Here is a 67,671-nt window from a genome sequence, read left to right as displayed (position 1 = left end):
CTCCTGCTTGGTATATGGCATTTTACCTGTGGTTGGGGAATTCATATATCTTAGAGAACCCATTACTGTGTATCTTGATAAATTGATATAGTATCAAACTGTCTTCCAAACTTACCTCTATACCTTTAGATAAAACCAGTTTTAAATCCCAGTCAGAGAAGCTTCTTTTGGCAGTGTGCAGCAGTTAATGAAGAGACTTACAAGCTGTCAAAGTATGGAGTGCTCAGCCACAGATGGGACATCTTTACTATACGTCCATCCCCTGATGCTCAGGAGATGTTGTGGAAGAGGGACCAAGATTAAATGTGAGAGGTCAGAGAGGACCGCTGTTAAACAGTGTCTTCTGAACACAACATGCGTGTTGCAATGGTGAACTCACAGCGGCTACGGTTGTTTGCACCAGAACTGCACACGTTCAAGCAGGACGACATGCGAGTCTCGGTGAGAGAGGGGCCCTGGAGTCTCCGCTACAGCTGAGAAACTGTTAGCAGTTGATGGCTATGGGAGACAGGTATACAACCATGTAACTCCAGTGATATGACATTCTGGAAAAAAACGTAAAACTACAAAGATAATAAAATAAAAGAACGATGGCCATGGTTCAGGAAAAAGGGAAGAGGCACGGTTTTCTTCAGTGATGTAGCGCCAGGTGGGTTGACCACGCGCTAGTGCAGTGGTCCTCAACTTGTGGTCCACAACCCCTTTCAGGGTCCGAATAACCCTTTCACATATCTGATATCCTGCACTTCAGATATCTGCATTACACTTTGTAAGAGTAGCAAAATTACAGCTATGAAGTAGCAACAATTATGAAGTAACTTTATGGTTGAAGGGCACCACAACATGAGGGACTGTTTTAAAGGGTAGCAGCATTAGGAATTGAGAACCACAGGGGTTTGGATAGTTTCAAATCCATGTAGATTTTGGTAGTGCTAACTGTGGACTTAGAGGGCTTTGAAAACAAAAAGAAGAGGGGAGGAAGAATGGAAGGAGAAAAAGAAGAGGAGGAGACACGAAGTTGAGAGAGATCCAGAAGGAGTTAAATGGGATTGTGGGTGTGGATATGATCAAAATACACTGTATTTGTGTGTAAAACCCTCAAAGAATAAATTAAACATTGGCTTTTACAAAAGACGAGAAACATGGAATGTAGAAACCAATTATTTCTTGGAAGATTATGGAAGGACGTCAGATAGGGGTTTGTACTATCTGACTTGTAAGTGGGGGGGGGGGTCTAAGGTGGTGGCTTTGCAATTTCTCCATAAATTACTAGTAGTGTCATAGTGACAAGCCATGGTGTCTCCTCAGACTTCTACACCTCTGTCAACAATTTCCCCCTGCTCCAGGGAGCTAGGGTGGCATCCCCTGGTTGCAGTTTTGTGGAAGTCTTCTTCTTCTGCTCCTCTCACACTCAAAGAGCATCTGATTCCTGTAAGGTCTAGCCTCAACTTCACCAAACATGTAATCCTCAGAAAGCCTCCAGCCTTCCCAATGTTGTGCCTCAAATCCAAATCAAATAAGCCACAACACAGAACCAGATGATACCAAATGTTGGGGTTGGGCCATGGGACTTCTGTCATTTGTTATTGCTGAAATATACAAAATAGTAATTATTTTGGAAGAATTTTGGCTGTTTTTTTTATAAAGCTAAGCATTGTCTTAGTGTAGACTCCAATAATACTCTTTGATTAGTTGGTATTTGGCCAACAGTGTTGAAAATGTGTGTCATATAAAAACCGAAACACAGAGACTTGTAGAAGTTTATTAATAATCACTGAACACGGGAAGCAACTGAGATCTCTTGAAAAAGAGAACAACTAAACAAATTATAGCAAATCCATGTATCACTATGTGGTAATGAATAGAGATACGCTCTATACAAGCACGGGACAGTACACATCTGCTGAATCCAGTAAATGTCACACTGTGAACTTTAAGTTATACAATTTTACAAAATCATTCAGAATTCAAAAGCTAACAGGACAGCATGAATGTGGGATATTCCAGAAGTTATTTTTGTGTAACCATTTCAAACGTTTAAGGAATCTCACCCAGTGTGTGTCAGGTGTAGGTGGAGTGGGTGGAAGCCATCTCAACTTTAGAAGAGAATCACATATGTCAGATTAAAGCAAAAGGAATTGCACAGGAGCACATTATTTAGTTAATAAAATGTTATTCCTCTTTCAAGTGCAGACAATTTTACCATATATGCTGTTGCTCTGAATCTAATATATATATATATATGTGTGTGTGTGTGTGTGTGTGTGTAGCTACAATATCTAAGTATTATAAGTCTTTATTATATGTTTCTATGAATTTATGTCTCTGGTTTTATATCTATACATTTGTTTATCTGTATTGGCTATTTATCTATGAGTTTACATCTATGCATTTATCTACACACATGTTATTTATGTGTTCATGTATATCATCATATACATGCATTTATGTATATATCTACCTATGTATCTATCACCTATGTATCTATGTAATTACTTATGTGGCTATTATCTGTATTATTATATTTTCTATATATATACTTGTATATATGTATGTATGATTTACATATGATCTATATCTATCCATATTTCTATCATCTATCTATCTATCTATCTATCTATCATCTATCTATCTATCATCTGTCTGTCTATATAACCTCTGAATTTATCTATCTATACACTCATTAATCAATTAATTAAATGACTGAGATATGGTAAGATCCATATTTTTCACAGTTGGAATGGGAATTTATAGAGGTGGACTGAGAAGACATAGAAATTGTCTTTGTAGTTATGAGTCAGATTTGATGACATTCATGATAATTCTGTAATTTATTGTAGATACATATGGTTATAGATGCAAATATTTATAGATCTATCTATTCAGGTTATTGCACATATATATTTCTTGGTCCTATCTATGTATCATCTATCTATCTATCTATTCAGGTTATTACACTCACATATATAAAGAACTTCTCCCATTAATAGAGGAGACACAGATACAAAAGAAAAGAATATATTAAAATTCTTGGGGGCCAGCAGACTACAGACACACTTAATATTCATAAAACTCTGGGTTCAAATTCAGGCAAAGAATTTATGTTAGGTACAATGCATTCCTTGAGGTAGGCATGCACGCACCCAAGTGCAGAAAACTGGAGCAGGAGAACAATGGGGCACAGTTTCTATGCTCTTACTGATATTTCTGAATAACCAAGTAAATTAGTGCATAAGAGAGAAATTCCCATTGCAGAATCGTCCCAACGGATTATGTAGATACTTCGGGAATACCTACTCCAGGACAGAGAAACAGTCCCCACTCCTTAAACAAAGACTGTGCATAGCGACTTCCTTCCCACGGTGCTCTCCGCAAGTGGAAAGAGAAGAAGGGGTATGTCTTCACAATGGAGAAACCTGGCAAATACCACTTCAGCCAGGTGACATGAGTAGGCACGAATCAGGTGAATGTGACAGTATGAAAATGATACCTGCCTGTGATCGGCCTCCTTAGAACTCACACCTCCGTCTCCTCGTCAGAAAGGCTCAGGTGACTCCAAAGATGAGTGGTATAGACTCAACATTGAGTATTGTGAGGATTAAAAATATGTCATGTAGTTTGGCATGGTGTCACACCCCTTTAGTCCTAGCACTCAGGAAGCAGAGACGGGTGGATCTCTGTAAGTTTGAGGCCAGCCTGGTTTGCAAAGGGAGTTCCAGGACAACCTGAGCTGTTACACAAGAAACCATGTCTTCAAAACAAAGCAAAACAAACAACAAACAATACCCCAAGTAAATAAACACTAATAAGAATGTAGGTGAAGGCTTCAGGCAGTGGTCATGTGTTACAGATTGCTCAGGCCACACCACTGCTAGTGCTGTTACCAATACTCATAACCAAGAACACTCTTAGAACAGAGGAGGTTCTGAGAAAGTAAAAGTTAGAAAGGAAGTGGGGAAGTGGGCACAAATTTCCTACTCAACCAGTTAGACATCTTGGGAATTACTGTTTTTTTGCTGATGACTCATTTAATGGACTCCCTCAGAAAAAGAAAGTGAGCTGATGTGAGGGGCAAGGCAGTGCAGACATTCCTCCATCTTGTATTCCTCATGAGGCCATTTTAGATTGAACTCGAAAGAATTTTATGGAAAATTACCCAACTATTCTAGGACCCAAGGCTAAGATACCTAAGCTATCTTAACTTCTGTTAAATTGCCAGCTTGTGCAAATTTCCTCTTCCAGCTGCTGAACAGGAAATGGGGCTGTGGTTCTTTTCTTTAAAAGTCCTTTAGTCTAAATGCTAGAGGCTACTACACTTAGGTCCCAAATATTTGAAGCTAGTCTCAACTGGTTGGAATAAAGACTTTCAATTGGCTATAGACTGAGTGGTCATCTCTGGTGGGCTCCCCTTAACACAGAGAGCAATGTGGATTTTGCAGTTCCTTCACACGTTTTTGTGGAAGAGTTAAAAGGTTAAACAAAGACTCCATATCTATCACCAGTATTTCCAGTATTCAGACAGAACCATATTATAGCAAGATATTCAATGCTTGCCAGTATCCTAAACCAATCTTTGTTGTGATGGGAGAAGCTGAAATTCCACTGACCTTAATAAAGAACTTGTTGTCTCTTCTTTAAAGTAACAAGGTAACAGAACCTGTTAAAAGTCCCCTCTCCAGCCCCACTGCAACACCCTCCAGCCCCCAGCACCTACAGCTCCCTGTCAGTCTGCAGCAATTTCTCTTTGTCCCTTCCCCGTTCCTGACCACACTTTTTCACCCTTCTTCATTTACATCCTTCTTTGCTCCACCCTTCTTACTTCTAGTTCATTCTGCCTCCCTCCTCCCCTCCCCCACCATTTCCTGACCAATCTTAAAGATATTTAAAGCTTCCTGGCTGCCTGATTTCTCGCTCTCTGTTTCGATTTCCCAGGCCAGAGTTTTCAGAAGCAAGATGAACAGTTAATCAATGCCTTCTCCTAACCCTCCACATTGTTCCTTTCATGACACAGTGGGACAAGAAGCAGTCACTGAAAACTGCTTTCCTGGTCCTCCAGATGAACTACAGTCTCAGTGCTTAAGAGCACCCAATCCCATCCTTTCCAGCCCAGGTGTTTAGAGCTGCCGAGCTCCCGCCCACCCAGGAGAGGACCTGTGGAGCCTGCACACTCACCTCTCTTCTTGATGTGTTGCTCACAGCCAGCACCCGCCCCTGGCTCAGGTTAGCTCTTCTAGAGAGAAGACTCAATCAGCTATCTCCCAGAAAGAAAGTCTGACCAATGAGAAAGCATCCTGAAAACCTTGAAAGGGGATAGGAGCGTGGGTGGAAGGAAACTAAACCCTTAGAAAATTGTTGACTCTGGCCAATCGGTGTGTTTCTTTGTTACTACTGCTTTTCCTTTTTCTGCACTTTACTTCTAATTTTTAGAAAGGAAGGGAACTAGCTCACAAATGACTCAGATATCCAACTGGTCATTTTCTCTCCTCCCAGCCTGCCAGGCCTTTTCTCTGCTCATCCTCCTGCCACCTCTCAGCATTTTCACTGCCTCAGTTTACTTCTTTGGATAACCGTGGGAGAGAGGAGCCTGGCTGTTTCCTGGGTTGCTAACGAAGGGCTCATTTTGTCTGTGAAAAACAAACGCGTTTCAAAATGTAATCATATAATAAAAAAGACTTCTTCAGCAGAGCATGGTGGTGCACCCCTTTAATCCCAGCACTCAGGAGGCAGAGGCAGGTGGATCTCTCTGTAAATTCAGGGCTATCCAGGTCTATATAGCAAGCTCCAGGACAGACAGATCTACTTACATAATAGAGAGACACTATTTCAAAATCCAAGCTAAAACAAAGAAAAAAAAAACCTTAACAATTTACCCATTTTGCTCGGCTTTTGCTAAGCTTAACTAAAGAAAACTGAAACTATTACACAGTCCTTTTCTTGCCTCTGAGGGTAGACACCCGCAGAAAAGATCCAAGAGCCATGTACTGGTTCTAGGTGGGGGCTGATAATATCAAATGGGGCTTTCAGGAATCTGTTGTTAAAAAAAAATTCAGCTTATTGCTCTTTGGGTATTGATAAAAATCACTTCATAGAATCTTTTTAAGACTGAAGGGGAAATGTAAACCTGGGCTGAAACAAGGAGTAGCCCTGGAATGCTGAAGTCTGGCTACTGTGAGAGCTTGGCTAGGACTTGGTAGCGGAGTAAGATCTGTAGACTACACAAGAAACCTGAGATTTTGAGGTGAAGGGTGAAGGAATCTTGGTTTGTCCGCTGTTTTCTGTTGAAGGAGGGCTGGATCTTTGAGGAACCTACTGGGTACGAATTGTACTTACAACTTTCTAGTTTCTGGTAGAACATTCCTGGCACAGAACATTCGAGCTGATGGAAGCAGTGGAGAAGAGTCACGTTAATGAAGTAGCCACCTACGTGAGCATAGGTGTTTCCCCTCCTCAAAAACACCGCACATGTATGAGAAAGCAATCAGTATTTTTTACTTACTCTGTGACACTCGAGAAAACACCGTGGGACTGGAGAGATGCCTCAGTAGCTAAGCAGTGCGCCAGCTGCTCTTCCAGAGGGCAGGGATTCAATTTCCAGCACCTCCACAGTGGCTCACAACCATTTGTAACTCCAGTTCATGGGGACCCAATGTCCTCCTTCTGACCACTCCAGGCACTGTATACATGCAGTGCACAAACAAACATTCAGGCAAACATGTATACATACAAAAGAAAAATTTAAATCTCAAGAAATATTTTTAAAAACTTTGTAATATTTGCTACATACAGTGTTCTGATGGAGATCTCATTAGGCATTTTTCATGAAGAAGACAGGAGTTTTTACAGAAATCTCTTTCCAAAAATCTAGAATGGATCTCCCTTGAGCACTGCTGCAGAAATTCTTACAGTGATTCACTTTGGCTCTCCTCTTCTCCCCTGCCCTCCCTCCCCTCCCCTCCCCTCTCCTCCCCTCCCCTTCCTCTCCCCTCCCCTCCTCTCCCCTGCCCTCCCTGCCCTCCCCTCTCCTCCCCTCCCCTCCCCTCCTCTCCCCTCCCCTCCCCTCTTCTCCTCTCCCCTCCGCTCCCCTCCCCTCCTCTCCCCTCTCCTCCCTTCTTCTTCTTTCCTTTCCTCTTCTCTGTACTGCAGACAGCACTCTAATGGGATTGCACTCCTCACTCAGGAACTACAGCCCAGGGATGTACAAGTCAGTCCCACGTGGTCTCCACCACCTGAGGCTTTCCTTCATCCTTCTATTGCCAGTAATCTCTCTGCCCCAGAACCAAAGGCATAACACAGAAGAGTGTTACAGGTTCAGGCTCCAATGGCAACTACCTCGTGCTACCTCTAGTCCCTAAACAGCTGTTTCTTGCCCACCTCAGCGTCTGCCCTAACATCAAGGTACTAAAAGGTACAGCACTTGGGGATGTATTAATAAAACCCTAGTTATTACCACCTGAGAGCAGGAGCATCAGGGCAGCACGTGGAGCGTACAGCTAAGGTTTTCCTGTTTTATTGCCATGCATCTACTTAATATTTCCACCAATGTATCGGAAAAGTACCTACATTTCTGACTTTCTCTGTGCTGTTACTATCAATACTTCATCAATGTGTTACCACCTTAGAACATGGAATTTGAGGTAACCTACAGCTGTGTTCCCAGAACACAGTCATGCGTATTTGGCTTCACAATAAATGATACTTTATCCCCTTTGAGGTGGGATTTGTGGTTTTGCACCCACACTATCTTCAGAGCACAACGGTGAGTAATTTTCTTGATTAACTGAGGTGGGACAGTCTGTCCTAAATGTGAGTGCATCATCCCATGCGCTGGGGTCCCAACCTAATGAAAAGAAGCAATCTAGCTGAGCATCAGTAACCAGCTGCTTCCTGGCTGTAGATGCACGAAGTGTGACAAGCTGCCTCACACTTACTCCTGAGGCCTGCCATCTCCACCATGAGGGACTGAGGCCTCAAAGTGTGAGTCAAATGAACCCTTTCTTTCTGATGTTGTTTTAGCTAGGTATTTGTCCGGGCAATGAGGCAAGTAACTAATATACAGACATACGTGAGAAAAATAGTACTTGATTTTTTACATTTTTCTTCAAACTAAATGAGATCTTCCATGATCTGCACTCTTACAGCTCATGGTGACTTAGAGATGAAACAGTTGTTTCAGCTGAAACACAAACTTCAAATTGGTTTAAGTTATGACAGTTTCTTCACAGGGGTCACATGTTGTACAGAAGAGAAGATGAACTGGAATCCAATCACCCCCCCTCCCCTTTCAGCTCCAACCTTGCTTGTGGTTGGATGTTCTGAGTAAGCAGACATTTTTACTTTGCTCCCAACGTATCCAACAATAAAAGCTGAGCATTGTGACGTAGACACCTATACATATAACTTACAGAAATTATCTTTAACCCCAGAGATGCTGTGAAAAACAGATTCCAGCCAGGTTTTGCTTCTAGGGAAAGGACATCTTGGACAGACCTGGGACGTGATGTTCTCAAGCCCAGAGTTGGAAGCAGAGAGAGAGTTCAAAGGCAGTTGTCAATATCTCTCAAAAGAATTTGCATTTGGGGATTTAAAACTGTGTCCTTCTTATATTGATATTAAACTTGTGTCTTCCTTTAAAGTGGAGATAGGAAGAGGTGGTAAATTTACATGGAAAATTGTAGGAAAATCGGTGGATAGTAGCTTGAAAACCAAAGAAATTTGTGAAGAGAGGTCCAAAGGAAATAGGGAAAGATTATCCAAGATGAGACATCTCTCCAGCCATGTATGCTTCCTTTCAGATATACCCTTCTCTGCCCCCAATCTTACCTAATAAGAGCTGATGTAGGCAAACTCTGATTGGCCAGCTCCCTGGTGCTTCCTTCCATAACACTCCTGGTCCAGGGGAGCCCGTGGGCTGTGTAAATAGGTATACAGCATAGGTATTGGCTCAGAGGCACTGGATCCTCTGGGGCTGGAAGAGGACGAGTTAAAGACTCTGCATATATGAGCTAGGTATTCCACAAGTCTGAAGGACCCCAGGACCCACAGACATGTTTTGAGTGGATTTTTGTTCCACTGTGTGCTAGAGGGTACCAGGTGGTGCTCTATTCTACAGCCAACGAATCCTACCCAGACTTCACATCCTCCCCAGAACTGAGGGAAGAAATTCATCTAAAAGGGGGAGTCTTTCAAATGGAAGCTGTTCTGTTTGTTCACCATGCCGCAGGTCTTTATACTCTGCTCTGGGTGTAAGAGGAACAAACAAAGCAAAATGAAACAACCCTGAAACAGGCTGTAGTATGCACCAGAGAGGGGGCAGGGACACCTTTGATTTCACGACTCTCATGAAGAGCAGAACTTGTTGTCAACACTTGCTTTGGAAAACAGACAGGAGTGTGACTTCTCTCAGTCAAATCGGTTTAACAACCTTCAATTTAGTTTTTCTTAGACCAACACCCCACACGTGCAATCTCCCTGGGTCTCTTGTCCACTGAAGTTACTCTGGTGACCCATAGCAGGACGCTGAATCACATGGAGGATGTCACCACTGAGAAGATGCAGGACTAAGCTAGCTAGGTTTCCTATCAGAAAGCTCCTGATTGCTCCACAGTAGAGCTTGAGGCCAGGTGCAGATTGCACAGGGCAGGGCTTGAGAAGTCCCAAAGGAGGAGTCAGCACTCTGGAGGAGGGCACCTGTCACAGTTCTTGCAGGGAGCGCTGTACACTTACTCAAAAGAAATCCTAAACTCTTGGCTGGAGAAAACATTAGACACCAGGTTCTGCAGCTTGTGGAGGGGAGACAAGCAGACCCTGAGAGTATGGAGGAAACCTGTGGGGTTCCTGGCTTCCTATGGGCCAACCTCTGCATGTGCCAGATGTAAGAACATGAATGTCGTGCCTTCTACAACATGCGTGGACAAATGTGTAATTTTTCATCATTTTTAATTTATTTAACATACCAACAACAGTTTCCTCTCCCTCCTCTCCTCCCATTCCTTCCCCCCATCTCGCTTCTTATCCCACCTCCCTTCCCCCCATTCCTCTCCTCCTCATTCTCCATCCAGATAGGGTGAGGCCTCCCTTGGGAATCAGCAAAGCCTGGCATATCAAGTTGAGGCAGGACCTAGCTTCTCCCTGCATCAAGGCTTAACAAGTAGTCAGGACTTGTTGCCCTGAGATTCAGCTATTAGTGTTTCCGACCTTCCTCATAGCTGCCTGAGGAGGGTTAGTGACAGCTGAGCCAGAGCAAAGTGCAGACACTCTGGAACATTCTCCTTCTGCCGAACGTTTCATTCCATCTTGCATGCCACAGGTGGAAAGGAGAGAGATTCCGATTGCCAACGGTTCTGAAAACTTGTTAGCAATCATGCATCACTGACAGTTATGAAGAGAGAATATCCTACCAGTTTAGAATAGAAAATGCCCAAGTTTCTGTAAACGTGTGTATGAGCCATTAAGTGAGACTAAAGATGGCTTCAACGTTTAAAAAGCCAGTGAGAACAACAATTTTGGAAACTGATTTGAGTGCTATCATAGTCATCTTTCACTGGGGACTAATCTCAGAACCTCACGCATGCTAGGCAAGTGCTCAACCAGTGAGCCACATTTCCAGCCATGTTTACACATTAAAATGAACGCTTTGAAGGTCGGAAAAACATAGTATTGCCTTTAAATACCCAAATCTCTTAAAGAGAGAAAACGGAAACAAATACTCTCCAACCTTCAAAACTCTTCACATTTTTATTTCCTGTTTAAATACATTTGTATAGGCTTCACTGCACATTTCAACATCCTCCTGACCTGTAAACTCTTCACTGCACATTTCAACATCCTGCTGCTTTACACAAACATCATCATACCATAGTTCATGTTTTCGCTTAATATCAGCAAGGATGGATTCCATCTTTATGGCAACCTCAATAACATTATAAACTCCGCTTTCATGCTCACAAATGAAGCCAACAGTATGCATGGCTACTAGAGAACCTTTACAATCAAATAGTGGAGATCCAGAAGAGCCATTATAAAAAATATTATAGGTAAAGTCATTAGGCTTGACATTCATTTCTTGGAAACTTCTTTTTGTACACATATGCAGGAACTTAGAATGATGGCTGTGCCCTGCTGCTTCTGTTCCATGAACAAATTGCTGACTCTTCTCTTTTCCTTTACCTTGAGTGACCACTGCACAACGGTCAAAAACCTTGTTTCCATTTTCATGGCCAATCATGTATATCAACTCACTGGGAAGTACAAGAGCTATTCCATTATTATACAGTCCAGCAGGCACATGTTGACCATTGTCCTTCAGTTTCAGGACAGCATAGTCAAGAGTGTCATCAGATATGAGAAGCCAAGGTTCGATGTGAAAGCAACTATTGAAGTTTGAGGTTGGCTCTTCAGAGTATTCGTCATCAAATGTCACCCTTACACATTGGCTAATTAGATCTAGACACTTACTTGGCTCTCTTCCTTCTCCCACAATGTCATTTAATACATGTCGACAAGTGAAAATGTACAACCCTCTGAAAACAAAGCAAGTGGCTCTACCGCTGTTCCCATTATTGTCCCAAACTATGAGCCCAGTGGAATCCATGAAGCATGAAAGAAGTTTGAGCATTTGATTTGAAATAGAGCTTTTCGCAACTTCACTGAACTTCCTCTTATAGGCTTCGAGAAGAGACTCTTCTTTACTATTCTCACATTTTTCCTTGATACATGCTCTCACTTTCTCCCGCTCTCCTGTCAGTGTGGGGTACAAATTCACAATGTATCCTTTCAACTCACTGATGTTTCTGTCCTCTACCTCAGATTTCTGAGTTCTTGCTGCTTCCCAAGAGCTCTCCTTTCTCTCAACATCAATCTGAAAGAGCTTACCCTCTAACACATCTACTGGCTGGCTGTTTTCTATGATGGTGTCATTATTAATGAGTTTCCAATGGTCACTCTCTACAAAGGAGCAAAATCTGCCATCCTTCCTCAGAGTGGTCTTGATGGTCTCTCCCTTGAAACCATAGACACAGAGTTTGGTACCTTCCTCGTGAAGTTCCCTACACCTAAGAATCCTTTGCTCCCTATTCCCGACTGCATGAATGTAAAATACAACGCACTCAGCAGATGACTGGTCAAAGCGGCCACACACTTCATTATTTTTTTTCTCCTCACTTTCAGTTTCGGAAAATGTAATGACCACATGGCTGCCTTGTGGAAAACAACAGAGGGGCATACCGAGGTTTATGTACCCTTCTGTTCCTTCTTTGCCACACACCAGCATTTCTTTGCCTGGCTGTTTTTCTATCTCTTTTTTGACAAGGCCATGGTAGTTCAGGGCCTCATATAAGCTACCTGTCTCCCTATGGGTGAGATTGCAGAGATATTTATTGGGGTTTCCCCCCATGGTGATCTTGATTGTTTTAGTTGGGAGAGTGTTCTGATCTTGTCGAGTTCTCTTAGAAGAATAGAGTCTTTGCTCCTGGCTGTTAGATGTCTCATTTGGTCTTTTTTGGGATTCCATTTGCATTTGTGAATTCTTGGGATCCTTCTGCTCTTCTTGAAGGATCTAGAAAGAAATTAGAGATACTTTAAAATTTGGATTCTAACTCTAATCCTTAGTTTACCTCATTAATATGCAATTCAAAGATTCAATGAATGTGTTTAAATCAGGATTTAACTCAAGATCCAAAATACAAGCCCAGTCCCTCTAACTTATCTTTCAGATAATCTCTTCCTATTGTACATGACTCCTTTCTCCCAAAAATGGACAGTAAGAAACACAATTATTTCCCAGATGTTTCACTATCAAATTCCACATATATTATAAATATATATAAAATAAATATAAATAACTATACAATTAAATAATATATAAATATATAATATAAATATATAAATGATATATAAATAAATATATAATAAATATATTATAAATATATACAAGATATATATATATATGTTACTATGTGGGCTTGTGCATGTTAATGCCGTGCCTGCAGAGAGCAGAAGAGGGCATCATATCCCACGGAGCTAGAGTTCCAAACAGTTGTGGCCTCATGATGTCAGGGTTGGTCAATGAGTTCTAGTTCTCCTTAGGAGCAATCCATTCATTTAAAACAGCAAGCCATCTTTCGAGCACTTATTGCAGTTTCTCTGAGACAGATTTCGCTCTGCAGTTGAGCCCACTCTGGAATAAAATATCTAGCCCAGGTTGGCCTCAAACTCACAATTTTCATTCCTCCTTCTCTTTGTGCTCGGAATCCAGGAATGCAGTACCATGCCTACCTTTAATGAATTCATTAAGGAAATGTAGCAGGGATAGGTTAGTGTGATTTATTTTTTATTTTCTATTTATTTTCTTTGTGCTTGCATCTATTTGTGGAGTTTGGGAGTGAATGTTTTTGGGTAGTCCTATGTGTGTGGGCACGTATTTCCACAGTATGTGGAGATAAGAGGCTAAAGTTGGGTGTCTTCTTTGATCATTCTACTCTTTATATATTGAGTCTGAGTAATTTTTTGATTAAGCCAATCTAGCTAGCCAACATGATCCAGGGCTTTTCTACCCTTTCTCTCATATGCTGGATTTACAGCTGGGCTACCATTCCCATACAATATCTGTATGGATCCTGGGGATCCTAACTCTGCCCCACACACTTCTGTTACATAGTAAGCCACCTGTCCAAGTGCTATTTAATGGTTTATTTATTATGCAGTAGTGAAAGCTAAACAGCTTGATCACTACTTAACTTAATTACATACTCCTTAAAAATTAATGCATTGATTCTAGCCATAAACAAAAGACATTGAGCTTATAGTTCATGATCCTAGAAAAGCTAAGTAATAAGGTGAACTCAAAGAAAAACATATATAGATCCTCCTGGAAAATGGAAGCAGACAAGATCGCCAGGCAAAAGTTGGGAGCATGGGGGTGGGGTGGGATGAGGAGAAGGCGAGAGGGGGAGAAAGAAGGGAGAAGGGATAGGTTTGGGGAGAGCTTGTGGGAGTGGGATGTTTGAAGGATAGATATGGGAGCAGGGAAGAAGATATCTTAATTAAGGGAGGCATTGTGGGGTTGGCAAGAGACTTGACTCTAGAGGGGTTCCCAGATGTCCACAGGGATGTCCCCAGGTCAGACCCTGGGCAGTGGAGGAGAGGGTGCCTGAACTGGCCTTGTCTCGTAGTCAGACTGATGACTATCTTAAATATCATCATAGAACTTTTGTTTAACAACAGATGGAGGTAGAGACAGAGACCCACATGGGAGTACTGGACTAAGTCCCAAGGTCCAGTTAAAGAGCAGAAGGAGGGAGACTATGACCAAGGAAGTCAGGACCATGAGGGTCTGATCTACCGACTGAGACAGTGTACCTGTTCTAATGGGAGCTCACCAAAGCCATCTGGACTGGGACTGAATGAGCATAGGATCAAACTGCACCCTCTGAATGTGGCTGACAATTGGGGCAGACTGAGAAGCTAATGATAATGGCACTGGAATTTGTCTCTACTGCATGTACTGGCTTTTTGGGATCCTAGTCTATTGGGATGCATACCTTCCTAAGCCTGGATGGAGGGGAAGGGCCTTGGACTTCCCACAGGGCAGGGTACCCTGCCCTCTCTTAGGACTGAAGCAGGAGTGGGGAGGGTGTTTGGGGGAGCAGGAGGGAAGCGGGAGGAGGGGAGAAATGGAAATTTTGATTCCTATGATTTATAAAGTAATAAAAATGGATAATCTTCAAAAAATAAAATAGTAGAAAAAATCAAATAAATGGCTGAAAGAGACTTAAGGAAATGTTCAACATCCTTATTCATCAGGGAAATGCAAATCAAAACAACTCTGAGATTCCATCTTACACCTGTAAGAATGGCCAATATCAAAAACTCTGATGACAACTTATGCTGGAGAGGTTGTGGGAACACTTCTGCATTGCTCTTGGGAATGCAAGCTGGTATAAATGCTTTGGATGTCAGTGTGGCGATTTCTCAGAAAATTAGGAAACAACTTTCCTCAAAAGCCAGTAACACCACTTTGGGGTATATATCCAATGGATGCTAAATCGTGCCACAAGGACATGTGCTCAACTATGTTCATAGCAGCATTGTTTGTCATAGCCAGAACCTGGAAACAACCTAAATGCCCCTTGTCCGAAGAATGGGTAAGAGAAATGTGGTACATTTACACAATGGAGTACTACACAGCAGAAAAAATACCCAACATCTTGAATTTTGCAGGAAAATGGGTGCAGCTGGAAAACATCATTTTCAGTGAGTTAACACAGACACAGAAAAACAATTATCACATGTACTCACTCATAAGTGGTTTTTAAACATAAAGCAAAGACAACCAGCCCACAAATCACAATTCCAGAGAACCTAGAAAACAATGAAGACCCTAAGAGAGACATACATATATCTAATCTACATGGGAAGTAGAAAAAGAAAAGATCTCCTGAGTAAATTGGGAGCATGGAGACATTGGGAGAGGGTTTAAGGGGAGGGGAGAGACAGGGAGGGGAGCAGAGAAAAACATCGAGCTCAAGACAAATAAATTAAAAAAGAAGAAAGTGAGCTAAAGGAATAAAGAAAGAAGAAAGAAAGAAAGAAAGAAAGAAGCCCACTCAAGAAAATATATTTGTGAGTATTTGCTACACATACATTTAGATCCTGAGAAATTTATTTTAGGTTTCTTAAAGTGAGCCACCCAGTTTGCAGATGCCAGGTTTTAACAAAACAGTGTGCTCTCCCTTGAGCCCTGGAGTACTTTTACTCCCGCTATAGCTGCAGACAGTGCACACGTGGGTACTAGCTCTCTGCTCTCTTCTCGAACCGAGGCATGAAGACAGATGTCTCTGTCTCCTTGACGCCCATCTGAATGAGGCTTTTCTGCATTATTCCACCGCAAATAAATCCTCCAAGTCAGCCCCCAAAGTAAGAGTAACTCACCTAAGAAAGCTTTCTCTCCAAGAGGCACAGTTACTGGCCGGTGCTTTCGTCTAGGACTGCGAAGATGTCTGCCCTAGCGGATCAGGTCAGGTCGGGCAAAGCGCGCGAAAATATAAGCAGGCAGAGAGGGTGTTTAGCCAGCTCTCATTGGCTGCGCTTGATCTGATAGCGGGAAAGTGATGATGCTACCGCTATAGGCAACACAGCACTCCTGGCCCCAGAGCAGCCTACTTCCTGTCAGAAGACTGAGAGTTGCAGCCAGGCTGCAGCTGAGGAGAACTGCCCTTTCCTCTCTAAGATTCTTCTTTATTCGTATTTGCACGTCCCCCCGCTGTGGGTAGAGGGCCTGATGCTGATCTGACCAGCGAGCTAAGGGGAGGAACCAGGGTGCCAGGGTTCCTGCCCCAGCTCAACCTAGGTAGGAAAGGTGCCCCAGGCAGGAACTTGGTCCGCAGGAGTCCTGGGAAACTGCGTCTTACAAGGACACCTGCTGCGAAGAAGATAATCACTGTTGCCAGGGATGTGAGTGAGTTCCAGGAAGGAGAGAGCCACAGCCCTTGCAGGTGGCAGGCAAAAGCTTTGAGAATCAGGAAGCAGCTACAGGTGCCTTCAGAGCAAATTCATCTGTCTCCCAAAGGAACCCGAGTGGCTGCTGATGGTTTCAGTCCTGATGAGGAGCATCGTGTCCACTTCAGAAACACAGGTCACAAACATACTGCTAAGCATTTGCCCTGTGTTAGTATCAACTGAGACATGATATATATATATATATACAAAAATACACCACTGTATAGAAAGGAACTTGATATGAAAACATGGGATATCCAAACACATGTAGTTACTACGTGTTGAAATCATAATGTTTTGCAAATGAGTTAAATAAATTATAGTACAGAAAGACTCAGAAAAATGAAAGGGACAGGGAGGAGGAAGCTTCTCCTCTTTGCTCCTACACTACTGTGCTTAGTTCCCTTCTTTCATTTAATTAGTTTTTGAGAATTATGTAATTACACCATTTCTCTTTCTCTTCTGTCCTTCTAACATTTCCCATGTACCCCACCATGACCACCTTGTCCTCTTTCATACCAAAGTGTGTATGTGTGTGTGTATGTGTGTGTGTAGAATTTGTTAGGTTCAAATCATATTATGTCTGTTTTAAAGGTTGATCATTTGGCATTGGTGTCTCTTTCATATAGAACCATGTGTATACTGAGACGGTCCAACTAGCAGTTAACTCTCAACTCCAGGTTGATAAAACACAAAATGAAGAATCCTGTGCAGGAATGATTTAGGATGCACAGAGCAGTGGGTTCAGGGGGCAGCAGTGGCATCACTAAGTTCAAGAACATAAGGTCGGTGGTGACCTGGGAGTCACTAGGAAACAGGTTCTATCAAAGTAGCCTCCTTCAGCATCAAAGCAAATGCCAGATCCTCCAACTGCTGCTGCTAGCGCTCCGGTTATGGAAGAAGCTGGCTGCTACACACGGACACTGAGGTAATTTATGCAGTGATTTCTGCACACTCACCCTTTCTGGAAGTGGAGCAGAAGCGAGATGTCCTCCACTTTGTTTCTATCTTTCAGAGTAGTAAGTACAGAAGAACCTGATTTCTATTACTTGCAAATCAATTGCTTGAGAGTCAGCCTTTGGCTTTCAAAGCCCCGAATGCGATGGGAAGAATGCGGCAGAGAGTGGGTGACTTTCTTACCTGCCAATTATGGGATAGTAGATGCTGAGCTGGGAGAAATGAGCAGAAAACCTGGAGCATTCTACTGCCAGTAGAAGCTGGTGCCATAGATGATATAAAAGGAAGCAAATTCAGATGACCAAAGGACTTTGAAACCTTGTCGGAGCGTAAGACACTTTCGGCCAGTTATGAAGATGCAGCATCCCAAGCGTTTAGAAAAGCAAATCAAGAGGTTTTGTAAGGTACGTTGTTCATGAGCTGAGCATTTTCAGTAAGGATTAAGATGTTTCTAATTTAAAAAGCCAATGAGGAAAAATCTTAACTATTGACTTGAATTCTAATATGTATTTTTCACTGGGGATTAATCTCAAGACCTTGTGTATGCTAGGTAAATGGTTTACGGCTGAATCACATTCCCACCCACTTTTTTTTGTGAAAGTTGTTCAGTTTGAGTTTATTTAATTTTTGGAGACATATGATGAAAGATAGCTTGGTAACATTGGTCAAGATCACATTTTTCCTTGCCTAGGATTACTTTGGTCTTTTAATTAAAAATTGACAACATATTCCTGCTTTTGTTCATGGCTTTTTCTCTTCAACACCTTTATTCTTTCACAAACATTGGGCACATTTTTGATGGAAGGATCTTTGTGGAAAATACAGAAAGCAAATTATGCGAATCTGTATATTATTTTTTCTGTAATCTATAACTGTAATCTAATTATATTATTCATATTCGAGAAAATTATCAACCTTCCCCAATTTTATTCAGAAAATTTCTTTCATCATAAGTTCCTCAAGTTTTGGGGAAGTTTTGGTGCAGAGATTTTTTTCCTATTTTAGATGCCTGCCTCTTTCCATTTCCTGGCATATCTGTGTGTTCCAGTTGTTGCTATCTTCACGTTTGAGTCTTTGCTCCTTAAGTGTTGATATGATTAACACACAATCCCAATGAGCATTCTGAATGTTTCCAATGGAATGTAACTTTGTGGTTAGCTTTCCTCTTACAAATTCTTGGACAAAGTTATTAAATTGTGTTCATTTAATTCTGCAAATTTACCTTAAACAAGAACTATAAGATTCTAATCAAAATCAAACTCCAAGAAATCACTGGCCATCATACATCCTGTATACTCCAGTTTTCTCCTGTACTAATAAAAAAAAATGGGTTGGGTGAGAAGGGCTGTTCACCAAAATTTGCATGATTTATTTGATGCCTTTGATATTTTTGCTTTGTGGAAAACAGTTTTCATTACTAAAAGTATCTCATTCTCTTATATTAAAGAAAATGATGTCTGTTAGGATCATGTAGATACCATTTCATTTCCTACAATTAGGGAACTATTTCCTCCACACTCCTATGTTTTCTGGGCTAAGATTTGCCAATGAATAACATGTATGGGCATCTTGGAAGGTGGAAACCTAGTGGTGAGCATTCTTCCTCCAAAGGTCATGGATGTTAGACAGAGCACTGCAATATCTTACTTCTAAGTAATGTAGTTGTGTTATCTCCATAAATGGCCAGTGTCGTGGTAGGAAGTCAGAGCAACTCCTTAGACATCTCCACTTCTGTGAGGACTTTTCTCCCTCTTCCGCAGGTTTAGGCCGACACTCTCTAGCTAGAGTTTAGAAATATCTTCTATCTTTCTGCTCCTCAAAGAGCCCCTACTTCCTACACTATCTAAAGCAGCTCTATTACATCGCACCTCGCCCCAAACATCCTCGATTTCTTTAAAAAAAAAAAAACAACAAAAACCAGGTATTCAGTGATAAATTCCAGACATCCCACCTAAGATACCTAAGTCCAAATCAATCACACAAATCACAACCTGGAAGTTAATAATATGAGACTTAGGGAGGGGTTTGGAATAGTATGTCTCTTGTTTAGAATAAGAAATTCAAAATTGTAGGTACTTTGAAAGAAATTTTGGAAGACTTTTGCAAAGCTAAGTATTGTTTTAGAATTTAATCCATCAATCACATCTGTTAATTGGTATTTACTCAGTAGTATTGATATATTTCATCAAAACCACAAAAACACAGAAGTCTTTAGCGTTTTTATTAATAATCACAGCACCTGAGAAAGCAACAGTGAGATTGTTAAAAGGTGAATACATGTGTCAAACTGTGATAAATATATCCAGCATTAACAAACAGCAAATAGAAATGAGATGGCAAAGCACAAGATACAGAAGAAACTTTAATGGCATCTGAGTCAGTTCCAACAGGTTGCATAGGATATGATCCTGTGTAATATGACATTCTGGAATAGATGAAATTGTGAGCACCATAAATCTACGATTCACTTTGGTTCAGAGGGGAGAAATGAGACAAAGACACAAATCACAGGCTTTTAGGGCAGCCAAACTTCTGTATGGCAGCCAAAGGACCAATATATGACTTTATATACTTGCTAAATCCAGTAGAAATTTACAGTTCACAGTGAACCTTAAGGTATGCATACTTAAAAATCATTTATGAAATCAGTACCTCAAAGGAGAGAATGTATGTGTGCTCTGATAAGTTAATTTAGTAATGTTTAATTAATTGTGCTCTAAATATATGAAGAATATATATATTCCCTTGTTGGGAAGAGGGCCTGACTCAAGCTTGCTTAGAGCCCTGATTCAAGCATGTTTAGAAAGAAATGGCATGTATAAGATTAAAAGCAGAAGATATTTGAGCTGTAAATGTGGGCCAGTCGTTAAGAGCACCGCCTGCTCTTCCAAAGGACCTGGGTTCAATTCCCAGGACCTACATGACAGGTCACAACTGTCTGTAACTCCAGTGCTAGAAGATATGATGTCCTGTTTTGGCTTTTATGAACACCAGGTACACATGTGGTATATAGACATATGTTCAGACGAAATACCATACACATAAAAACAAATAAAATTGAGAAAACCAAACAAGCAAAAACAGCCTGAACACATTCTCTCATTAATATGCTATTTCTCATTCACATACAAATTAACACATATGTTTATCTACTACTGTTTTGTGTCCATGTATCAGCAGCATCCATGTACATGTAGATGTATCTGTGTTTCAGAGATTTCACTGTACTTCCAGAACTCATTTATTGAAATATTTGCCGTGTACTACATCTCTGTACACATTAACCAATGGAGATACACTACATCAAGACACAGCCTGTGTCACCAGAGACCAGTGTGATTAAGCCATGAAAATAGCAGGTAAGGAGCTGAGCATTTGGGAAAACGGCAGAAATAAACATTTCTATGGTCTAAGAAGGTGGTATGCTGGGTAGTGTTTTGTCATCTTGACAGAAGCTAGAGTCACAAAGAAAGAGGGAAGCTCAACTGAGAAAACATCCCCACTAGTTTGGCACGTAGGCAAGCTTGTGGTGCCATTTCTTAATTTGCAGTTGATACGGGAAGACCCAGGCCAGTGCAGGAAGTGCCACCCTTGGACAAGCAGTCAGGGTTCTAGAAGAAAGCTAGCCGAGCAGGCCTTGAGAGTAAGCCCATCAGCAGCATTCATTCCTGGCTTTTGCTTCAGTTCCTACCTCCAGGTTCCTGCCTCAACTTTCCTGAGCAGTGGGTTACAAGGTGTAAGTTAAAATAAACCCTTTCGTCTCCAAGTTGGTTTTGCTCATGGTGTTTTGTCACAGCAATAGAAACCCTAACTAAGGCAGTTATTGATACTAAGTAAACCCAGGTATCTGTCAGAAATAGAATCAGTTGATCTCTGCCCCAAATTAACTGTGGAGCTATGGAAAATTGATGGCTTCTAGGGGACTAGGAGTCAGTTTTCTTTAAGGGTGTGTTTTTTGTAGGTAGACCACACTCCAATGGGTGGCCCCACAGTTAGAAGTATATGGACAGAGCATATGGGAATCCATGGACTAGTAAATGTGAAAGGAGAAGAGACATAGACCTGGGCAGGGAAAAAGGTGGGGGTGGATCTGCAACAAGTAGGAATGAATATGGTTAAAACACACTACATGGAATTCTCAAAGAATTGATAAAAATGATCTAAAACAAACCAATGACTCACCATTTTATTGTCAGTTGTTGCCTCTGACATTTTCCCTATGAAGGTGAACACTTTAAGCAATTGATAGTTGCTGTAAGCAATTGATGGTTGGAGAGAGCTTTGCTGGGTAATAGGCTAGGGTAGTACATAACCAAGAAGAACATTACTGTTGATGATTTTATTCTGAGAGATGAATGTCTGGGTATTAGAGTTATTTCCCATTCTGTTTCTGTGATATAAAAAAAGCTGTAGCATGAATAATAAAAACCCAAAGACAGATATTGGGGTTCAAGCTGAAGATCTGAAAATCAAAACAGCCAAGCCACTAGAGAAGTCTTACCTCTACCAAGGCTGGATGACTGCAGACTGAGTCCTGAGTCCCTTAGTACTGGGATTAAACACTTGAGCAACCACCATCTGGATCTACTTCTGCATTGATCCTGTATATCTTGAACTCACAGATATCCATTTGCCTCTGTCTCCCAAATCCTGGGATTAAAGGTGTGTGACATGACTGCCTGACCTCTAGTGGTTTAGTTTTACCCTCTGATCTTCAGGTAGGCTTTACTTATTTTTTTTTTTTTTGGTTTTTTCGAGACAGGGTTTCTCGATGGTTTTGGAGCCTGTCCTGGAACTAGCTCTGTAGACCAGGCTTGTCTCGAACTAACAGAGATCCGCCTGCCTCTGCCTCCCAAGTGCTGCGATTAAAGGCGTGCGCCACCACCGCCCGGCTAGGCTTTACTTATTAAAGCATAAATAAAATATCATTATAAAAACAAATTAACAACAACAAAACAAGCAAAACAGTAGGGCCAAAAACAATTTAGGGAATAATTTTCAGCTTCATATGGAAAACAACAGCAACCAAAAAAAAAAAAGTAAACAAAACAAACACCTCATTATAGCTATAACACTTGTGAATGATAAAAGAACTTCTGGAGACATCAGCATGCCAGACCTCAGCCTGAGCTGGAGAGCTATAGTAATAAACATTGCATGGTATTGGCATAAAAATGGACATGGTTATCAATGAATAGAATTGAAGACTTAGACATAACTCCACACACCTCTGAGAACCTGGGTTTTGTTAAATAAGTTGGAAGTACACACTGGAGAAAGACAGCGTTTGTCAACAAATACTGCTAGTCATATTAGATATATACATGTAGAAGAATGCAAAGAGATCCATCTTTATCACTCTGAAAAAAGCTCAACTTCAAATGGATCAACCATTTCAACATAAAGTCAGAGACCCCAAAGACTAATAGAAAAGGAAGTGGGGAACACCCTTGTGCTCATTGACATAGGAAAGATTTCCTGAACAGGACATTGATAACACAGGCACTAAGAAAAATAATTAATAAATGGAACCTTATTAAAAGTAAAAGCTTCTATATGGCAAAAAACACCATCATTTAGACAAAGTTGTTGTAAGAGAACGCTTATTTGTTCCCAGCTGCTAAGCCCCAAAATAACCACACAGAAGCTGTATTAATTAAATTACTGCTTGTCCCATTAGCTCTAGCTTTCTATTAGCTAACTCTTACATCTTAATTTAACCTATTTCTATTAATCTGTGTACCGCCATGTGGCTGTGGCTTACAGGCAAGTTTCCTATGCATGTCTGTTCCCAGTGGCAGCTTTATGGTGTCTCCTTGCCTCCACCTTCTTTCTTCCAGCATTCAGTTTAGTTTACCCTGACTACCTCTATTCTGCCCTGCCAGGCCCAAGACAAATTCTTTAATACCCGATCATATTCACAGCATACAGTGGGGAATTTCCCATCACAAAGTGGCAGACTACAGAATGGGAAACGATTTTACCAACTATATCCAATAGAGTGGTAAACACACACACACACACACACACACACACACACACACACATATTAAAAACTAAAAGGGCATGTTTATGTTTATCAAGAAAGCAGATAACTCATTTAAATGGAGTACAAATCTAAATGGAGAATTCTCAAAAGTAGACATACAATTGGCCAACAGTCATCAGGGAAATGCAAATCAAAATTCTTTGAGATATCATCTTATACCAGTCAGAATGGCTAAGGTCGATAAAATAAGAGATAGCTCATACTGAAGGTGTGATATAAGGGAAGCATTCATACACTGCTGTTGGGAGTGCAAACTTGTACAGGCCCTAAGGAAAAACAGTGTGGAGGATCTTCAGGAAGCTGGGAATAGGTTTACCTCAGGATATGGCTATACCACTCCTGGGAATATACCTAGAGGATTCTGATTCCTATTACAGAGACACTGATCAACCATGTTCAGCTGGAAACAGCCTAGATGTCCATCAGCAGTTAAGTGGAAGAGGAAAATGGAATATTACTAAGTAGTTAAAAAGACCCTCAAATGGGGTAGAGATGACATTATTCTGGGCGATTAGAAATCAGAGTGTCATATCCACATTTTGTTCAATTTTCTGGAGTTGTGGTCTTTCAGAATAAAAAAATTTAAGCTATCTATCATAACATTAAAACAAGAATCAAACTGCTATCATTCTCGATGTTAACAAAAAAAAGAAAGAAAAAAAATAAAAAAAAAGAAAGAAAAGGACCCTCAAATGATAAAATTTGCAGGGAAGTGAACAGAGCTAGAACAAAATCATCATCAGATAGGTAAATCTGACCCAGACTGACAAATATGGTATGTTATTTGCTTATAGGTTGGTGTTAGCAGTTGTATATTTTTACATTATTTCTTTGCATGTGGATGTATGTGTTTCTGTGTCTGTTTCTTTTCCTTTGGTTCTCTTTTCTGTTTCTTGGTTCCAATCCTGGTTTTTTTTTTTTGTTGTTTCATTTATTTTTTTAGATGCCTGCTTCTTTTCTTTTCTTTTTTTTTAAATTTTATTTATTTATTATGTGTACAACATTCTGCTTCCCACACACCAGAAGAGGGTGCCAGATCTCATTACAGATGGTTGTGAGCCATCATGTGGTTGCTGGGAATTGAACTCAGTACCTCTGGAAGAGCGGTCAGTGCTCTTAACCTCTGAGCCATCTCTCCAGCCCCTCTTTTTTTTTTTCTTTTAAACATTGCCTGGCCCATTATCTGTAGCCCTTATTGGCTAATTCTCACATCTTGCTTTAACCCATATTAGTAATCTGTGTAGCACCGCAAGGTGATGGCTTACCAGGAAAGATTCAGCATGTCTGACCTGGCAGCTGGCTCCATGGCATCTGACTCACTTCATTTCTTCCCAGCATTCTGTTCTGTCTACTCCACACACCTATGTTCTGACCTATCAGGCCAAGCAGTTTCTTTATTAATTAACCAAAGAAAGCAACAGATAGACAGATGACCCTCCGCCATCATTCTTGCCTAGTTTTGCTTGTACAAAGGAATTAATATCCTAAATTGGCATGTCTTTTCTAAATGCTTCTTTTGAAATAACTTTAGGTTGCCAGGATTATGAAACTAGTACAGGAGTTCTTTATGGTTAGTATGTCATCTACCCATATTAAAATTTCCATGATAAACAGTTTACAGAAGACTTTAACCATTACATAATTTAAAATACAATGATTAATTTTAACCATTTTAGTGGAATTCTTTTTTTTTAATTTTTATTTTTACTTAAAAATTGCCACCTCCTCCCCTCCTCCCATTTCCCTCCCACTCCACACATCTCCCTCCCCCTCCCTCCCAGTTCAAAGAGCAGTCAGAGTTCCCTGCCCTGTGGGAAGTCCAAAGTCCTCCCTCCATCCATTTCTAGGAAGGTGAGCATCCAAACAGACTAGGCTCCCAAAGCCAGTACTTGCAGTAGGATCAAATCCCAGTGCCATTGTCCTTGGCTTCTCAGTCAGCCCTCCTTGTCTGACACGTTCAGGGAGTTCGGTTTGATCAGATGTTCCATTAGTCCCAGTCCAGCTTCCTTTGGTGGGCACCCATTAGATCAGCTACACCAGGGAGCACTGGACTGAGCTCCCAAGGTCCAAATGAGGAGGGAGGACATGAGCAAGGAAGTCAGGACCGCAAGGGGTGCGCCCACCCACTGAGACTGTGGGGCTGATCTAATGGGAGCTCACCAATGCTTGTTTTCTTATCGGAGAAAGAAAAATATAGTGTGGATTTGGGTGGGTGGGAAGATGGGAATTATCCGAGAGGGGTTGAGGGAGGAGAAACTGTGATCCGAATACACCGAAAAATTATTTACAATCAAAAATGCATGGTATATATAGGACATAGACTAAAACATCAATTGTTGATGAAAGAAAAATCGTCATCTAAAAGTCCAAAAAATATATTAATCATTGCCTACACAAAAACAATGCAGGGGCAACTGCTTTAACAATAGGTAAAGAAGGATGCTTTAAAAAAAAAATCCCACACTAGCTCAGAATTCAGAAATAGATCCTTATCTATTTAGGGGGTAGATTCACAAATTAGAATTCTCTGCTTGAAAGGAGAACAGAAACCAAACCCCGCAGCCAGAAAAAGGGAGCAGAGGCATCCTCTACATTGGCTTATATAGGACAGGAGGCAACGTCCCACTGGGCAGGTAACAAGTGGCTGTAGGACTTCCTACACCAAATAGGAAATGGAATTCTCAGACTCAGCATTTTTACATCCCATTGAATACACAGATTTCATTGTACCATTTTTCATGTTTTTGCTTAATATCATCAAGGATGTGTTTCATTGAAGATCCCAACTCAACGATACTGGAAACCCCACTTTCATACTCACAAATGAAGCCAGCAGTGTGCATGGCTATCAGTGACCCTTTAGAATCGAATACAGGAGATCCCGATGACCCACAATAAAAAGTGTTATCCCAGGCAACCACACCAGGTTCATGGACTTTTTCCTGGAAACTTCTTTGGGTGTACATATAGATATACTGCATAGGATTCCTGCTACCCACTGCTTCTCTTCCACGAATATCCTCACATTCCCTTCTTTGCTTGCCTTCAGGCATCACAGTACAACCATCAACAACCTTGTAATTTCCATCTGGATGTCCAATCATAAACAGAAATCCACTAAGTGATTCAGAAGGTGTTCCATTACCGAGTCCTGTAGGGATGTGCTGTCCTCTTTCCTTCAGTTTCAGGACAGCATAGTCAAGAGTGACATCAGACACCTCAAACCAAGGTTCAACAAAATGATAGCTGTCTTCTTTGACAGGGAACACTTGAAAATCAAACGTCACTCTTATACACTGCCCAATTATATCTGCCCACTTACTTGGCTCTATGCCTTCCCCTACTACGTCATCTATTACATGTCGGCAAGTAAAAATGTACAGCCCTTTAAAAAGGAAGCAAGTAGCACTACCCCTGTTTCCATTGTTGTTCCAAACTATGAACCCAACTGAGTCACTGAGCTGGGAAAGAAGTTTGAGGACTTTACCTGGGATGGAGCTTTGGGTCAGCTTCCTGAAGTTTTCTCTATGTGCTTTGAGTAAGGAAGTGTTCTCTCTTTTCTCACTCTCTTCCTTGATGTATGTTCTCAGTTCTTCCCGTTCTCTTTTTAATGTGGGGTACAAATTCACAATGTATTCTTTTAATATAGTGAAGTTTCTGTCCTCTAACTCAGATTTCTGAGTTGCCACTGCCTTCCAAGGGCTCTTCTTTCTCTCAACATCAATCTGAAAGAGCTTACCCTCTAAGACATCAACTGGCTGGCTGTTTGCTACGATGGTGTCATTGGTATTAAGTTTCCAATGGTCACTCTCTACAAAAGAGAGAAACCTGCCATCCTTCCGCAGAGTGGTCTTGATGGTCTCTCCTTTGAAGCCATAGACACAGAGTTTGGTGCCCTCCTCGTGAAGTTCCCCGCACCTCAAAATTCTTTGCTCCCCATTCCCGACAGCATGAATGTAAAATACAACACACTCAACGGATGACTGGTCAAAGCGGCCACACACTTCATTGTCTTCTCTAGCCTCACTTTCAGTTTGGGAAAATGTAATGACCACATGGCTGCCTTGCGGAAAACAATGGAGGGGCATACCGAGGTTTATGTACCCTTCTATTCCTTCTTTGCCACACACCAGCATTTCTTTGCCTGGCTGTTTTTCTATCTCTCTTTTGACAAGGTCAAGGGTGTTCAGGGCCTCATATAAGCTACCTGACCCCTTATCTGCTACCTCACAGACTGCATGGTTTACACCAAAGGTGATGGTAATTGTTGTATTTTGGAAAGAGTTCTGAACTCGTGGAGCTTTTTGATCGCAGTGTGATCTTTGGTCCTGGTTTTTGATCACCTCCTTTGGTCTTTTTCTACATTCCATTTTCCTTTGAGAAATTATGGGATCATTCTGTTCCTTGGGGACCTAAAGAGAAATGACAGACACTTTAGAGAACTGTGACTACAATGGTATTCCTGTGATATTTTTGTACAGTATGTGCCATATTTTCTCAATAAGCAGGCAGAAAGAGCAGAACTCATCTACATATCTCAAAATCTACCAGTTCCAATAGAAAGCATTTTATTTATAATTTGTTTATTATTTTAAACAATAGATTAAAATTTTTAGACATGAAAATTGTTTAGAAATCTTTTGTAATTTCTTTGCACGTGCATGCACAGAACTGAGTGGAGAGTCTTATTGAATAACCATGGCTACTGTGTACCTAGATCTGTAGCCCAGGTTGGTCTCAAATTCACAATAGAAAGAACTGAGATACACTTTTGACTATTCACCAGAGACTCCTAAAAGCACCAAGAGTGTCTGTGAGAGTGCAGGCCTGAAGCATGCTGGGCCACTCATGTGGAGGGCAAAGGACAGTAGTGAGGAGCCAGTTCTCGTCACACATTCCAGGCATCTAAAACAGGTGCTTAGGTCTGTACTTCAGGTGCTCTCATTCCTTCAGCCATGGAAGAGACCATAGATACTTTATCCAAGAGTTCTGTTTTGAGTGTTGAGACACTGTAGCCCAGACTGCCCTCAACGTATGATCCCCTTCCTTCTCTATTCAGAGTTCTGAGATTACAGGCATGTGCCATCATACCTGACCTGATACTTAAGAAAGAGAATAGGAGATTGTGTATGTTGATATTAGCTTGTTTATAACCACAAAGCTAGAAGTGTGTGGGGGAGGGGGCGGGGGGGAGACAGATTTAACCTTTTCGTGGATATCTAGGTGTTTGGATCTTCTAGTTTCCTAGAACATGGAATAATGAAAGTGAGCTGATGCCTTTGAAGGAGCATCTGAAATGTCAGACCCTTTTCACCCTTCTTGGTCTGTTCAGAGAGCCCTGTACAGCCACATTACTCAGTCTAGAGAGGATCTCAGGGAGCCTACACAGGAAGCAGAGATTCTGGAAGCAAATCCTTCTCACAAGCCTTTCAGGGTTTTAGTAAGCATGAATGACACAGTCATTTCAGAAACTACAAAGTACTATACAGGTAAACATTCTTAGGTTTAAGTCACACTCAGAAAGAAGCTTCTATGCCAGGGAACAACATCCATTTGCTTACCCCCAGTTTAATCTTACACAATGTATTTTATCTTTTTCCTCCTTATTCCTACAGGCAGTATTATTTTTCAATTAAGGGAATTTTGATATGGACTTCATTCGTTTTATAATTCCTTTCCCCAGTGCCATTCGACAAGCTAGAAAGAAGCAAATGGACAGGAAACAGAGTGTGTATTACTCCCAATTCACAGCCATATAGTTGCTTGGCAGGAAGAACTTTGTGATTGAGGATCAAGGATTGCTAAGTCTGCTATGGATGTGCAGTATTTCCAGACATACCTGAGAAAAGTTGCGCAGGATTTCCATGCTTTTTCTTTGCATGAACTAAATGCAAATGTTCTGTGAGGTATGCCTCCAACACACGATGGACTAGACCTGAAACAGATAACTCAGATGAATTGCTAATTTCAAAATGGTTTCAAGCCTTATCAGTATCGTCATAGGTGATGTATAGAGGGGAATATTTTCTGAGGTCCCACATCACACCTTCCCCCTCTGTTCAGTCTTGCTTCTCACAGGGTCATCACTTCATAGCCAGGAGTTTATCCATCCAGCAGAGTCACCCCAGAAATCAAATCAAGGTACCGCGTGTCAGGAACCAGAGCAGACACAGCATCAGCTACGTCTAACTGCTAACCCTCACCGCTGCCATGGACAGCAGGTTCTAGCTAGAATTTGGGGGAGTGGGTATGTCTTTGGCGAGGACGGTAATGTGCTCACTGCTTGAAGCAAAGAGACAAACCAAGAGTAGATATTATTTCCAACAGAGGATTGCAATCGGGGAATTCAAAAGAGTGTTTTAATTCACACTGATGCTAAAAGCTGGTCTTCACTTAGAGTGGATATGGGAGGATGATTAAAATACAGGGGACAGGTGGGAAGAAAATGGGTAGGTAGTACCCTGAGAACAAAAGAAATTTAGAAGGACAGATGGAAAAGAAATCTTGAAAGTGATCCAAGATGATACTCAGGACACATAATTTCTACTTTAGAGTTTACTTGTTTGCTTTAATGGTGGGGCTGTTGTTTGTTTGTGTTTTTGGTTTTTGGAGTATGTTTACAGGTGCCTGTGTGTGTGTGCATATATGTTTGTGTGTGAGGGTGAAGAAGTATGTGTTTACATCTACCTTTCCATGTACTGTCTCTAAAAAGAAAAGGAATGTTTTAACAAAATAACTCTTTCAAGCACGAGAAATTGGTATTGTCGGCCTTATTTCACCCACAAAAACCATGAAATTCCAAAGGAGTTAAACTTTCTCTAAGGACAGAAACTCGAAAAATATACTTTGGAGAGCTTTACTGTGAATGTTTTCTAACATAAACAAAAAGAGCAGAAAGAGCAAGAGACAGAGAAAACAAAGAGACGGAGGAAAGAATAGGTCACAGTGAATTTTCAAATATCCCACCCATCATTAATAATTGTTCTTTTTTTTCTTCTTCAGAAAATGTCTCCTGTAGCTAAGGCTGGCCTTGAAAACTGAACTTCTCATTTTGTCTCCTCCGAGTGCTAGCATCTCAGTTATGAGCTGCCATGTCAGGTGTGTGTGATGCTTAGAATCCAACCCAAGGCTTCATGCAAGCTGGACAAGAAGTCTACCATTGGAACGACCTCCAAGCCCCACACTGCCTTTTAATTGTATTAGATTACACTTAGAAGCACTGTGACATTTTAACCCTGTGTCACGTTCCATCTCTAAAAGTTCAGGAATATTTCCTAACAATAACAATGCCAGTATATTCACATTAAATATTAACACAGTCATGGTACACATATCACCTTTCCAATTTTTTTGTTTTTTTTTGATGTTTTGTTTTGTTTTTCGAGACAGGGTTTCTCTGGCCTCAAATTTTGTAAGACAAGGGTTCCTGTGCTGTCTGGGATGGCCTCGGATAATTTTTTAAAAAACAAACATCCAAATGTTTCAAAATCTGATAATATAAGAATTTATTAAAAGGTAACATTAACTATAAAATAAAATGAAGAATTTTTGAAAAGCAATGAAACACACTGAAAATCGAACCCAATAATGCTTTTCTCACCTTTGCAGACAGCACCTGTACAGAAGGCTGAAGAAACAGAGAAACACAAGGTTCTAGCTGGAGGTTGATATTGTCCAACGTGGCCTCCAGAAACCTGTTGATAAAACCAAGCTAAACTTACCGCTATTGAGGCAATAGTTACTTAACAAATGTTTGTTCATGCTGAAGGAGAAGAGCATGGTTGAGCAAAGACAAATAGATCTGGTATTCTAATCTCTGGTCTAACTCAGGCTGTAATGTGGAGGTAAGGGTATTTGTAACAGATCAGGATTGGTTGAGAATACCAAACCCAGGTATTTGGGACCAGGGCTACAAATAAATACCTTTGATATTTTCCTTGAGAAAGCTACTGAAATAAAAGAACATCCCTGCCTTGGTGCATTTATGGTGATGGAAACGGGTAACATAGCTAACTCAGAGTCAGGCTAACTGGGGCATAGGAAGCCAGCACACGTGGCTCCACCACCCGAGCATGCTGAATGTCTGAGAGAGGAAGTCAGTCTCTGTCGCTGCTCCCTACAGTTTTATGCTGGAGAGAAGCACAGACAGGAAACCACATTCAGGTCTGTTTGCAGCACACAATCAGACACGGGTTAGTTCATTTAAGGAGGCATTTTCAGAAAAAGAGCAGTGGCTACTACAGACACCAGTTTTTTAAACTAAAGGTATTCTTCCTTGAGCATTGAAAAACAAAAACAGAAACGTTAAATTCTTTCTTTTTGTTCTTTTACTCTCCCAACAACTGCAGACACCACCCAAATGGAACCGAGCTCATTCTCCTCCCAACCCTTTCTCATCTAAAAAATGCTTGCTTTTTTTTTTTTTTTCATCAATCCACTGCCTGCAAGTCCTACCGGGCTTCAGGTCGAACCGGAAGTGAGGGATAAGCCCTCCAAGAGCTGATGTCCCTACAAACTCACCTACCACTCGCTCCTCTGTTGCGGCAGAATGTTTTTTGCCAGTCAAGGAAATGGCTCTCTGCCAGAACAAAAGTGCGCCTAAATAACCTACCCAAGGGTCTTGGATTGGTCTTTTACAGAATTAGCAGATTGTGACGCAAACACAGCATCCCCGGAGCCAATCACCAGCCAGTCTGAAATGATTAGCGTCAGTTTTACTTCTCAGGTTTCTTTTGGGGGCGGGGGGTGGGGGTTTAGAATTGTCTCAAACTGGGACAGGACTCTAATAGATCTGACTGGGCAGGGCTTGAAAACGCGGGAAAAGACCTGAGCTGGGCCCTTGGGAACCACCTACTTCGGGGTGGAGGCTGGAAGCTGAGCCCGGACACACCATTAGGGCTAGGGCAGAGAAGCACAGACTCTGGGTTCTGCACTGCCATTCGCTACCGCTGAGGCAGGGGCTCCACTGAGGCTCACCGAAGGCGTGGGGAGATGAGAGTTAGGAAAACTCGGGTGGTTTCCTAGGAGGCAACAACTCCAACAAGGGCAAGGTACAGACCAAATGCCCTTGTCAGGAATCGACTTTCAAAACGTACATTAGTTTATGTAGCTCTTTCTTGTAGTTGTTCCAAAGAGTATCGTAATTTTTTTTGTCTTTCTTTTGTCTGTAAATATGTGCTTTTATTAACATGATTCTTCAGATTGCTTAATCAGGTTATTGAACTCTCTTTTGAATCATAAAAATAGGTATTAAAATTTCAACAAAACCATAAACTATTTGGATAATGAGTCTTTTTTTTTTATTGGAGAGCTAGGGGAGTGCGGGAGGGGGAGGGAAATGGGAGGTGGGGAGGAGGTGGATATTTTTAATAATAAAACATTCAAAAAAGAGTATAGTAATTTTTAAAATTAAACGCTTCTTTAATATAGATGAAATTGTTTAACAACTGCATTTCCCATATCCATCTACCAAAAAACAGGAAGAATAAAAGTGTTCAAGAATGTTTCAGTGTATCTAATATTCCCAAAATGCAAGAAGGCAGTGTCTGAACAAGAAGAACTATGTGACTCAGAACACAGGATGACTGAGTCTACTGTGGTTATCAGTGTCAAAGTATTTATAGACACACCTCAAAAAAATACTGTGTCGAGACAGAGACCCACACTGGAGCACTGGACTGAGCTCCCAAGGTCCCAATGAGGAGCAGAAGGAGGGAGAACATGAGCAAAGAAGTCGGGACCACGAGGCGTGCACCCACCCACTGAGACAGTGGAGCTGATCTACTGGGAGCTCACCAAGGCCAGCTGGACTGTGACCGAAAAAGCATGGGATAAAACCGGACTCTCTGAACATGGCGAACAATGAGGGCTGATGAGACGCCAAGGACAATGGCACGGGGTTTTGATCCTACTTAATGTGCTGGCTTTGTGGAAGCCTAGCCAGTTTGGATGTTCACCTTCCTAGATATGGACGGAGGGGGGAGGACCTAGGACTTACCACAGGGCAGGGAACCCGGACTGCTCTGTGGACTGGAGAGGGAGGGGGAGAGGAGTGGGGGGAGGGGGAGAAGGGTGGGAGGAGGGGGAGAAGGGTGGGAGGAGGGGGAGGGAAATGGGAGGCTGGGAGGAGGTGGAAACTTGTTTTTTGTTTATGTTTTTTTTCTTCTTTTCTTAATAAAAAAAAAAACTCAAAAAAAAAATACTGTGTCAAATTCTTACCAGAAATTATCTCTGATTGCTAACTTCCACAGCTGCCATGGGAAGCAGGTCTAGTTAGGTTTTGCCTTAAGTGAAAGGATTTCTGGCTAAGGAGCTGATGTGCCCAAGCCCACAGCTTGGAACAGAGATGGAATTCAAATGCAAAATCAGTTCCTTGTAAAGGAACTTGCAGTTGAGGAATTCTAAACATATTTTACTCAATTTGGTGCAAAAATCTGGACCTCCTTTAAGATGGAGGAGAAGGATGGCAAACGCCAGGGAAAGAAGTAGAAAAGGAGTTAGGTAAGATGTGCAAGACGATTTGTAAAAAGCTATCAGAAAGAGCTCGAGAAAGTTTATCTAAAACAATAGTTAGGAACCTGCGTTACTATCTGAGTTTTGTTTGAAGAAATATTTTCTCTGTATCTTTCAAACAAATGAACAATGTAAACAAAATATCCAAAGTTTTAACAGTGCTGAAAACCACTAGAAAAGCAAAGACAACTGAGAGAGGAGGAGCACCTGTGTTCAATACCTCACTCTTTCAACAAGGCCTGGGATAGGATATCAGTTACAGAATTGTCATGGAGGTGAAGGCTCTGCATATATGAGCTAGATATTTCACAAGTCTGAAGGACCCCCAGACCACAGACACTTTTTTAAAAAACATTTATTTATTTATGTATACAATATTCTGTCTGCGTGTATGTCTGCAGGCCAGAAGAGGGCACCAGACCTCTTTACAGGTGGTTGTGAGCCACCATGTGGTTGCCGGGAATTGAACTCAGGACCTTTGGAAGAGCAGGCAATGCTCTTAACCACTGAGCTATCTCTCCAGCCCCCACAGGCATGTTTTGAGTGGATTTTTGTTCCACTGTGTGCTGGAGGGTACCAGGTGGTCCTCTATTCTACAGCCAACGAATTCTACCCAGACTTTGCATCCTCCCCAGAACTGAGGGAAGAAAGTCATCTAAAAGATGGAGTCTTTCAAATGGAAGCTGTTCTGTTTGCTCACCAGGACGCAGGTCTTTACACTCTGCTCTGGGTGTAATAGGAGCAAACAAAGCAAAACTGAACAACCCTGAAACAGGCTGAAGTATGCACCAGGTAGGGGCAGGGACACCTTTGATTTCACGACTCTCATGAACAGCAGAACTTGTTGTCAACACTTGCTTTGGAAAACAGACAGGAGTGTGACTTGTGCCAGTCAACTCGGTATAACAACATTCACTTTGGTATTTCTTAGACCAACACCCCACACGTGGAATCTCCCTGGGTCGTGAGTGCTCCTTCTTTTGTCCACTGAAGTTACTCTGGTCACCCATAGCAGGACGCTGAATCACATGGAGGATTTCACCCCTGAGAAGATGCAGGACTAACCTGGCTAGGTTTCCTCTCAGAAAGCTCCTGATTGCTCCACAGTAGAGCTTGAGGCCAGGTGCAGATTGCACAGGGCAGGGCTTGAGAAGTCCCAAAGGAGGAGCCAGCACTCTGGAGGAGGGCACCTGTTGCAGTTCTTGCAGGGAGCACTGTACACTTGCTTAAAGGAAATCCTGAACTCTTGGCTGGAGAAAACATGAGACACCAGGTTCTGCAGCTTGTGGAGGGGAGACAAGCAGACCCTGAGAGAATGGAGGAAACCTGTGGGGTTCCTGGCTTCCTATGGGCCAACCTCTGCATGTGACAGATGTAAGTACATGAACATCGTGCCTTCTACAACATGCGTGGACAAATGTGTAATTTTTCATCATTTTTAATTTATTTAACATAGGAACAACAGTTTCTTCTCCCTCCTCTCCTCCCATTCCTTCCCCCCATCTCCCTTCTTGCCCCACCTCCCTCCCCCCCATTCCTCTTCTCCTCATTCTCCATCCAGATAGGGTGAGGCCTCCCTTGGGAATCAGCAAAGCCTGGCATATCAAGTTGAGGCAGGACCTAGCTTCTCCCTGCATCAAGGCTTAACAAGTAGTCAGGATTTTTGCCCTGAGATTCAGCTATTAGTGTTTCAGACCTTCCTCATAGCTGCCTGAGGAGGGTTAGTGACAGCTGAGCCAGAGCAAAGTGCAGACACTCTGGAACATTCTCCTTCTGCCGAACGTTTCATTCCATCTTGCGTGCCACAGGTGGAAAGGAGAGAGAATCTGATTGCCAACGGTTCTGAAAACTTGTTAGCAATCATGCATCACTGACAGTTATGAAGAGAGAATATCCTACCAGTTTAGAATAGAAAATGCCCAAGTTTCTGTAAATGTGTGTATGAGCCATTAAGTGAGACTAAAGACGGCTTCAACGTTTTAAAAAGCCAGTGAGAACAACAATTTTGGAAACTGATTTGAGTGCTATCATAGTCATCTTTCACTGGGGACTAATCTCAGAACCTCATGCATGCTAGGCAAGTGCTCAACCAGTGAGCCACATTTCCAGCCATGTTTACACATTAAAATGAATGCTTTGCAGGTCAGAAAAACATAGTATTGCCTTTAAAAACCCAAATCTCTTAAAGAGAGAAAACGGGAACAAATACTCTCCCACCTTCAAAACTCTTCACTGCGCATTTCTACATACTCCTGATCTATTAACTCTTCACTGCCCATTTCTACATCCTCCTGATCTGTAAACTGTTCACTGCGCATTACTACCTCCTGCTGCTTTACACAAACATCATCATACCATAGTTTATGTTTTTGCTTAATATCGGCAAGGATGGATTCCATCTTTATGCCAACCTCAATAACATTATAAACTCCGCTTTCATACTCACAAATGAGGCCAACAGTATGCATGGCTACTAGAGAACCTTTACAATCAAATAGTGGACACCCAGGAGAGCCATTATAAAAAATATTATAGGTAAAGTCATTAGGCTTGACATTCATTTCTTGGAAACTTCTTTTTGTACACATAGGGAGTAACTTAGAATAATGGCTATGCCCTGCTGCTTCTGTTCCATGAACAAATTGCTGACTCTTCTCTTTTCCTTTACCTTGAGTGACCACTGCACAACGGTCAAAAACCTTGTTTCCATTTTCATGGCCAATCATGTATATCAACTCACTGGGAAGTACAAGAGCTATTCCGTTATTATACAGTCCGGCAGGCACGTGTTGACCATTGTCCTTCAGTTTCAGGACAGCATAGTCAAGAGTGTCATCAGATATGAGAAGCCAAGGTTCGATGTGAAAGCAACTGTTGAAGTTTGAGGTTGGCTCTTCAGAGTATTCGTCATCAAATGTCACCCTTACACATTGGCTAATTAGGTCTAGACACTTACTTGGCTTTCTTCCTTTTCCCACAATATCATTTAATACATGTCGACAAGTGAAAATGTACAGCCCTCTGAAAACAAAGCAAGTGGCTTTACCCCTGTTTCCATTACAGTCCCAAAGTATGAGCCCAGTGGAATCCATGAAGCGTGAAAGAAGTTTGACCATTTGATCTGGAGTAGAGCTTTTGGCCACTTCACTGAACTTTTTCTCATGGGCTTTGAAAAGCGACTCTTCTTTACTATTCTCACTCTCTTCCTTGATATATGCCCTCACTTTCTCCAATTCTGCTGCCCAAGAGCTCTCCTTTCTCTCAACATCAATCTGAAAGAGCTTACCCTCTAACACATCTACTGGCTGGCTGTTTGCTACGACGGTGTCATTATTAATGAGTTTCCAATGGTCACTCTCTACAAAGGAGCGAAACCTGCCATCCTTTCTCAGAGTGGTCTTGATGGTCTCTCCCTTGAAGCCATAGACACAGAGTTTGGTACCTTCCTTGTGAAGGTCCCTGCACCTAAGAATCCTTTGCTCCCTATTCCCGACTGCATGAATGTAAAACACAACACACTCAGCAGATGACAGGTCAAAGCGGCCACACACTTCATTATTTTCTTTCTTCTCACTTTCAGTTTTGGAAAATGTAATGACCACATGGCTGCCTTGTGGAAAACAACGGAGGGGCATACCGAGGTTTATGTACCCTTCTGTTCCCTCTTTGCCACACACCAGCATTTCCTTACCTGGCTGTTTTTCTTTCTCTCTTTTGACAAGGTCATGGGAGTTCAGGGCCTCATATAAGCTACCTGTCTCCCTATGGGTGAGATTGTAGAGATTATTCTTGGGGTTTCCCCCCACGGTGATCTTGATTGTTTTAGTTGGGAGAGTGTTCTGATCTTGTCGAGTTCTCTTAGAAGAACAGAGTCTTTGCTCTTGGTTGTTAGATGTCTCATTTGGTCTTTTTCGGGATCCCATTTGCATTTGTGAATTCTTGGGATCCTTCTGCTCTTCATGAGGGATCTAGAAAGAAATTATAGATACTTTAAAATTTGGATTCTAACTCTAATCCTTAGTTTACCTCATTAATATTCAATTCAAAGATTCAATGAATATGTTTAAATCAGGACTTAACTCAAGATCCAAAATACAAGCCCAGCTCCTCTAACTTATCTTTCAGATAATCTCTTCCTATTGCACATGACTTCTTTCCCCCCAAAAATGGACAGTAAGAAACACAATTGTTTCCCAGATGTTTCACTATCAGCTTCCATAAAACCTTTTCAAGTATTTTGTGTTATTTTCAGCAATGCAGCTTTTATCTTTTCCAAATGTAGGAAATGATGGAATATAAATTTGAATTTGTTCATATTTATTGTTGTTTTTGTAAGACATTTTATTTGTATTTTTAATTATATGTCTCTCTATATGTTACTATGTGGGCTTGTGCATGTTAATGCCGTGCCTGCAGAGACCAGAAGAGGGCATCGTATCCCATGGAGCTAGAGTTCCAACCAGTTCTAGCCTCAGATGTCAGGGTTGGTCAATGAGTACAGGTTCTCCTTAGGAGCAGTCCATTCATTTAAAAAGCAAGCCATCTGTCGAGCACTTATTGCAGTTTCTCTGAGACAGATTTCGCTCTGCAGTTGAGCCCACTCTGGAATAAAATATCTAGCCCAGGCTGGCCTCAAACTCACAATTTTCATTCCTCCTTCTCTCTGTGCTCAGAATCCAGGAATGCACTACCATGCCCAGCTTTAATGAATTCCTTGAAGAAATTTAGCAGCGATATGGTATGTGATTTATTTTTAATTTTCTATTTATTTTCTTTGTGCTTGCATCTGTTTGAGGAGTTTGGGGGTGTGTGTGTTTGGGTAGTCCTATGTGTGTGGGCACATGTTTCCACAGTACATGGAGATAAGAGGCAAAAGCTGGGTGTCTTCTTTGATCGGTCTACTCTTTATATATTGAGTCTGAGTAATTTTCTGATTAAACCAATCTAGCTAGTCAACATGCTCCAGGGCTCCCCTACCCTTCCTCTTGTATGCTGGATTTACAGCTGGGCTACCATTCCCATTCAATCTATATGGAACCTGGGGATTCTAACTCTGCCCCCCACACTACTATTGCCAAAGCTTTATATAGTAAGCCATCTGTCCAAGTGCTATTTAATGGTTTATTATGCAGTAGAGAAAGCTAAACAACTTGATCATTACTTAATTACATACTCGTTAAAAATTAATACATGAATTCACCCATCACTACTACTGTGCAAAAAACTCAACGTATTTCCTTTATTACATAAATTCACAAATCCTATGCATGTCCTCTCTTTCTTTTTGTTGGAGAAATTGAGGATCTGAGTTTATCTTCTAAGTGTGTTTCCTAATGTCACATAATAACCAATCTAAACTGTAAATACTCTAATGTCTCTTCCCATTAGGCTACTCATGATATTTGTAAACTTTGTACCCATATCTTCTATTCTTATAGGCCACTGTCTTAAGATTCAAGGAAGAAGAAGGAAGGGAGAACCAAGGTTAATAATCAAATAGCAAAAGTGAACAAAAATAAAAGCCTTTTATCCCCATGGACCTACATCACATTTATCTTGGCAAGGGTCCACTTGCCAGCAGTATACTCACTGGTATAGAAGGAGCAGTAGTGGGGTATCGTAAAAATTAAGCCTGTCGTCATCTGTCATAACTGTCATTCTACTTTCAACATATAAAAGAATGGTCCTGTAAGCATGACCTACATGTTCTCAGAAACCAGTTCTCCAGCCTAAATGCTGTAAGAAATACTTGTGCACTACCTCATGGAGATGCTGTGGCAGACTTCCTTCTACGCAGGTTTCTTGGACAAATGTAGACACTTTGTCAATTTTTTGGGTCTGTGTTGTACACTTGAGACACTCTAACCCAGGCTGGCCTGGAACTTGCAATCCTCTGCCTCTGTTTTCAGAGTGCTGGGATTACAGGTGTGAGGTACTTTGCCCGTTTGGCATTTTTGAAAAAGAAAGAGAGGTACTATGTGTGGTTCCTTACTTGCTCTGTCACAGAGTAGGATAGAGAAAAAATAGACCTAGAAACAAAAGCCTCATGTTTTCAATCATCAACCTTTCTAGAACTTGAACAAGAGGAAACAAGCTGAAGGACTGGCCTTCTCAGCCTTTTATTATCATTCCTTTCTTGAGATACGGAAATTGGAGGTGGAATCTCCTTCACCCACTTAATAAAGGTAGGGTAAGGATAGACATATGGAAAATCATGTTTATAAACTGCAGAGCACTATGTAAATGTAGACTGCTAGGATTCAGAAGATTAGCCACAACTCAGGGTAAGATTTTCATGTTCGTAAGTACTATTAGTTTTGTTATTTCTACAGCTTAATCTAACATGTTGAATATGACCTTGCAAAAATTTTTGTTTCAAGGAATTGAAGAGACAGCTCGTGGTTAAGAGTTCATACTGCTCTTTTAGAGGACCCAGGATTGGTTGCCAGCACTCACATAGCAGCTCACACTGTCTGTAACTCTAGCTCCAGGGAATTAGATGCCATCTTCCAGCTTCTGCAACCACACACAATTTAGTGTATGCAATACTTCCAATACTAATGAGTCCTTGTCTTAGCAGGAAGATTATGTGGCCTAGGATCTAGGGTTCTATAGTCTACTCTGAAGACATCCCACAAATCCACAAATTTTTATACACATACCGGAGACGAATGGTACTTGATTGTCGTGTTTTTTAAATCGAGAAGGACCTTCTGCGACCCCTGCTTGCTATAGCTCATGGTGGCTTGGAAATGAAACAGATGCTTCAACTGAAATGGAAATTTCAAAAACATTCATATTACAGTAGTGTCTTCATAGCGTACTCAGGAAATAAAATGACCAAAGTCCCAAATCATATCTTTCCTGTTCAGGTTTCATGCCCCAGGATGGTGTTAGCAAGCAGATAGTTTATCCACCAAGCATAATGAACTGAGTAGTAAAAACAAATCACCATATATCAGGTTTTATAAGAAACTATCGGAATCTTAAGAGAAATTGTCTCTAATGGCTGACCAACAGAACTACCATGGAAAACAAGATCCATTTGGATGGTTTTGTTTGTCTGTTCAGACAGAGTATCTTGAAAAAAAAAAAAGTGAAGTGCCCAAGGCCACATCCTGAAACAGAGAGGACATTAATGTTGGTAACAATACTCCACAAAGAAATTTCCAGTTGGGAAAATAAATAGTGTGTTCTACTAACAGAGATGCTAAACTTAACATTTGAATGTATATGATCGTATATTGTTAGTTGTGTGTATGTTTTCAGGGCTGACCATTTGCTTTCGGATAACAGGCTAGGATGCTCTTTCATGGGAAAGACTTTCTCCCGTTCTCAGTATTGCAATAATTTCAAATGAGGGCAACCTGAAGTGTGTGTGTGTGTGTGTGTGTGTGTGTGTGTGTGTGTGTGAGAGAGAGAGAGAGAGAGAGAGAGAGAGAGAGGATTGAAAGGAAGAAAAAGAAGAGGAAATGATGTATTTATATTATAATCTAAAAAGGTAATAATTATGTAAGGAAGTCTGGTCTTCACTGAAGACAGAGATGGAAAGTGATAACAGATTCTAGGGACATAGGAAAGGGAAAACTGGATAGTACCCTGAACATAAATGAAATTTAGCAAGAGTTATAAAAATTCTGAAATGATGCAAGCAAAATGATATTTAGAAAGCGTACTGCTTTCTTTTTCTTTTGTGTTTGTTTGTTAATTCAGAGACAGGGTTTCTCTATGTAGCCTTGGATGTTCTGGAACTCACTCTATAGACAGGCTGATCTTGAACTTAGAAATCCACCTGCCTCTACCTCCCAAGTGCTGGAATTAAAGGCATGTGCCATTTGCTTTAAATAGGTTTTACCCCCAAGTATTTTCCTTTGCTGTGACCTCCCAAAAAAAAGAACAATTTAAATAAAACATTGGCTATTTTCTTTCCCTTGCCAACCTGGAAGGCCTTTCTTAACACACCTACCCACCCAAGCACTGCTCAACTACTCAGGAAGAATGATGTCCTGGGCTCTCTGGGAGAGATGCTCTCAGAAGGGAGCATCCCACTCTATGGTCAGCTGCCCAGCACACACAGCCAGCCTGAGTATCAGATTCCCAAGACCTCAGGTCTGCTCTCTGTAGACTTGTTTGACTCAAGGACAAAACCAAACAAACAAAAATAAAAAGGACAGACACAAGCTACAATGTTTCTGCTTATAGGTAGATTATATAATTGCAAAGGTTCCTTAAATGTTATCTTTACCAGTAGAAACAAAAATATCCACAAACCACAGCAGAAGCAAAATGACTCATATCACCTCTGCTTTCTTACCTCAGGGACTGAGAGTGGCCACAAAGGTTGAAGTGAGGTTTCTATAGCACACACGGGTACTATGGATGTTGACTTCCTAGGTCCTTGAGGTTGGGCTCCCAGAATCCTGGTGATAAAACAAACCTCGGATTACTGCTCTTGGGGTAATGAGAGCAATCACTTCACACAGTGGTGGCAGCACTGAGAGAGAAGAACATGGTTAGGCTGAGAACGTGTGTAGCACTGTGGGACTTTGAGGTTTTGTTTAACTCAGGCTTTAATCGGGGGATTGGTTAGGATTGGGCAACAGATACGGCTTGGTGGCTATATCAAACCTAGGATTTAGAGGTCGAGATTAAAAACTTGTGATGCAAATTGTTTTATGATATCGTCTATGAAGAGTGACTGGTAGTAGAATTAATAACAATTACATTATCCACTTTGTAGTCCCCTGGCAGAACAGTCCCCAGCATTAATGACGATTTAAAGAGCAGGAGAATAAGTCAGGTTATTGGAGTAGGCTGCTATGCAAAAACCGATGGCTTCACTCTATAAAGTGGGCATGCTTAAGAAGGAGATCGGCTTTTGTCACTTACGTCTTGTATCCTTGTTCTAGAAAGAGGCCCACTCAAGAAGATATATTTGTGAATATTTACTACACACACATTTAGATCCTGAGAGATTTGTTTTAGGTTTCTTAAAGTGAGCCACCAGGTTTACAGAGGCCAGGTTTTACACCACAGTGTGCTCTCCCAATAGCAGCAGACAGTGCACAAGCGGGGCCTAGCTCTCTGCTCCATCTGGAACCAATGCGCTTCTCTGTCTTCCTGACCCCCATCTGAATGAGGCTTTTCTGCATTATTCCACCGCAAATAAATCCTCCAAGTCAGCCCCCAAAGTAAGAGTAACTCACCTAAGAAAGCTTTCTCTCCAAGAGGCACAGTTACTGGTCTGTGCTTCTGTCTAGGACTGCGAAGATGTCTGCCTCAGCGGATCAGGCGGGCGGCAAAGCGCGCGAAAATATTGCAGGATGAGAGGGTGTTTAGCCAGCTCTCATTGGCTGCGCTTGATCTGATAGCGGGAAAAGGGTGACGCTACCGCCATAGCGTCAGCACTCCTGGCCCCAGAGCAGCCTACTTCCTGTCAGAAGACTTGGGATTGCAGCCAGGCTGCAGTTGAGGAGAACTGCCCTTTCCTCTCTAAGATTCTTCTTTATTCGTATTTGCACGTCCCCCGCTGTGGGTAGAGGGCCTGATGCTGATCTGACCAGCGAACTAAGGGGAGGAACCAGGGTGCCAGGGTTCCTGCCCCAGCTCAACCTAGGTAGGGAAGGTGCCCCAGGCAGGAACTTGGTCCGCAGGAGTCCTGGGAAACTGCGTTTTACAAGGACACCTGCTGCGAAGAAGATAATCACTGTTGCCAGGGATGTGAGTGAGTTCCAGGAAGGAGAGAGCCACAACCCTTGCAGGTGGCAGGCAAAAGCTTTGAGAATCAGGAAGCAGCTACAGGTGCCTTCAGAGCAAATTCATATGTCTCCCAAAGGAACCCGAGTGGCTGCTGATGGTTTCAGTCCTGATGAGGAGCATCGTGTCCACTTTAGAAACACAGGTCACAAACATACTGCTAAGCATTTGCCCTGTGTTAGTATCAACTGAGACATGATATATATATACAAAAATACACCACTGTATAGAAAGGAACTTGATATGAAAACATGGGATATCCAAACACATGTAGTTACTACGTGTTGAAATCATAATGTTTTGCAAATGAGTTAAATAAATTATAGTACAGAAAGACTCAGAAAAATGAAAGGGGCAGGGAGGAGGAAGCTTCTCCGCTTTGCTCCTACACTACTGTGCTTAGTTCCCTTCTTTCATTTAATTAGTTTTTGAGAATTATGTAATTACACCATTTCTCTTTCTCTTCTGTCCTTCTAACATTTCCCATGTACCCCACCATGACCACCTTGTCCTCTTTCATACCAAAGTGTGTGTGTGTGTGTGTGTGTGTGTGTGTAGAATTTGTTCAGTTCAAATCATGGTATGTCTGTTTTAAAGGTTGATCATTTGGCATTGGTGTCTCTTTCATATAGAACCATGTGTATACTGAGACGATCCAACTAGCTGTTAACTGTCAAGTCCAGGTTGATAAAACACAAAATGAAGAATCCTGTGCAGGAAGGATTTAGGATGCACAGAGCAGTGGGTTCAGGGGGCAGCAGTGGCATCACTAAGTTCAAGAACATAAGGTCGGTGGTGACCTGGGAGTCACTAGGAAACAGGTTCTATCAAAGTAGCCTCCTTCAGCATCAAAGCAAATGCCAGATCCTCCAACTGCTGCTGCTAGCGCTCCGGTTATGGAAGAAGCTGGCTGCTACACATGGACACTGAGGTAATTTATGCAGTGATTTCTGCACACTCACCCTTTCTGGAAGTGGAGCAGAAGCGAGATGTCCTCCACTTTGTTTCTATCTTTCAGAGTAGTAAGTACAGAAGAACCTGATTTCTATTACTTGCAAATCAATTGCTTGAGAGTCAGCCTTTGGCTTTCAAAGCCCCGAATGCGATGGGAAGAATGCGGCAGAGAGTGGGTGACTTTCTTACCTGCCAATTATGGGATAGTAGATGCTGAGCTGGGAGAAATGAGCAGAAAACCTGGAGCATTCTACTGCCAGTAGAAGCTGGTGCCATAGATGATATAAAAGGAAGCAAATTCAGATGACCAAAGGACTTTGAAACCTTGTCGGAGCGTAAGACACTTTCGGCCAGTTATGAAGATGCAGCATCCCAAGCGTTTAGAAAAGCAAATCAAGAGGTTTTGTAAGGTACGTTGTTCATGAGCTGAGCATTTTCAGTAAGGATTAAGATGTTTCTAATTTAAAAAGCCAATGAGGAAAAATCTTAACTATTGACTTGAATTCTAATATGTATTTTTCACTGGGGATTAATCTCAAGACCTTGTGTATGCTAGGTAAATGGTTTACGGCTGAATCACATTCCCACCCACTTTTTTTTGTGAAAGTTGTTCAGTTTGAGTTTATTTAATTTTTGGAGACATATGATGAAAGATAGCTTGGTAACATTGGTCAAGATCACATTTTTCCTTGCCTAGGATTACTTTGGTCTTTTAATTAAAAATTGACAACATATTCCTGCTTTTGTTCATGGCTTTTTCTCTTCAACACCTTTATTCTTTCACAAACATTGGGCACATTTTTGATGGAAGGATCTTTGTGGAAAATACAGAAAGCAAATTATGCGAATCTGTATATTATTTTTTCTGTAATCTATAACTGTAATCTAATTATATTATTCATATTCGAGAAAATTATCAACCTTCCCCAATTTTATTCAGAAAATTTCTTTCATCATAAGTTCCTCAAGTTTTGGGGAAGTTTTGGTGCAGAGATTTTTTTCCTATTTTAGATGCCTGCCTCTTTCCATTTCCTGGCATATCTGTGTGTTCCAGTTGTTGCTATCTTCACGTTTGAGTCTTTGCTCCTTAAGTGTTGATATGATTAACACACAATCCCAATGAGCATTCTGAATGTTTCCAATGGAATGTAACTTTGTGGTTAGCTTTCCTCTTACAAATTCTTGGACAAAGTTATTAAATTGTGTTCATTTAATTCTGCAAATTTACCTTAAACAAGAACTATAAGATTCTAATCAAAATCAAACTCCAAGAAATCACTGGCCATCATGCATCCTGTATACTCCAGTTTTCTCCTGTACTAATAAAAAAAAAATGGGTTGGGTGAGAAGGGCTGTTCACCAAAATTTGCATGATTTATTTGATGCCTTTGATATTTTTGCTTTGTGGAAAACAGTTTTCATTACTAAAAGTATCTCATTCTCTTATATTAAAGAAAATGATGTCTGTTAGGATCATGTAGATACCATTTCATTTCCTACAATTAGGGAATGCCTCTCAGCCCACCCCACTTTAAATTTCTGATATTGGGGGCAGAATTTCACGGTTGGCCTTTAGAATACTTTGGACCCCCGGCTGTCTTGGCACTTGTGATTCTCACCCATTAGCCTCTGGAGTAGCTGATTACCAACTTGTGGTAACAAGTCCACTTGTCAATATCTTTTCCTTTTTAGCACTCCCTAGGTCAGTTTGAAATATCTGAAATGAAATCTACTTGTTAGTTTTCTAATTACTGTGACTATCTTTTGTGTCTTCTTTCAACAAGTTAACTAACCTCTTATTTTTTTTCTATTTAATATTGTATAGAATAGAATACGTAGACTATCAAAAGTCAGTAAAGGCATGAAGTCTATATTGACATTTATAAAAGTATCCAATCATAAGTCAGCAGGAAGCATTCCATATTCCTTCATTGGAGAACATGAATACCCACTATATTAAGAAGTTTTATATAGAAGTGTGCACAGTGCAAACCAGCCATTTCAGAGGCAGCCTCAGGTTTATATACCTTTGAGTTGTTGTATCTATAAACAACATTGATCATATTAGAATGATTCTCTACATCTTCTGAAAGTGTTACTTCATCTAAATGGCTCTACCCCATTCTGCAAGTACAGTGTTCTCTAATTAGATGGAGCTTTCATTTAAGGGAAACATGCATCGATGTTTTTCATTATTGTTCAGATTTGAATCCCAAACTTCAAGGGCTACTTCATGCTTGTTGACATCATGCCTGCTGGGTATCTGGAGAAAAAAGGGGAAATTGTGAGAAAGTGTTGTTACTTTGTTCTCTACTGCCAGCTGTACAGAAATTTCCAGCATGTAACCCAGCTCTGGCAGAGTGAAGAATCAATGCATTTGCTGGTGAGGAGCGTCTGCTCTCAACCTTCCCACATTATCACGTTCAGTCCTTCTGACTTCTGTAGGTTCTTAGACACATCATAGCTGCCTGCCCTCAGCAAAATATTCTCTCTGACCCATTGGTATGATTGTCAGATTGTTTCTGATTACACATCCATCTTTTTTCAAAGAAAGGGCTGGACTCTGAGTTGCACATATAAGAGGACTAAATCCAATGTGAAGTGTCTATGACAGTGCACATCCTATCACCATTGTATTATATTCTTTTTAAGTCATAATTAAGATTTTTAAGTCATGCTATGTACACAGATTGATTATTTTTCAAAACCTGAATTCAAAATTTCTGTTATTATTTAACACTTAGAGAAGAACTTATGACAAACACCATGGGAAATAGAATGACTATTTTGGAAAGAATGATTACAGAAATGAGAACTGAGCAAAAGGCCACATTGAAAGCCTTTGGGTGTGAGTTTGGGTGGAAGTAAACATGGTTCTAGGCAGGAACTAGAAAGGGGCCCTTGAGACAGAAGGGACAGAGAAGATCTGCAAAAGCTTTGAGGAAATGGTTAAGGAGATTATCGGAAAACATCCATCAAAGAAGAAGGAGGAATTCTGGGAGTAGGATGGAGACCAGGTAAGATGGGTGGAGAGAGGAGTGGATGGTAGGCAGAATAATCCAAAACTTCATGACATGAAAGTGTCATGAAGAACTTTGGTTTTCATGAAATAAATGAATAAATACAGCCTTTAGAGAGCTGAGTATGAACTCCTTGGTAGAATGCTTACCCAGCATGCTTTGAATTTGGTTCCTGGCCCCCTTATGCACCTGATGTAATGGTATTATTCCTATATTCCCAGCACTTGGCAGAGGGAGGCAAGTGGGTCAGAACTTCAAGAACTTGTGAGAGGAGCAGGAGTTCCAGGGTGGGAGAAATGTTTCAGTCCATAAAGTGTTCGCTGCATGAGCATTAACACCAGAATTGGATAATTAGTAAACAGAAAAATCCAGTTGATACCTATGTTGCCTGTAATTCTACTACAGAGGAGGCCAAAGAGGACAATCCTAGGGCTTGCTAGACAGTCAGCCTGGCCAAATCAGTAATCTGCAGGTCCTGGGAGAGAAACTGTCTCAAAAACTACGGCAAAGAATGAATGTATCAGAGGCCTGACGTTCGTTTACGGCCTTTGCACACTCACAACACATCTTTTTTGCTCACACAGACATATAGACGTATATGCTCAATCATATACCTAGGCACAAACCAAAGATATACACGCATACCACACAGACACAGGTACTCTTGCACAAATGCAAAGACAAAGACAATCCAAGGTTAACTTTGGTTATATGTGTGTGTGTGTGTGTGTGATAGATTGTATATATATGATATATGTATATATAAGATAGATAGATAGATAGATAGCCTGCAATACCTGAAATCTAGTCTCAAAATATAGACTCATTAATAAAATGAATCAAGAGAAAGTACAAATGTCTTCAGGTCACTTGGAATTTCTACATAGAACACAAGCATCAGTGGAAACATGGGAGTTTATTGTAGAACTGAAAATTTCATACCTGTGCCCAATTTTAATATGGAACTCTTAGGCAGGCTTTTCTATGATGACATCATCATATTAAAGAGGGCACTTGAAAAGTCACCCATTTCAGAATGAAAAAAAAACGACTGTTGGATCTTTTTTAGAGCATTACTTGTGGGAGAATTCACAAATGGTTTGGCATCAGTGGTTAGTGAAGTTGGAAAATACATTTTAATCTCTATCATTAATATGTTGAAATGACCTTTGATTATGTATATGTGTGTATGTAACACATGAAGGCTCCTTATCTACAAGCAGTAGTATTGCTACAGCCTGACAGGGCCAAGAACTATTTTCCCCACACTCCTATATTTACTGGGCTAACATTTGCCAATGAATAACATGTATGGGCATCTTGGAAGGTTTTGGAAACCTAGTGGTGAGCATTCTTCCTCCGAAGGTCATGGATGTTAGACAGAGCATTGCAATATCTTACTTCTAAGTAATGTAGTTGTGTTATCTCCATAAATGGCCAGTGTCGTGGTAGGAAGTCAGAGCAACTCCTTAGACATCTCCATTTCTGTGAGGCCTTTTCTCCCTCTTCCGCAGGTTTAGGCTGACACTCTCTAGCTAGAGTTTAGAAATATCTTCTATCTTTCTGCTCCTCAAAATGCCCCTACATCCTACACTATCTATAGCAGCTCAATTACATCGCAACTCAAACATCCTCGATTTCTTTAAAAAGAAAACAAAAACAACAAAAACCAGGTATTCAGTGATAAATTCCAGACATCCCAGCTAAGATACCTAAGTCCAAATCAATCACACAAACCACAACCTGGAAGTTAATAATATGAGATTTAGGGAGGGGTTTGGAATAGTATGTCTCTTGTTTAGAATAAGAAATTCAAAATTGTAGGTACTTTGAAAGAATTTTTGGAAGACTTTTGCAAAGCTAAGTATTGTTTTAGAATTTAATCCATCAATCACATCTGTTAATTGGTATTTACTCAATAGTTTTGATATATTTCATCAAAACCACAAAAACACAGAAGTCTTTAGCATTTTTATTAATAATCACAGCACCTGAGAAAACAACAGTGAGATTGTTAAAAGGTGAATACATGTGTCAAACTGTGATAAATATATCCAGCATTAACAAACAGCAAATAGAAATGAGATGGCAAAGCACAAGATACAGAAGAAACTTTAATGGCATCTGACTCAGTTCCAACAGGTTGCATAGGATATGATCCTGTGTAATATGACATTCTGGAATAGATGAAATTGTGAGTACCATAAATCTACGATTCACTTTGGTTCAGAGGGGAGAAATGAGACAAAGACACAAATCACAGGCTTTTAGGGCAGCCAAACTTCTGTATGGCAGCCAAAGGACCAATATATGACTTTATACACTTGCTAAATCCAGTAGAAATTTACAGTTCACAGTGCACCTTAAGGTATGCATACTTAAAAATCATTTATGAAATCAGTACCTCAAAGGAAAGAATGTATGTGTGCTCTGATAAGTTAATTTAGTAATGTTTAATTAATTGTGCTCTAAATATATGAAGAATATATATATTCCCTTGTTGGGAAGAGGGCCTGACTCAAGCTTGCTTAGAGCCCCGATTCAAGCATGTTTAGAAAGAAATGGCATGTATAAGATTAAAAGCAGAAGATATTTGAGCTGTAAATGTGGGCCAGTCGTTAAGAGCACCGCCTGCTCTTCCAAAGGACCTGGGTTCAATTCCCAGGACCTACATGACAGGTCACAACTGTCTGTAACTCCAGTGCTAGAAGATATGATGTCCTGTTTTGGCTTTTATGAACACCAGGTACACATGTGGTATATAGACATATGTTCAGACAAAAATGTTCATACACATAAAAACAAATAAAATTGAGAAGAAAAGCCAAACAAACAAGCAAAGACAGCCTGAACACATTCTCTCATTAATGTTATTTCTCATTTACATACAAATTAACACACATGTTTATCTACTACTGTTTTGTGTCCATGTATAAGCAGCATTCATGTACATGTAGATGTATCTGTGTTTCAGAGATTTCACTGTACTTCCAGAACTCATTTATTGAAATATTTGCCTTATACTACATCTCTGTACACATTAACCAATGGAGATACACTACATCAAGACACAGCTTGTGTCACCAGAGACCAGTGTGACTAAGCCATGAAAATAGCAGGTAAGGAGCTGAGCATTTGGGAAAACTGCAGAAATAAACATTTCTATGGTCTAAGAAGGTGGTATGCTGGCTAGTGTTTTGTCATCTTGACACAAGCTAGAGTCCCAAAGAAAGAGGGAAGCTCAACTGAGAAAACATCCCCACTAGTTTGGCACGTAGGCAAGCTTGTGGTGCCATTTCTTAATTTGCTGTTCATACGGGAAGACCCAGGCCAGTGCAGGAAGTGCCACCCTTGGAAAAGCAGTTCTAGAAGAAAGCTAGCCGAGCAGGCCTTGAGAGTAAGCCCATCAGCAGCATTCATTCCTGGCTTTTGCTTCAGTTCCTACCTCCAGGTTCCTGCTTCAACTTTCCTGAGCAGTGGGTTACAAGGTGTAAGTTAAAATAAACCCTTTCGTCTCCAAGTTGGTTTTGCTCATGGTGTTTTGTCACAGCAATAGAAACCCTAAGTAAGACAGTAAACCCAGGTATCTGTCAGAAATAGAATTAGTTGATCTCTGCCCCAATATTAACTGTGGACCTATGGAAAATTGATGGCTTCTAGGGGACTAGAAGTCAGTTTTCTTTAAGGGTGTGTTTTTTGGTAGGTAGACCACACACCAGTGGGTGGCCCCACATTTTGAAGTATATGGACAGAGCACATGGGAATCCATGGACTAGTAAACGTGAAAGGAGAAGAGACATAGAACTGGGCAGGAAAAAGTTGGGGGTGGATCTGCAACAAGTAGGAATGAATATGGTTAAAACACACTACATGGAATTCTCAAAGAATTGATAAAAATGATCTAAAACAAACCAATGACTCACCATTTTATTGTCAGTTGTTGCCTCTGACATTTTCCCTATGAAGGTGAACACTTTAAGCAATTGATAGTTGCTGTAAGCAATTGATGGTTGGAGAGAGCTTTGCTGGGTAATCAGCTAGGGTAGTCCGTAACCAAGAAGAACATTACTGTTGATGAGTTTACTCTGAGAGTTGAATGTCTGGGTATTAGAGTTATTTCCCATTCTGTTTCTGTGATATAAAAAAAGCTGTAGCATGAGTAATAAAAACCCAAAGACCGATATTGGGGTTCAAGCTGAAGATCTGAAAATCAAAACAGCCAAGCCACTAGAGAAGTCTTACCTCTACCAAGGCTGGATGACTGCAGACTGAGTCCTGAGTCCCTTAGTACTGGGATTAAACACTTGAGCAACCACCATCTGGATCTACTTCTGCATTGATCCTGTATATCTTGAACTCACAGATATCCATCTGCCTCTATCTCCCAAATCCTGGGATTAAAGGTGTGTGACATGACTGCCTGACCTCTAGTGGTTTAGTTTTACCCTCTGATCTTCAGGTAGGCTTTACTTATTAAAGCATAAATAAAATATCTTTATAAAAACAAATTAACAACAACAAAACAAGCAAAACAGTAAGACCAAAAACAATTTAGGGAATAATTTTCAGCTTCATATGGAAAACAACAGCAACCAAAAAAAAAAAAAAAGCAAACAAAACAAACACCTCAGTATAGCTATACACTTGTGAATGATAAAAGAACTTCTGGAGACATCACCATGCCTGACCTCAGCCTGTGCTGGAGAACTATAGTAATAAACATTGCATGGTATTGGCATAAAAATGGACATGGTTATCAATGAATAGAATTGAAGACTTAGACATAACTCCACACACCTCTGAGAACCTGGGTTTTGTTAAATAAGTTGGAAGTACACGCTGGAGAAAGACAGCATTTTTCAACAAATACTGCTAGTCATATTAGATATAAACATGTAGAAGAATGCAAAGAGATCCATCTTTATCACTCTGAAAAAAGCTCAACTTCAAATGGATCAACCATTTCAACATAAAGTCAGAGACCCCAAAGACTAATCGAAAAGGAAGTGGGGACCACCCTTGTGCTCATTGACATAGGAAAGATTTCCTGAACAGGACATTGATAACACAGGCACTAAGAAAAATAATTAATAAATGGAACCTTATTAAAAGTAAAAGCTTCTATATGGCAAAAAACACCATCATTTAGACAAAGTTGTTCTAAGAGAATGCTTATTTGTTCCCAGCTGCTAAGCCCCAAAATAACCACACAGAAGCTGTATTATTTAAATCACTGCTTGTCCCATTAGCTCTAGCTTTCTATTAGCTAACTCTTACATCTTAATTTAACCTATTTCTATTAATCTGTGTATCGCCATGTGGCTGTGGCTTACATTCAAGTTTCCTATGCATGTCTGTTCCCAGTGGCAGCTTTATGGTGTCTCCTTGCCTCCACCTTCTTTCTTCCAGCATTCAGTTTAGTTTACCCTGACTACCTCTATTCTGCCCTGCCAGGCCCAAGACAAATTCTTTATTACCCGATCATATTCACAGCATACAGTGGGGAATTCCACATCACAAAGTGGCAGACTACAGAATGGGAAACGATTTTACCAACTATATCCAATAAAGTGGTAAATACACACACACACACACACACACACACACACACACACACGTACACACACATATTAAAAACTAAAAGGGCATGTTTATGTTTATCAAGAAAGCAGATAACTCATTTAAATGGAGTACAAATCTAAATGGAGAATTCTCAAAAGTAGACATACAATTGGCCAACAGTCATCAAGGAAATGCAAATCAAAATTCTTTGAGATATCATCTTACACCAGTCAGAATGGCTAAGGTCGATAAAATAAGAGAGAGCTCATACTGAAGGCGTGATATAAGGGAAGCATTCATACACTGCTGTTGGGAGTGCAAACTTGTACAGGCCCTAAGGAAAAACAGTGTGGAGGATCTTCAGGAAGCTGGGAATAGGTCTACCTCAGGATATGGCTATACCACTCCTGGGAATATACCTAGAGGATTCTGATTCCTACAACAGAGACACTGATCAACCATGTTCAGCTGGATACAGCCTAGATGTCCATCAGCAGTTAAGTGGAAGAAGAAAATGGAATATTACTAAGTAGTTAAAAAGACCCTCAAATGGGGTAGAGATGACATTATTCTGGGCGATCAGAAATCAGAGTGTCATATCCACATTTTGTTCAATTTTCTGGAGTTGTAGTCTTTCAGAATTAAAAAACTTAATCTATCTATCATAACATTAAAACAAGAATCAAACAGCTATCATGCTTGATGTTGACAAAAAAAGAAAGAAAAGGACCCTCAAATGATAAAATTTGCAGGGAAGTGAACAGAGCTAGAACAAAATCATCCTCAGATAGGTAAATCTGACCCAGACTGACAAATATGGTATGTTATTTGCTTATAGGTTGGTGTTAGCAGTTGTATATTATTACATTATTTCTTTGCGTGTGAATGTATGTGTTTCTGTGTCTCTGTTTCTTTTCCTTTGGCTCTCTTTTTTGTTTCTTGGTTCCAATCCTGTTTTTTTTTTTGTTGTTGTTGTTGATGCTGTTGTTTCATTTATCGTTGTAGATGCCTGCTTGTTTTCTTTTTTTTTCTTTTAAACACTGCCAGGCCCATTATCTGTAGCCCTTTATTGGCTAATTCTCACATCTTGCTTTAACCCATATTAGTAATCTGTGTAGCATCACAAGTTGGTGGCTTACCAGGAAAGATTCAGCATGTCTGACCTGGCAGCTGGCTCCATGGCATCTGACTCACTTCATTTCTTCCCAGCATTCTGTTCTGTCTACTCCACACACCTATGTTCTGTCCTATCAGGCCAAGCAGTTTCTTTATTAATTTACCAATGAAAGCAACAGATAAACAGATGACCCTCCTCCATCATTCTTGCCTAGTTTGGCTTGTACAAAGGAATTAATATCCTAAATTGGCCTGTCTTTTCTAACTGCTTCTTTTGAAATAACTTTAAGTTGCCAGGATTATGAAAGTAGTACAGGAGTTCTTTATGGTTAGTATGTCATCTCCCCATATTAAAATTTCCATGATAAACAGTTTACAGAAGACTTTAACCATTACATAATTTAAAATACCATGATTAATTTTAACCATTTTAGTGGAATTCTTTTTTTAATTTTTATTTTTACTTAAAAATTTTTACCTCCTCCCCTCCTCCCATTCCCCCCCCCACATCTCCCTCACCCTCCCTCCCTGTTCAAAGAGCAGTCAGGGTTCACTGCCCTGTGGGAAGTCCAAGGTCCTCCCTCAATCCAGGTCTAAGAAGGTGAGCATTCAAACAGACGAGGCTCCCAAAGCCAGTACGTGCAGTAGGATCAAAACCCAGTGCCATTGTCCTCGGCTTCTCAGTCAACCCTCCTTGTCTTATACATTCAGGGAGTTCGGTTTGATCACATGTTCTATCAGTCCCAGTCCAGCTTGCTTTGGTGGGCACCCATTAGATCAGCTCCACCAGGGAGCACTGGACTGAGCTCCCAAGGTCCAAATGAGGAGGGAGGACATGAGCAAGGAAGTCAGGACCGCAAGGGGTGTGTCCACCCACTGAGACTGTGGGGCTGATCTAATGGGAGCTCAACAATGCTTGTTATCTTATCGGAGAAAGAAAAATATAGTGTGGATTTGGGTGGGTGGGAAGATGGTGATTATCCGGGGGGGGGGGGTTGAGGGAGGAGAAACTGTGATCAGAATACAACGAAAAATTATTTACAATCAAAAATGCATGGTATATATAGGACATAGACTAAAACATCAATTGTTCATGAAAGAAAAATCGCCATCTAAAAGTCCAAAAAATATATTAATCATTGCCTACACAAAAACAATGCAGAGGCAACTGCTTTAACAATAGGTAAAGAAGGATGCTTAAAAAAAAATTCCACACTAGCTCAGAATTCAGAAATAGATGCTTATCTACTTAGGGGTAGACTCACTAATTAGAATTCTCTGCTTGAAAGGAGAACAGAAACCAAACCCAACAGCCAGAAAAAGGGAGCAGAGGCATCCTCTACATTGGTTTAGATAGCACAGGAGGCAATGCCCCACTGGGCAGGTAACCACTGGCTGTAGGACTTCCTACACCAAATAGGAAATGGAATTCTCAGACTCAGTATTTCTACATCCTGTTGAAAACACAGATTTCATTGTACCATTTTTCATGTTTTTGCTTAATATCATCAAGGATGTGTTTCATTGAAGATCCCAACTCGACGATACTGGAAACCCCACTTTCATACTCACAAATGAAGCCAGCAGTGTGCATGGCTATCAGTGACCCTTTAGAATCGAATACAGGAGATCCCGAAGACCCACAATAAAAAGTGTTATCCCAGGCAACCACACCAGGTTCATGGACTTTTTCCTGGAAACTTCTTTGGGTGTACATATAGATATACTGCATAGGATTCCTGCTACCCACTGCTTCTCTTCCACGAATATCCTCACATTCCCTTCTTTGCTTGCCTTCAGGCATCACAGTACAACCATCAACAACCTTATATTTTCCATCTGGATGACCAATCATAAACAGAAATCCACTAAGTGATTCAGAAGGTGTTCCATTACCGAGTCCTGTAGGGATGTGCTGTCCTCTTTCCTTCAGTTTCAGGACAGCATAGTCAAGAGTGACATCAGACACCTCAAACCAAGGTTCAACAAAATGATAGCTGTCTTCTTTGACAGGGAACACTTGAAAATCAAACGTCACTCTTATACACTGCCCAATTATATCTGCCCACTTACTTGGCTCTATGCCTTCCCCTACTACGTCATCTATTACATGTCGGCAAGTGAAAATGTACAGCCCTTTAAAAAGGAAGCAAGTAGCACTACCCCTGTTTCCATTGTTGTTCCAAACTATGAACCCAACTGAGTCACTGAGCTGGGAAAGAAGTTTGAGGACTTTACCTGGAATGGAGCTTTGGGTCAGCTTCCTGAAGTTTTCTCTATGTGCTTTGAGTAAGGAAGTGTTCTCTCTTTTCTCACTCTCTTCCTTGATGTATGTTCTCAGTTCTTCCCGTTCTCTTTTTAATGTGGGGTACAAATTCACAATGTATTCTTTTAATATAGTGACGTTTCTGTCCTCTAACTCAGATTTCTGAGTTGCCACTGCCTTCCAAGGGCTCTTCTTTCTCTCAACATCAATCTGAAAGAGCTTACCCTCTAAGACATCAACTGGCTGGCTGTTTGCTACGATGGTGTCATTGGTAATAAGTTTCCAATGGTCACTCTCTACAAAAGAGAGAAACCTGCCATCCTTCCGCAGAGTGGTCTTGATGGTCTCACCCTTGAAGCCATAGACACAGAGTTTGGTGCCCTCCTCGTGAAGTTCTCTGCACCTCAAAATCCTTTGCTCCCCATTCCCGACAGCATGAATGTAAAATACAACACACTCAACAGATGACTGGTCAAAGCGGCCACACACTTCATTGTCTTCTTTCTCCTCACTTTCAGTTTGGGAAAATGTAATGACCACATGGCTGCCTTGTGGAAAACAACGGAGGGGCATACCGAGGTTTATGTACCCTTCTATTCCTTCTTTGCCACACACCAGCATTTCTTTGCCTTCCTGTTTTTCTATCTCTCTTTTGACAAGGTCAAGGGTGTTCAGGGCCTCATATATGCTACGTGACCCCTTATCTGCTACCTCACTGACTGCATGGTTTACACCAAAGGTGATGGTAATTGTTGTATTTTGGAAAGAGTTCTGAACTCGTGGAGCTTGTCGATCCCTGTGTGATCTTTGGTCCTGGTTTTTGCTCACCTCCTTTGGTCTTTTTCTACATTCCATTTTCCTTTGAGAAATTATGGGATCATTCTGCTCCTTGGGGACCTAAAGAGAAATGATAGACACTTTAGAAAACTGTGACTACAATGGTATTCCTGTGATATTTTTGTACAATATGTGCCATATTTTCTCAATAAGCAGGCAGAAAGAGCAGAACTCATCTAGATGTCTCAAAATCTACCAGTTCCAATAGAAAGCATTTTATTTATAATTTGTTTATTATTTTAAACAATAGATTAAAATTTTTAGACATGAAAATTGTTTAGAAATCTTTTGTAATTTCTTTGTACATGCATGCACAGAACTGAGAGGAGAGTCTTACTGAATAACCATGGCTACTGTGGACCTAGATCTGTAGCCCAGGTTGGTCTCAAATTCACAATAGAAAGAACTGAGATACACTTTTGACTATTCACCAGACACTCCTAAAAGCACCAAGAGTGTCTGTGAGAGTGCAGGCCTGATGCATGCTGGGCCACTCATGTGGAGGGCAAAGGACAGTAGTGAGGAGCCAGTTCTCGTCACACATTCCAGGCATCTAAAACAGGTGCTTAGGTCTGTACTTCAGGTGCTCTCATTCCTTCAGCCATGGAAGAGACCATAGATACTTTATCCAAGAGTTCTGTTTTGAGTGTTGAGACACTGTATCCCAGACTGCCCTCAACGTATGATCCCCTTCCTTCTCTATTCAGAGTTCTGAGATTACAGGTATGTGGCATCATGCCTGGCCTGATACTTAAGAAAGAGAACAGGGGATTGTGTATGTGGATATTAGCTTGTTCATAACCACAAAGCTGGGGTGGGGGTCAGCGGAAACAGATTTAACCTATTCGTGGATATCTAGGTGTTTGGATCTTCTAGTTTCATAGAACATGGAATAATGAAAGTGAGCTGATGCCCTTGAAGGAGCATATCGAATGTCTGACCCTTTTCACCCTCTTTGCTCAGTTCAGAGAACCCTGTACAGACAAGATACTCAGTCTGGAGAGCACCTCAGGGAGCCTACACATGAAGCAGAGATTCTGGAAGCAAATCCTTCTCACAAGCCTATCAGGGTTATAGTAAGCATGAATGACACAGTCATTTCAGAAACTACAAAGTACTATACAGGTAAACAGTCTTAGGTTTAAGTCACACTCACAAAGACACTTCCACGCCAGGGAACAACACCCATTTGCTTTCCCCCCGTTTAATCTTACACAATGTATTTTATCTTTTTTCTCCCTTATTCCTACAGGCAGTATTATTTTCAATTAAGGGTATTTTGATATGGACTTCTTTTGTTTTATAATTCCTTTCCCCAGTGCCATCCGCCAAGCTAGAAAGAAGCAAATGGACAGGAAACAGAGTGTGTAATACTCCCAATTCACAGCCAGGTAGTTGCTTGGCAGGAAGAACTTTGTGATTGAGGATCAAGGATTGCTAATCTGCTATGGATGTGCAGACATACCTGAGAAAAGTAGCGCAGGATTTCCATGCTTTTTCTTTGCATGAAGGAGGATGTTCTGTGAGGTATGCCTCTAACAGCCAATGGACTAGACCTGAAACAGATAACTCAGATGAATTGCTAATTTCAAAATGGTTTCAAGCCATATCAGTATTGTCATAGGTGATGTATAGAGGGGAATATTTTCTGAGGTCCCACATCACACCTTCCCCCTCTGTTCAGTCTTGCTTCTCACTGGGTCATCACTTCATAGCCAGGAGTTTATCCATCCAGCAGAGTCACCCCAGAAATCAAATCAAGGTACCGCGTGTCAGGAACCAGAGCAGACACAGCATCAGCTATGTCTAACTGCTAACCCCACTGCTGCCATGGACAGCAGGTTCTAGCTAGAATTTGGGGGAGTGGGTATGTCTTTGGCAAGGACGGTAATGTGCTCACTGCTTGAAGCAAAGAGACAAACCAAGAGTAGATATTAATTCCAACAGAGGAGTGCAATCGGGAAACTCAAAAGAGTGTTTTAATTCACACTGATGCTAAAATATGGTCTTCCCTTAGAGTGGATATGTGAGGATGGTTAAAATACAGGGGGACAGGTGGGAAGAAAATGGGTAGGTAGTACCCTGAGAACAAAAGAAATTTAGAAGGACAGATGGAAAAGAAATCTTGAAAGTGATCCAAGATGATACTCAGGACACATAATTTCTACTTTAGAGTTTTCTTGTTTGCTTTAATGGTGGGGATGTTGTTTGTTATTTTGGTTTTTGGAGTATGTGTATAGATGCCTGTTTGTGTGTGCATGTATGTTTGTGTGTGAGAGTGAAGAAGTATGTGTTTACATCTACCTTTCCATGTGCTGTCTCTAAAAAGAAAAGGAATGTTTTAACAAAATAACTCTTTCAAGCACGAGAAATTGGTATTGTCGGCCTTATTTCACCCACAAAAACCATGAAATTCCAAAGGAGTTAAACTTTCTCTAAGAACAGAAACTCGAAAGAATACACTTTGGAGAGCTTTACTGTGAATGTTTTCTAACATAAACAAAAAGAGCAGAAAGAGCAAGAGACAGAGAAAACAAAGAGACGGAGGAAAGAATAGGTCACAATGAATTTTCAAATATCCCACCCATCATTAATAATTTTTTTTTCTTCTTCAGAAAATGTCTCCTGTAGCCAAGGCTGGCCTTGAAAACTGAATTTCTCATTTTGTCTCCTCCGAGTGCTAGCATCTCAGTTATGAGCTGCCATGTCAGGTGTGTGTGATGCTTAGAATCCAACCCAAGGCTTCATGCAAGCTGGACAAGAAGTCTACCATTGGAACGACCTCCAAGCCCCACACTGCCTTTTAATTGTATTAGATTACACTTAGAAGCACTGTGACATTTTAACCCTGTATCACGTTCCGTCTCTAAAAGTTCAGAAATATTTCCTCACAATAACAATGCCAGTTTATTCACATTAAATATTAACACAGTTATGGTACACATATCACCTTTCCAATTTTTTGGTTTTGTTTTGTTTTTCGAGACAGGGTTTCTCTGGCCTCAAATTTTGTAAGACAAGGGTTCCTGTGCTGTCTGGGATGGCCTCGGATAATTTTTTAAAAAACAAACATCCAAATGTTTCAAAATATGATAAAATAAGAATTTATTAAAAGGTACCATTACCTATAAAATAAAATGAAGAATTTTTGAAAAGCAATGAAACACACTGAAAATCTAACCCAATAATGCTTTTCTCACCTCTGCAGACAGCACCTGTACAGAAGGCTGAAGAAACAGAGAAACAGGAGGTTCTAGCTGGAGGTTGATAAAGTCCAACGTGGCCTCCAGAAACCTGTTGATAAAACCAAGCTAAACTTACCGCTATTGAGGCAATAGTTACTTAACAAATGTTTGTTCATGCTGAAGGAGAAGAGCATGGTTGAGGAAAGGCAAATAGATCTGGTATTCTAATCTCTGGTCTAACTCAGGCTGTAATGTGGAGGTAAGGGTATTTATAACAGATCAGAATTGGTTGAGTATACCAAACCCAGGTATTTGGGACCAGGGCTACAAATAAATACCTTTGATATTTTGCTTGAGAAAGCTACTGAAATAAAAGAACATCCCTGCCTTGGTGCATTTATGGTGATGGAAACGCATAACATAGCTAACTCAGAGTCAGGCTAACTGGGGCATAGGAAGCCAGCACACGTGGCTCCACCACCCGAGCATGCTGAATGTCTGAGAGAGGAAGTCAGTCTCTGTCCTTGCTCCCTACAGTTTTATGCTGGAGAGAAGCACAGACAGGAAACCACATTCAGGTCTGTTTGCAGCACACAATCAGACACCGGTTAGTTCATTTAAGGAGGCATTTTCAGAAAAAGAGCAGTGGCTACTACAGACACCAGTTTTTTAAACTAAAGGTATTCTTCCTTGAGCATTGAAAAACAAAAACAGAAACGTTAAATTCTTTCTTTTTTTTCTTTTACTCTCCCAACAACTACAGACACCACCCAAATGGAACCGAGCTCACTCTCCTCCCAACCCTTTCTCATCTAAAAATGCTAGCGGTTTTTCTGCATCAATCCACTGCCTGCAAGTCCTACCAGGCTTCAGGTCGAACCGGAAGTGAGGGGTAAACCCTCCAAGAGCTGATCTCCTTACAAACTCACCTACCACTCGCTCTTCTGTTGCAGCAGAACGTTTTTTGCCAGTCAAGGAAATGGCTCTCTGCCAGAACAAAAGTGCGCCTAAATAACTTACCCAAGAGTCTTGGATTGGTCTTTTACAGAGTTAGCAGCTTGTGACGCAAACACAGCCTCCCCGCAGCCAATCACCAGCCAGTCTGAAAGGATTGCCATCAGTTCTACTTCTCAGGTTTCTTTTGGGGGCGGGGGGTGGGGGTTTAGAATTGTCTCAAACTGGGACAGGACTCTAATAGATCTGACTGGGCAGGGCTTGAAAACGCGGGAAAAGACCTGAGCTGGGCCCCTGAGAACCACCTACTTCGGGGTGGAGGTTGGAAGCTGAGCCCTGACTCACCATTAGGGCTAGGGCAGAGAAGCACAGACTCTGGGTTCTGCATTGCCATTTGCTACCGCTGAGGCAGGGGCTCAACTGAGGCTCACCGAAGGCGTGGGGAGATGAGAGTTAGGAAAACTCGGGTGGTTTCCCAGGAGGCAACAACTCCAACAAGGGCAAGGTACAGACCAAATGCCCTTGTCAGGAATCGACTTTCAAAACGTACATTAGCTTATGTAGCTCTTTCTTGTAGTTGTTCCAAAGAGTATCGTAATTTTTTTGTCTTTCTTTTGTCTGTAAATATGTGCTTTTATTAACATGATTCTTCAGATTGCTTAATCAGGTTATTGAACTCTCTTTTGAATCATAAAAATAGGTATTAAAATTTCATCAAAACCATAAACTATTTGGATAATGAGTCTTTTTTTTTTATTGGAGAGGGAGGGGAGTGCTGGAGGGGGAGGGAAATGGGAGGTGGGGAGGAGGTGGATATTTTTAATAATAAAAAATTCAAAAAAGAGTATAGTAATTTTTAAAATTCAATGCTTCTTTAATATAGATGAAATTGTTTAACAACTGCATTTCCCATATCCATCTACCAAAAACAGGAAGACTAAAAGTGTTCGAGAATGTTTCAGTGTATCTAATATTCCCAAAATGCAAGAAGGCAGTGTCTGAACAAGAAGAACTATGTGACTCAGAACACAGGATGACCGAGTCTACTGTGGTTATCAGTGTCAAAGTATTTATAGACACACCTCAAGAAAATACTGTGTCAAATTCTTACCAGAAATTATCTCTGATTGCTAACTTCCACGGCTGCCATGGGAAGCAGGTCCTAGGTAGGTTTTGCCTTAAGTGAAAGGATTTCTGGCTAAGGAGCTGATGTGCCCAAGCCCACAGCTTGGAACAGAGATGGAATTCAAATGCAAACATCAGTTTCTTGTAAAGGAACTTGCAGTTGAGGAATTCTAAACATATTCTACTCAATTTGATGCAAAAATCTGGACCTCCTTTAAGATGGAGGAGAAGGATGGTAAACGCCAGCGAAAGAAGTAGAAAAGGAGTTGGGTAAGATGAGCAAGACGATTTGTAAAAAGCTATCAGAAAGAGCTCGAGAAAGTTTATCTAAAACAATAGTTAGGAACCTGCGTTACTATCTGAGTTTTGTTTGAAGAAATATTTTCTCTGTATCTTTCAAACAAATGAACAATTTAAACAAAATATTCAAAGCTTTAACAGTGCTGAAAACCACTAGAAAAGCAAAGACCACTGAGAGAGGAGCAACACCTGTGTTCAATACCTCACCCTCTCAACAATGCCTGGGATAGGACATCAGTTACAGAATTGTCATGGAGGTGAAGGCTCTGCATATATGAGCTAGATATTTCACAAGTCTGACAAACCCACAGACCACAGACATGTTTTGAGTGGATTTTTGTTCCACTGTGTGCTGGAGGGTACCAGGTGGTGCTCTATTCTACAGCCAACGAATCCTACCTAGATTTCGCATCTTCCCCAGAACTGAGGGAAGAAAGTCATCTAAAAGAGGGAGTCTTTCAAATGGAAGCTGTTCTGTTTGCTCACCATGCCGCAGGTCTTTATACTCTGCTCTGGGTGTAAGAGGAGCAAACAAAGCAAAATGAAACAACCCTGAAACGGGCTGTAGTATGCACCAGGGAGGGGGCAGGGACACCTTTGATTTCACGTCTCTTATGTAGAGCAGAACTTGTTGTCAACACTTGCTTTGGAAAACAGACAGGAGTGTGACTTGTGCCAGTCAACTCGGTTTAACAACGTTCAATTTGGTATTTCTTAGACCAACACCCCACACGTGGAATCTCCCTGGGTCGTGAGTGCTCCATCTCTTGTCCACTGAAGTTACTCTGATGACCAATAGCAGGACCCTGAATCACATGGAGGATTTCACCCCTGAGAAGATGCAGGACTAAACTGGCTCGGTTTCCTCTCAGAAAGCTCCTGATTGCTCCACAGTAGAGCTTGAGGCCAGGTGCAGATTGCACAGGGCAGTGCTTGAGAAGTCCCAAAGGAGGAGTCAGCACTCTGGAGGAGGACATCTGTAGCAGTTCTTGCAGAGAGCGCTGTACACTTGCTTAAAGGAAATCCTGAACTCTTGGCTGGAGAAAACATGAGACACCAGGTTCTGCAGCTTGTGGAGGGGAGACAAGCAGACCCTGAGAGTATGGAGGAAACCTGTGGGGTTCCTGGCTTCCTATGGGCCAACCTCTGCATGTGCCAGATGTAAGAACATGAACGCCGTGCCTTCAACAACATGCGTGGACAAATGTGTAATTTTTCATCATTTTTAATTTATTTAACATACCAACAACAGTTTCCTCTCCCTCCTCTCCTCCAATTCCTTCCCCCCATCTCCCTTCTTACCCCACCTCCCTTCCCCCCATTCCTCTCCTCCTCATTCTCCATCCAGACAGGGTGAGGCCTCCCTTGGGAATCAGCAAAGCCTGGCATATCAAGTTGAGGCAGGACCTAGCTTCTCCCTGCATCAAGGCTTAACAAGTAGTCAGGATTTGCTGCCCTGAGATTCAGCTATTAGTGTTTCAGACCTTCCTCATAGCTGCCTGAGGAGGGTTAGTGACAGCTGAGCCAGAGCAAAGTGCAGACACTCTGGAACATTCTCCTTCTGCCGAACGTTTCATTCCATCTTGCGTGCCACAGGTGGAAAGGAGAGAGATTCTGATTGCCAACGGTTCTGAAAACTTGTTAGCAATCATGCATCACTGCCAGTGATGAAGAGAAAGTATCCTACCAGTTTAGAATAGAAAATGCCCAAGTTTCTGTAAACGTGTGTATGAGCCATTAAGTGAGACTAAAGATGGCTTCAACGTTTAAAAAGCCAGTGAGAACAACAATTTTGGAAACTGATTTGAGTGCTATCATAGTCATCTTTCACTGGGGACTAATCTCAGAACCTCATGCATGCTAGGCAAGTGCTCAACCAGTGAGCCACATTTCCAGCCATGTTTACACATTAAAATGAACGCATTGCAGGTCAGAAAAACATAGTATTGCCTTGAAAAACCCGATTCTCTTAAAGAGAGAAAACGGGAACAAATACTCTCCCACCTTCAAAACTCTTCACTGCGCATTTCTACATCCTCCTGATCTATTAACTCTTCACTGCCCATTTCTACATCCTCCTGATCTATAAACTCTTCACTGCGCATTACTACCTCCTGCTGCTTTACACAAACATCATCATACCATAGTTTATGTTTTTGCTTAATATCGGCAAGGATGGATTCCATCTTTATGCCAACCTCAATAACATTATAAACTCCGCTTTCATACTCACAAATGAGGCCAACAGTACGCATGGCTACTAGAGAACCTTTACAATCAAATAGTGGACACCCAGGAGAGCCATTATAAAAAATATTATAGGTAAAGTCATTAGGCTTGACATTCATTTCTTGGAAACTTCTTTTTGTACACATAGGGAGTAACTTAGAATAATGGCTATGCCCTGCTGCTTCTGTTCCATGAACAAATTGCTGACTCTTCTCTTTTCCTTTACCTTGAGTGACCACTGCACAACGGTCAAAAACCTTGTTTCCATTTTCATGGCCAATCATGTATATCAACTCACTGGGAAGTACAAGAGCTATTCCATTATTATACAGTCCGGCAGGCACGTGTTGACCATTGTCCTTCAGTTTCAGGACAGCATAGTCAAGAGTGTCATCAGATATGAGAAGCCAAGGTTCGATGTGAAAGCAACTGTTGAAGTTTGAGGTTGGCTCTTCAGAATATTCGTCATCAAATATCACCCTTACACATTGGCTAATTAGGTCTAGACACTTACTTGGCTTTCTTCCTTTTCCCACAATATCATTTAATACATGTCGACAAGTGAAAATGTACAGCCCTCTGAAAACAAAGCAAGTGGCTTTACCCCTGTTTCCATTACAGTCCCAAAGTATGAGCCCAGTGGAATCCATGAAGCGTGAAAGAAGTTTGACCATTTGATCTGGAGTAGAGCTTTTGGCCACTTCACTGAACTTTTTCTCATGGGCTTTGAAAAGCGACTCTTCTTTACTATTCTCACACTCTTCCTTGATATATGCTCTCACTTTCTCCAATTCTGCTGCCCAAGAGCTTTCCTTTCTCTCAACATCAGTCTGAAAGAGCTTACCCTCTAACACATCTACTGGCTGGCTGTTTGCTACGATGGTGTCATTATTAATGAGTTTCCAATGGTCACTCTCTACAAAAGAGCGAAACCTGCCATCCTTTCTCAGAGTGGTCTTGATGGTCTCTCCCTTGAAGCCATAGACACAGAGTTTGGTACCTTCCTTGTGAAGGTCCCTGCACCTAAGAATCCTTTGCTCCCTATTCCCGACTGCATGAATGTAAAATACAACACACTCAGCAGATGACTGGTCAAAGCGGCCACACACTTCATTATTTTCTTTCTCCTCACTTTCAGTTTTGGAAAATGTAATGACCACATGGCTGCCTTGTGGTAAACAACGGAGGGGCATACCGAGGTTTATGTACCCTTCTGTTCCCTCTTTGCCACACACCAGCATTTCTTTACCTGGCTGTTTTTCTATCTCACTTTTGACAAGGTCATGGGAGTTCAGGGCTTCATATAAGCTACCTGTCTCCCTATGGGTGAGATTGTAGAGATTATTCTTGGGGTTTCCCCCCACGGTGATCTTGATTGTTTTAGTTGGGAGAGTGTTCTGATCTTGTCGAGTTCTCTTAGAAGAATAGAATCTTTGCTCTTGGTTGTTAGATGTCTCATTTGGTCTTTTTCGGGATCCCATTTGCATTTGTGAATTCTTGGGATCCTTCTGCTCTTCTTGAGGGATCTAGAAAGAAGTGATAGTTACTTTAATATTGGATTCTAACTCTAATCCTTAGTTTACCTCATTAATATTCAATTCAAAGATTCAATGAATATGTTTAAATCAGAACTTAACTCAAGATCCAAAATACAAGCCCAGCTCCTCTAACTTATCTTTCAGATAATCTCTTCCTATTGCACATGACTTCTTTCCCCCCAAAAATGGACAGTAAGAAACACAATTGTTTCCCAGATGTTTCACTATCAGCTTCCATAAAACCTTTTCAAGTATTTTGTGTTATTTTCAGCAATGCAGCTTTTATCTTTTCCAAATGCAGGAAATGATGGAATATAAATTTGAATTTGTTCATATTTGTTGTTGTTTTTGTAAGACATTTTATTTGTATATTTAATTATATGTCTCTCTATATGTTACTATGTGGGCTTGTGCATGTTAATGCCGTGCCTGCAGAGAGCAGAAGAGGGCATCGTATCCCACGGAGCTAGAGTTCCAACCAGTTCTAGCCTCATGATGTCAGGGTTGGACAATGAGGTCTAGTTCTCCTTAGGAGCAGTCCATTCATTTAAAACAGCAGCCATCTGTCGAGCACTTATTGCAGTTTCTCTGAGACAGATTTCGCTCTGCAGTTGAGCCCACTCTGGAATAAAATATCTAGCCCAGGCTGGCCTCAAACTCACAATTTTCATTCCTCCTTCTCTCTGTGCTCAGAATCCAGGAATGCACTACCATGCCCAGCTTTAATGAATTCCTTGAAGAAATTTAGCAGCGATATGGTATGTGATTTATTTTTAATTTTCTATTTATTTTCTTTGTGCTTGCATCTGTTTGAGGA

At 41.1% G+C, this 67,671-nt stretch overlaps 5 protein-coding genes across 6 annotated transcripts in view; all 5 read right to left on the bottom strand.

Moving 5' to 3' along the window:
* Positions 1-10,617: 10,617 nt before the first annotated feature.
* LOC121454732 (serine protease FAM111A-like) lies at positions 10,618-12,391 on the bottom strand. Its single transcript, XM_041662161.1, has one exon. The coding sequence runs from the start codon at positions 12,389-12,391 to the stop codon at positions 10,727-10,729; it is 1,665 nt and encodes a 554-aa protein (XP_041518095.1). The 3' UTR covers positions 10,618-10,726.
* A 13,805-nt stretch (positions 12,392-26,196) lies between these two features.
* LOC121454731 (serine protease FAM111A-like) lies at positions 26,197-32,055 on the bottom strand. Its single transcript, XM_041662160.1, has 4 exons — positions 32,021-32,055; positions 31,116-31,194; positions 29,340-29,435; positions 26,197-27,912 (listed from the first exon to the last, which is right to left on the bottom strand). Exons 3-4 carry the CDS (start codon positions 29,379-29,381, stop codon positions 26,197-26,199), a joined length of 1,758 nt encoding a protein of 585 aa, XP_041518094.1. The 5' UTR covers positions 29,382-29,435; positions 31,116-31,194; positions 32,021-32,055.
* Positions 32,056-35,553: 3,498 nt separating this feature from the next.
* LOC121454412 (serine protease FAM111A-like) lies at positions 35,554-43,311 on the bottom strand. The gene is made up of 4 exons (XM_041661733.1): positions 43,219-43,311; positions 42,327-42,432; positions 40,675-40,782; positions 35,554-37,980 (listed from the first exon to the last, which is right to left on the bottom strand). The coding sequence occupies exons 3-4, from the start codon at positions 40,750-40,752 to the stop codon at positions 36,232-36,234; spliced, it is 1,827 nt and encodes a 608-aa protein (XP_041517667.1). The 5' UTR covers positions 40,753-40,782; positions 42,327-42,432; positions 43,219-43,311; the 3' UTR covers positions 35,554-36,231.
* Positions 43,312-47,917: 4,606 nt separating this feature from the next.
* On the bottom strand, positions 47,918-61,675 carry LOC121454415 (serine protease FAM111A-like). Of its 2 annotated transcripts, XM_041661740.1 has the most exons (5): positions 61,638-61,675; positions 60,724-60,817; positions 58,989-59,079; positions 56,659-57,583; positions 47,918-48,062 (listed from the first exon to the last, which is right to left on the bottom strand). In XM_041661740.1, the coding sequence occupies exons 3-5, from the start codon at positions 59,028-59,030 to the stop codon at positions 47,989-47,991; spliced, it is 1,041 nt and encodes a 346-aa protein (XP_041517674.1). In that variant the 5' UTR covers positions 59,031-59,079; positions 60,724-60,817; positions 61,638-61,675; the 3' UTR covers positions 47,918-47,988. The 2 variants fall into 2 exon arrangements, with proteins under 2 accessions (XP_041517674.1, XP_041517673.1); XM_041661739.1 differs by lacking the exon at positions 47,918-48,062 and having other exon boundaries at positions 55,410-57,583.
* Positions 61,676-64,410: 2,735 nt separating this feature from the next.
* LOC121454413 (serine protease FAM111A-like) overlaps positions 64,411-67,671 on the bottom strand; it is a 7,558-nt gene continuing 4,297 nt past the window's right edge. The window contains exon 4 of the mRNA XM_041661734.1: positions 64,411-66,842. Coding sequence (XP_041517668.1) covers positions 65,094-66,842 — 1,749 coding nt within the window. The 3' untranslated portion in view covers positions 64,411-65,093. The remainder of the gene's footprint in view (positions 66,843-67,671) is intronic.

The sequence above is a fragment of the Microtus oregoni genome, unplaced genomic scaffold (assembly GCF_018167655.1).
Source record: "Microtus oregoni isolate MIOR12 unplaced genomic scaffold, Mior012 000012F_ref0000307, whole genome shotgun sequence".
NCBI lineage: Eukaryota > Metazoa > Chordata > Mammalia > Rodentia > Cricetidae > Microtus > Microtus oregoni.
Note: the sequence above shows the minus strand (reverse complement) of the source record. Positions and strands in the feature narration are given on the sequence as shown.

Bases quoted from the DNA above. Each gene is read 5' to 3' on its own strand.
- LOC121454415 (XM_041661739.1), bottom strand. From the start codon at position 59,030: ATGCAAAGAAAAAGCATGGAAATCCTGCGCTACTTTTCTCAG. The intron at 57,584-58,988 runs GTATGTCTGCAC...ATTTCTCTTTAG, and splicing joins TCCTGCGCTACTTTTCTCAG to GTCCCCAAGGAGCAGAATGA.
- LOC121454731 (XM_041662160.1), bottom strand. From the start codon at position 29,381: ATGCAAAGAAAAAGCATGGAAATCCTGCGCAACTTTTCTCAG. The intron at 27,913-29,339 runs GTATGTCTGGAA...ATTTCTCTTTAG, and splicing joins TCCTGCGCAACTTTTCTCAG to GTCCCCAAGGAACAGAATGA.
- LOC121454412 (XM_041661733.1), bottom strand. From the start codon at position 40,752: ATGAGCTATAGCAAGCAGGGGTCGCAGAAGGTCCTTCTCGATTTAAAA. The intron at 37,981-40,674 runs GTATGTGTATAA...ATTTCTTTCTAG, and splicing joins TCAAGTACCATTCGTCTCCG to ATCCCTCATGAAGAGCAGAA.
- LOC121454732 (XM_041662161.1), bottom strand. From the start codon at position 12,391: ATGGGGGGAAACCCCAATAAATATCTCTGCAATCTCACCCATAGGGAG.